Source organism: Dendrobates tinctorius, unplaced genomic scaffold, assembly GCF_039654945.1.
Source record: "Dendrobates tinctorius isolate UK_male_01 unplaced genomic scaffold, ASM3965494v1 ptg000033l, whole genome shotgun sequence".
Classification (NCBI taxonomy): domain Eukaryota; kingdom Metazoa; phylum Chordata; class Amphibia; order Anura; family Dendrobatidae; genus Dendrobates; species Dendrobates tinctorius.
The window spans coordinates 1,461,305-1,533,393 of NW_027361701.1; positions in this window are offsets into that span (position 1 = coordinate 1,461,305).

Genomic DNA, 72,089 nt, shown 5'->3' on the forward strand with positions numbered 1-72,089 from the left:
TGAATGAAGAATCACATTTCTTGGTAGAATCATGCAGGATTGAAATTTTTGATGGTTTTTTACTCCTCTCAACACCCCAAACAAGTTTCTAAAAGGATGAGTTTGCAACTACTTTACTTTTGGAGAAAATTCAAAACATTCATTATTCAATAGGGCCCAAACTATCAAAAACCAGCGGTTTGAATGAACACACATTTCTTGGTAGAATCATGCAGGACTGAAATTTTTGATGTTTTTCTACTCCTCTCATGAGCCCAAACAAGTCTCTAAAAGCATGAGTTTGCAACTACTTTACTTTTGGAGAAAATTCAAAACATTCATTATTCAATAGAGCCCAATAGCAAAAATCAGGTTTTGAATGAAGAATCACATTTCTTGGTAGAATCATGCAGGATTGAAATTTTTGATGGTTTTTTACTCCTCTCAACAGCCCAAACAAGTTTCTAAAAGGATGAGTTTGCAACTACTTTACTTTTGGAGAAAATTCAAAACATTCATTATTCAATAGGGCCCAAACTATCAAAAACCAGCGGTTTCAATGAACACACATTTCTTGGTAGAATCATGCAGGACTGAAATTTTTGATGTTTTTCTACTCCTCTCATGAGCCCAAACAAGTCTCTAAAAGCATGAGTTTGCAACTACTTTACTTTTGGAGAAAATTCAAAACATTCACTATTCAATAGAGCCCAATAGCAAAAATCAGGTTTTGAATGAAGAATCACATTTCTTGGTAAAATCATGCAGGATTGAAATTTTTGATGGTTTTTTACTCCTCTCAACAGCCCAAACAAGTTTCTAAAAGGATGAGTTTGCAACTACTTTACTTTTGGAGAAAATTCAAAACATTCATTATTCAATAGGGCCCAAACTATCAAAAACCAGCGGTTTCAATGAACACACATTTCTTGGTAGAATCATGCAGGACTGAAATTTTTGATGTTTTTCTACTCCTCTCATGAGCCCAAACAAGTCTCTAAAAGCATGAGTTTGCAACTACTTTACTTTTGGAGAAAATTCAAAACATTCATTATTCAATAGAGCCCAATAGCAAAAATCAGGTTTTGAATGAAGAATCACATTTCTTGGTAGAATCATGCAGGATTGAAATTTTTGATGGTTTTTTACTCCTCTCAACAGCCTAAACAAGTTTCTAAAAGGATGAGTTTGCAACTACTTTATTTTTGGAGAAAATTCAAAACATTCATTATTCAATAGGGCCCAAAATATCAAAAACCAGCGGTTTGAATGAACACACATTTCTTGGTAGAATCGTGCAGGACTGAAATTTTTGATGTTTTTCTACTCCTCTCATGAGCCCAAACAAGTCTCTAAAAGGATGAGTTTGCAACTACTTTACTTTTGGAGAAAATTCAAAACATTCATTATTCAATAGAGTCCAATAGCAAAAACCAGCGTTTTGAATGAAGAATCACATTTCTTGGTAGAATCATGCAGGATTGAAATTTTTGATGGTTTTTTACTCCTCTCAACAGCCCAAACAAGTTTCTAAAAGGATGAGTTTGCAACTACTTTACTTTTGGAGAAAATTCAAAACATTCATTATTCAATAGGGCCCAAACTATCAAAAACCAGCGGTTTGAATGAACACACATTTCTTGGTAGAATCATGCAGGACTGAAATTTTTGATGTTTTTCTACTCCTCTCATGAGCCCAAACAAGTCTCTAAAAGCATGAGTTTGCAACTACTTTACTTTTGGAGAAAATTCAAAACATTCATTATTCAATAGAGCCCAATAGCAAAAATCAGGTTTTGAATGAAGAATCACATTTCTTGGTAAAATCATGCAGGATTGAAATTTTTGATGGTTTTTTACTCCTCTCAACAGCCCAAACAAGTTTCTAAAAGGATGAGTTTGCAACTACTTTACTTTTGGAGAAAATTCAAAACATTCATTATTCAATAGGGCCCAAACTATCAAAAACCAGCGGTTTGAATGAACACACATTTCTTGGTAGAATCATGCAGGACTGAAATTTTTGATGTTTTTCTACTCCTCTCATGAGCCCAAACAAGTCTCTAAAAGCATGAGTTTGCAACTACTTTACTTTTGGAGAAAATTCAAAACATTCATTACTCAAAAGAGCCCAATAGCAAAAACCAGCGTTTTGAATGAAGAATCACATTTCTTGGTAGAATCATGCAGGATTGAAATTTTTGATGGTTTTTTACTCCTCTCAACAGCCCAAACAAGTTTCTAAAAGGATGAGTTTGCAACTACTTTACTTTTGGAGAAAATTCAAAACATTCATTATTCAATAGGGCCCAAACTATCAAAAACCAGCGGTTTCAATGAACACACATTTCTTGGTAGAATCATGCAGGACTGAAATTTTTGATGTTTTTCTACTCCTCTCATGAGCCCAAACAAGTCTCTAAAAGCATGAGTTTGCAACTACTTTACTTTTGGAGAAAATTCAAAACATTCATTACTCAAAAGAGCCCAATAGCAAAAACCAGCGTTTTGAATGCAGAATCACATTTCTTGGTAGAATCATGCAGGATTGAAATTTTTGATGTTTTTTTACTCCTCTCAACAGCCCAAACAAGTTTCTAAAAGGATGAGTTTGCAACTACTTTACTTTTGGAGAAAATTCAAAACATTCATTATTCAATAGGGCCCAAACTATCAAAAACCAGCGGTTTGAATGAACACACATTTCTTGGAAGAATCATGCAGGACTGAAATTTTTGATGTTTTTCTACTCCTCTCATGAGCCCAAACAAGTCTCTAAAAGCATGAGTTTGCAACTACTTTACTTTTGGAGAAAATTCAAAACATTCATTATTCAATAGAGCCCAATAGCAAAAATCAGGTTTTAAAATGAAGAATCACATTTCTTGGTAAAATCATGCAGGATTGAAATTTTTGATGGTTTTTTACTCCTCTCAACAGCCCAAACAAGTTTCTAAAAGGATGAGTTTGCAACTACTTTACTTTTGGAGAAAATTCAAAACATTCATTATTCAATAGGGCCCAAACTATCAAAAACCAGCGGTTTGAATGAAAACTCATTTCTTGGTAGAATCATGCAGGACTGAAATTTTTGATGTTTTTTTACTCCTCTCATGAGCCCAAACAAGTCTCTAAAAGCATGAGTTTGCAACTACTTTACTTTTGGAGAAAATTCAAAACATTCATTACTCAAAAGAGCCCAATAGCAAAAACCAGCGTTTTGAATGAAGAATCACATTTCTTGGTAGAATCATGCAGGATTGAAATTTTTGATGGTTTTTTACTCCTCTCAACAGCCCAAACAAGTTTCTAAAATGATGAGTTTGCAACTACTTTACTTTTGGAGAAAATTCAAAACATTCATTATTCAATAGGGCCCAAACTATCAAAAACCAGCGTTTTCAATGAACACACATTTCTTGGTAGAATCATGCAGGACTGAAAATTTTGATGTTTTTCTACTCCTCTCATGAGCCCAAACAAGTCTCTAAAAGCATGAGTTTGCAACTACTTTACTTTTGGAGAAAATTCAAAACATTCATTATTCAATAGAGCCCAATAGCAAAAACCAGCGTTTTGAATGAAGAATCACATTTCTTGGTAGAATCATGCAGGATTGAAATTTTTGATGGTTTTTTACTCCTCTCAACAGCCCAAACAAGTTTCTAAAAGGATGAGTTTGCAACTACTTTACTTTTGGAGAAAATTCAAAACATTCATTATTCAATAGGGCCCAAACTATCAAAAACCAGCGGTTTGAATGAACACACATTTCTTGGAAGAATCATGCAGGACTGAAATTTTTGATGTTTTTCTACTCTCATGAGCCCAAACAAGTCTCTAAAAGCATGAGTTTGCAACTACTTTACTTTTGGAGAAAATTCAAAACATTCATTATTCAATAGAGCCCAATAGCAAAAATCAGGTTTTAAAATGAAGAATCACATTTCTTGGTAAAATCATGCAGGATTGAAATTTTTGATGGTTTTTTACTCCTCTCAACAGCCCAAACAAGTTTCTAAAAGGATAAGTTTGCAACTACTTTACTTTTGGAGAAAATTCAAAACATTCATTATTCAATAGGGCCCAAACTATCAAAAACCAGCGGTTTCAATGAACACACATTTCTTGGTAGAATCATGCAGGACTGAAATTTTTGATGTTTTTCTACTCCTCTCATGAGCCCAAACAAGTCTCTAAAAGCATGAGTTTGCAACTACTTTACTTTTGGAGAAAATTCAAAACATTCATTACTCAAAAGAGCCCAATAGCAAAAACCAGCGTTTTGAATGAAGAATCACATTTCTTGGTAGAATCATGCAGGATTGAAATTTTTGATGGTTTTTTACTCCTCTCAACAGCCCAAACAAGTTTCTAAAAGGATGAGTTTGCAACTACTTTACTTTTGGAGAAAATTCAAAACATTCATTATTCAATAGGGCCCAAACTATCAAAAACCAGAGGTTTCAATGAACACACATTTCTTGGTAGAATCATGCAGGACTGAAATTTTTGATGTTTTTCTACTCCTCTCATGAGCCCAAACAAGTCTCTAAAAGCATGAGTTTGCAACTACTTTACTTTTGGAGAAAATTCAAAACATTCATTATGAAATAGAGCCCAATAGCAAAAATCAGGTTTTGAATGAAGAATCACATTTCTTGGTAGAATCATGCAGGATTGAAATTTTTGATGGTTTTTTACTCCTCTCAACAGCCCAAACAAGTTTCTAAAAGGATGAGTTTGCAACTACTTTACTTTTGGAGAAAATTCAAAACATTCATTATTCAATAGGGCCCAAACTAACAAAAACCAGCGGATTGAATGAACACACATTTCTTGGTAGAATCATGCAGGACTGAAATTTTTGATGTTTTTCTACTCCTCTCATGAGCCCAAACAAGTCTCTAAAAGCATGAGTTTGCAACTACTTTACTTTTGGAGAAAATTCAAAACATTCACTATTCAATAGAGCCCAATAGCAAAAATCAGGTTTTGAATGAAGAATCACATTTCTTGGTAAAATCATGCAGGATTGAAATTTTTGATGGTTTTTTACTCCTCTCAACAGCCCAAACAAGTTTCTAAAAGGATGAGTTTGCAACTACTTTACTTTTGGAGAAAATTCAAAGCATTCATTATTCAATAGGGCCCAAACTATCAAAAACCAGCGGTTTCAATGAACACACATTTCTTGGTAGAATCATGCAGGACTGAAATTTTTGATGTTTTTCTACTCCTCTCATGAGCCCAAACAAGTCTCTAAAAGCATGAGTTTGCAACTACTTTACTTTTGGAGAAAATTCAAAACATTCATTATTCAATAGAGCCCAATAGCAAAAATCAGGTTTTGAATGAAGAATCACATTTCTTGGTAGAATCATGCAGGATTGAAATTTTTGATGGTTTTTTACTCCTCTCAACAGCCCAAACAAGTTTCTAAAAGGATGAGTTTGCAACTACTTTACTTTTGGAGAAAATTCAAAACATTCATTATTCAATAGGGCCCAAACTATCAAAAACCAGCGGTTTCAATGAACACACATTTCTTGGTAGAATCATGCAGGACTGAAATTTTTGATGTTTTTCTACTCCTCTCATGAGCCCAAACAAGTCTCTAAAAGCATGAGTTTGCAACTACTTTACTTTTGGAGAAAATTCAAAACATTCATTATTCAATAGAGCCCAATAGCAAAAATCAGGTTTTGAATGAAGAATCACATTTCTTGGTAGAATCATGCAGGATTGAAATTTTTGATGTTTTTTTACTCCTCTCAACAGCCCAAACAAGTTTCTAAAAGGATGAGTTTGCAACTACTTTACTTTTGGAGAAAATTCAAAACATTCATTATTCAATAGGGCCCAAACTATCAAAAACCAGCGGTTTGAATGAACACACATTTCTTGGTAGAATCATGCAGGACTGAAATTTTTGATGTTTTTCTACTCCTCTCATGAGCCCAAACAAGTCTCTAAAAGCATGAGTTTGCAACTACTTTACTTTTGGAGAAAATTCAAAACATTCATTATTCAATAGAGCCCAATTGCAAAAATCAGGTTTTAAAATGAAGAATCACATTTCTTGGTAAAATCATGCAGGATTGAAATTTTTGATGGTTTTTTACTCCTCTCAACAGCCCAAACAAGTTTCTAAAAGGATGAGTTTGCAACTACTTTACTTTTGGAGAAAATTCAAAACATTCATTATTCAATAGGGCCCAAACTATCAAAAACCAGCGGTTTGAATGAACACACATTTCTTGGTAGAATCATGCAGGACTGAAATTTTTGATGTTTTTTTACTCCTCTCATGAGCCCAAACAAGTCTCTAAAAGCATGAGTTTGCAACTACTTTACTTTTGGAGAAAATTCAAAACTTTCATTACTCAAAAGAGCCCAATAGCAAAAACCAGCGTTTTGAATGAAGAATCACATTTCTTGGTAGAATCATGCAGGATTGAAATTTTTGATGGTTTTTTACTCCTCTCAACAGCCCAAACAAGTTTCTAAAAGGATGAGTTTGCAACTACTTTACTTTTGGAGAAAATTCAAAACATTCATTATTCAATAGGGCCCAAACTATCAAAAACCAGCGGTTTCAATGAACACACATTTCTTGGTAGAATCATGCAGGACTGAAATTTTTGATGTTTTTCTACTCCTCTCATGAGCCCAAACAAGTCTCTAAAAGCATGAGTTTGCAACTACTTTACTTTTGGAGAAAATTCAAAACATTCATTATTCAATAGAGCCCAATAGCAAAAATCAGGTTTTGAATGAAGAATCACATTTCTTGGTAGAATCATGCAGGATTGAAATTTTTGATGGTTTTTTACTCCTCTCAACAGCCTAAACAAGTTTCTAAAAGGATGAGTTTGCAACTACTTTATTTTTGGAGAAAATTCAAAACATTCATTATTCAATAGGGCCCAAAATATCAAAAACCAGCGGTTTGAATGAACACACATTTCTTGGTAGAATCGTGCAGGACTGAAATTTTTGATGTTTTTCTACTCCTCTCATGAGCCCAAACAAGTCTCTAAAAGGATGAGTTTGCAACTACTTTACTTTTGGAGAAAATTCAAAACATTCATTATTCAATAGAGTCCAATAGCAAAAACCAGCGTTTTGAATGAAGAATCACATTTCTTGGTAGAATCATGCAGGATTGAAATTTTTGATGGTTTTTTACTCCTCTCAACAGCCCAAACAAGTTTCTAAAAGGATGAGTTTGCAACTACTTTACTTTTGGAGAAAATTCAAAACATTCATTATTCAATAGGGCCCAAACTATCAAAAACCAGCGGTTTGAATGAACACACATTTCTTGGTAGAATCATGCAGGACTGAAATTTTTGATGTTTTTCTACTCCTCTCATGAGCCCAAACAAGTCTCTAAAAGCATGAGTTTGCAACTACTTTACTTTTGGAGAAAATTCAAAACATTCATTATTCAATAGAGCCCAATAGCAAAAATCAGGTTTTGAATGAAGAATCACATTTCTTGGTAAAATCATGCAGGATTGAAATTTTTGATGGTTTTTTACTCCTCTCAACAGCCCAAACAAGTTTCTAAAAGGATGAGTTTGCAACTACTTTACTTTTGGAGAAAATTCAAAACATTCATTATTCAATAGGGCCCAAACTATCAAAAACCAGCGGTTTGAATGAACACACATTTCTTGGTAGAATCATGCAGGACTGAAATTTTTGATGTTTTTCTACTCCTCTCATGAGCCCAAACAAGTCTCTAAAAGCATGAGTTTGCAACTACTTTACTTTTGGAGAAAATTCAAAACATTCATTACTCAAAAGAGCCCAATAGCAAAAACCAGCGTTTTGAATGAAGAATCACATTTCTTGGTAGAATCATGCAGGATTGAAATTTTTGATGGTTTTTTACTCCTCTCAACAGCCCAAACAAGTTTCTAAAAGGATGAGTTTGCAACTACTTTACTTTTGGAGAAAATTCAAAACATTCATTATTCAATAGGGCCCAAACTATCAAAAACCAGCGGTTTCAATGAACACACATTTCTTGGTAGAATCATGCAGGACTGAAATTTTTGATGTTTTTCTACTCCTCTCATGAGCCCAAACAAGTCTCTAAAAGCATGAGTTTGCAACTACTTTACTTTTGGAGAAAATTCAAAACATTCATTACTCAAAAGAGCCCAATAGCAAAAACCAGCGTTTTGAATGCAGAATCACATTTCTTGGTAGAATCATGCAGGATTGAAATTTTTGATGTTTTTTTACTCCTCTCAACAGCCCAAACAAGTTTCTAAAAGGATGAGTTTGCAACTACTTTACTTTTGGAGAAAATTCAAAACATTCATTATTCAATAGGGCCCAAACTATCAAAAACCAGCGGTTTGAATGAACACACATTTCTTGGAAGAATCATGCAGGACTGAAATTTTTGATGTTTTTCTACTCCTCTCATGAGCCCAAACAAGTCTCTAAAAGCATGAGTTTGCAACTACTTTACTTTTGGAGAAAATTCAAAACATTCATTATTCAATAGAGCCCAATAGCAAAAATCAGGTTTTAAAATGAAGAATCACATTTCTTGGTAAAATCATGCAGGATTGAAATTTTTGATGGTTTTTTACTCCTCTCAACAGCCCAAACAAGTTTCTAAAAGGATGAGTTTGCAACTACTTTACTTTTGGAGAAAATTCAAAACATTCATTATTCAATAGGGCCCAAACTATCAAAAACCAGCGGTTTGAATGAAAACTCATTTCTTGGTAGAATCATGCAGGACTGAAATTTTTGATGTTTTTTTACTCCTCTCATGAGCCCAAACAAGTCTCTAAAAGCATGAGTTTGCAACTACTTTACTTTTGGAGAAAATTCAAAACATTCATTACTCAAAAGAGCCCAATAGCAAAAACCAGCGTTTTGAATGAAGAATCACATTTCTTGGTAGAATCATGCAGGATTGAAATTTTTGATGGTTTTTTACTCCTCTCAACAGCCCAAACAAGTTTCTAAAATGATGAGTTTGCAACTACTTTACTTTTGGAGAAAATTCAAAACATTCATTATTCAATAGGGCCCAAACTATCAAAAACCAGCGTTTTCAATGAACACACATTTCTTGGTAGAATCATGCAGGACTGAAAATTTTGATGTTTTTCTACTCCTCTCATGAGCCCAAACAAGTCTCTAAAAGCATGAGTTTGCAACTACTTTACTTTTGGAGAAAATTCAAAACATTCATTATTCAATAGAGCCCAATAGCAAAAACCAGCGTTTTGAATGAAGAATCACATTTCTTGGTAGAATCATGCAGGATTGAAATTTTTGATGGTTTTTTACTCCTCTCAACAGCCCAAACAAGTTTCTAAAAGGATGAGTTTGCAACTACTTTACTTTTGGAGAAAATTCAAAACATTCATTATTCAATAGGGCCCAAACTATCAAAAACCAGCGGTTTGAATGAACACACATTTCTTGGAAGAATCATGCAGGACTGAAATTTTTGATGTTTTTCTACTCTCATGAGCCCAAACAAGTCTCTAAAAGCATGAGTTTGCAACTACTTTACTTTTGGAGAAAATTCAAAACATTCATTATTCAATAGAGCCCAATAGCAAAAATCAGGTTTTAAAATGAAGAATCACATTTCTTGGTAAAATCATGCAGGATTGAAATTTTTGATGGTTTTTTACTCCTCTCAACAGCCCAAACAAGTTTCTAAAAGGATAAGTTTGCAACTACTTTACTTTTGGAGAAAATTCAAAACATTCATTATTCAATAGGGCCCAAACTAACAAAAACCAGCGGTTTGAATGAACACACATTTCTTGGTAGAATCATGCAGGACTGAAATTTTTGATGTTTTTCTACTCCTCTCATGAGCCCAAACAAGTCTCTAAAAGCATGAGTTTGCAACTACTTTACTTTTGGAGAAAATTCAAAACATTCATTACTCAAAAGAGCCCAATAGCAAAAACCAGCGTTTTGAATGAAGAATCACATTTCTTGGTAGAATCATGCAGGATTGAAATTTTTGATGGTTTTTTACTCCTCTCAACAGCCCAAACAAGTTTCTAAAAGGATGAGTTTGCAACTACTTTACTTTTGGAGAAAATTCAAAACATTCATTATTCAATAGGGCCCAAACTATCAAAAACCAGAGGTTTCAATGAACACACATTTCTTGGTAGAATCATGCAGGACTGAAATTTTTGATGTTTTTCTACTCCTCTCATGAGCCCAAACAAGTCTCTAAAAGCATGAGTTTGCAACTACTTTACTTTTGGAGAAAATTCAAAACATTCATTATGAAATAGAGCCCAATAGCAAAAATCAGGTTTTGAATGAAGAATCACATTTCTTGGTAGAATCATGCAGGATTGAAATTTTTGATGGTTTTTTACTCCTCTCAACAGCCCAAACAAGTTTCTAAAAGGATGAGTTTGCAACTACTTTACTTTTGGAGAAAATTCAAAACATTCATTATTCAATAGGGCCCAAACTAACAAAAACCAGCGGATTGAATGAACACACATTTCTTGGTAGAATCATGCAGGACTGAAATTTTTGATGTTTTTCTACTCCTCTCATGAGCCCAAACAAGTCTCTAAAAGCATGAGTTTGCAACTACTTTACTTTTGGAGAAAATTCAAAACATTCACTATTCAATAGAGCCCAATAGCAAAAATCAGGTTTTGAATGAAGAATCACATTTCTTGGTAAAATCATGCAGGATTGAAATTTTTGATGGTTTTTTACTCCTCTCAACAGCCCAAACAAGTTTCTAAAAGGATGAGTTTGCAACTACTTTACTTTTGGAGAAAATTCAAAGCATTCATTATTCAATAGGGCCCAAACTATCAAAAACCAGCGGTTTCAATGAACACACATTTCTTGGTAGAATCATGCAGGACTGAAATTTTTGATGTTTTTCTACTCCTCTCATGAGCCCAAACAAGTCTCTAAAAGCATGAGTTTGCAACTACTTTACTTTTGGAGAAAATTCAAAACATTCATTATTCAATAGAGCCCAATAGCAAAAATCAGGTTTTGAATGAAGAATCACATTTCTTGGTAGAATCATGCAGGATTGAAATTTTTGATGGTTTTTTACTCCTCTCAACAGCCCAAACAAGTTTCTAAAAGGATGAGTTTGCAACTACTTTACTTTTGGAGAAAATTCAAAACATTCATTATTCAATAGGGCCCAAACTATCAAAAACCAGCGGTTTCAATGAACACACATTTCTTGGTAGAATCATGCAGGACTGAAATTTTTGATGTTTTTCTACTCCTCTCATGAGCCCAAACAAGTCTCTAAAAGCATGAGTTTGCAACTACTTTACTTTTGGAGAAAATTCAAAACATTCATTATTCAATAGAGCCCAATAGCAAAAATCAGGTTTTGAATGAAGAATCACATTTCTTGGTAGAATCATGCAGGATTGAAATTTTTGATGTTTTTTTACTCCTCTCAACAGCCCAAACAAGTTTCTAAAAGGATGAGTTTGCAACTACTTTACTTTTGGAGAAAATTCAAAACATTCATTATTCAATAGGGCCCAAACTATCAAAAACCAGCGGTTTGAATGAACACACATTTCTTGGTAGAATCATGCAGGACTGAAATTTTTGATGTTTTTCTACTCCTCTCATGAGCCCAAACAAGTCTCTAAAAGCATGAGTTTGCAACTACTTTACTTTTGGAGAAAATTCAAAACATTCATTATTCAATAGAGCCCAATTGCAAAAATCAGGTTTTAAAATGAAGAATCACATTTCTTGGTAAAATCATGCAGGATTGAAATTTTTGATGGTTTTTTACTCCTCTCAAAAGCCCAAACAAGTTTCTAAAAGGATGAGTTTGCAACTACTTTACTTTTGGAGAAAATTCAAAACATTCATTATTCAATAGGGCCCAAACTATCAAAAACCAGCGGTTTGAATGAACACACATTTCTTGGTAGAATCATGCAGGACTGAAATTTTTGATGTTTTTTTACTCCTCTCATGAGCCCAAACAAGTCTCTAAAAGCATGAGTTTGCAACTACTTTACTTTTGGAGAAAATTCAAAACTTTCATTACTCAAAAGAGCCCAATAGCAAAAACCAGCGTTTTGAATGAAGAATCACATTTCTTGGTAGAATCATGCAGGATTGAAATTTTTGATGGTTTTTTACTCCTCTCAACAGCCCAAACAAGTTTCTAAAAGGATGAGTTTGCAACTACTTTACTTTTGGAGAAAATTCAAAACATTCATTATTCAATAGGGCCCAAACTATCAAAAACCAGCGGTTTCAATGAACACACATTTCTTGGTAGAATCATGCAGGACTGAAATTTTTGATGTTTTTCTACTCCTCTCATGAGCCCAAACAAGTCTCTAAAAGCATGAGTTTGCAACTACTTTACTTTTGGAGAAAATTCAAAACATTCATTATTCAATAGAGCCCAATAGCAAAAACCAGCGTTTTGAATGAAGAATCACATTTCTTGGTAGAATCATGCAGGATTGAAATTTTTGATGGTTTTTTACTCCTCTCAACAGCCCAAACAAGTTTCTAAAAGGATGAGTTTGCAACTACTTTACTTTTGGAGAAAATTCAAAACATTCATTATTCAATAGGGCCCAAACTATCAAAAACCAGCGGTTTGAATGAACACACATTTCTTGGAAGAATCATGCAGGACTGAAATTTTTGATGTTTTTCTACTCCTCTCATGAGCCCAAACAAGTCTCTAAAAGCATGAGTTTGCAACTACTTTACTTTTGGAGAAAATTCAAAACATTCATTATTCAATAGAGCCCAATAGCAAAAATCAGGTTTTAAAATGAAGAATCACATTTCTTGGTAAAATCATGCAGGATTGAAATTTTTGATGGTTTTTTACTCCTCTCAACAGCCCAAACAAGTTTCTAAAAGGATGAGTTTGCAACTACTTTACTTTTGGAGAAAATTCAAAACATTCATTATTCAATAGGGCCCAAACTATCAAAAACCAGCAGTTTGAATGAACACACATTTCTTGGTAGAATCATGCAGGACTGAAATTTTTGATGTTTTTTTTACTCCTCTCATGAGCCCAAACAAGTCTCTAAAAGCATGAGTTTGCAACTACTTTACTTTTGGAGAAAATTCAAAACATTCATTACTCAAAAGAGCCCAATAGCAAAAACCAGCGTTTTGAATGAAGAATCACATTTCTTGGTAGAATCATGCAGGATTGAAATTTTTGATGGTTTTTTACTCCTCTCAACAGCCCAAACAAGTTTCTAAAATGATGAGTTTGCAACTACTTTACTTTTGGAGAAAATTCAAAACATTCATTATTCAATAGGGCCCAAACTGTCAAAAACCAGCGGTTTCAATGAACACACATTTCTTGGTAGAATCATGCAGGACTGAAATTTTTGATGTTTTTCTACTCCTCTCATGAGCCCAAACAAGTCTCTAAAAGCATGAGTTTGCAACTACTTTACTTTTGGAGAAAATTCAAAACATTCATTATTCAATAGAGCCCAATAGCAAAAACCAGCGTTTTGAATGAAGAATCACATTTCTTGGTAGAATCATGCAGGATTGAAATTTTTGATGGTTTTTTTACTCCTCTCAACACCCCAAACAAGTTTCTAAAAGGATGAGTTTGCAACTGCTTTACTTTTGGAGAAAATTCAAAACATTCATTATTCAATAGGGCCCAAACTATCAAAAACCAGCGGTTTGAATGAACACACATTTCTTGGTAGAATCATGCAGGACTGAAATTGTTGATGTTTTTCTACTCCTCTCATGAGCCCAAACAAGTCTCTAAAAGCATGAGTTTGCAACTACTTTACTTTTGGAGAAAATTCAAAACATTCATTATTCAATAGAGCCCAATAGCAAAAATCAGGTTTTGAATGAAGAATCACATTTCTTGGTAGAATCATGCAGGATTGAAATTTTTGATGGTTTTTTACTCCTCTCAACAGCCCAAACAAGTTTCTAAAAGGATGAGTTTGCAACTACTTTACTTTTGGAGAAAATTCAAAACATTCATTATTCAATAGGGCCCAAACTATCAAAAACCAGCGGTTTCAATGAACACACATTTCTTGGTAGAATCATGCAGGACTGAAATTTTTGATGTTTTTCTACTCCTCTCATGAGCCCAAACAAGTCTCTAAAAGCATGAGTTTGCAACTACTTTACTTTTGGAGAAAATTCAAAACATTCACTATTCAATAGAGCCCAATAGCAAAAATCAGGTTTTGAATGAAGAATCACATTTCTTGGTAAAATCATGCAGGATTGAAATTTTTGATGGTTTTTTACTCCTCTCAACAGCCCAAACAAGTTTCTAAAAGGATGAGTTTGCAACTACTTTACTTTTGGAGAAAATTCAAAACATTCATTATTCAATAGGGCCCAAACTATCAAAAACCAGCGGTTTGAATGAACACACATTTCTTGGTAGAATCATGCAGGACTGAAATTGTTGATGTTTTTCTACTCCTCTCATGAGCCCAAACAAGTCTCTAAAAGCATGAGTTTGCAACTACTTTACTTTTGGAGAAAATTCAAAACATTCATTATTCAATAGAGCCCAATAGCAAAAATCAGGTTTTGAATGAAGAATCACATTTCTTGGTAGAATCATGCAGGATTGAAATTTTTGATGGTTTTTTACTCCTCTCAACACCCCAAACAAGTTTCTAAAAGGATGAGTTTGCAACTACTTTACTTTTGGAGAAAATTCAAAACATTCATTATTCAATAGGGCCCAAACTATCAAAAACCAGCGGTTTGAATGAACACACATTTCTTGGTAGAATCATGCAGGACTGAAATTGTTGATGTTTTTCTACTCCTCTCATGAGCCCAAACAAGTCTCTAAAAGCATGAGTTTGCAACTACTTTACTTTTGGAGAAAATTCAAAACATTCATTATTCAATAGAGCCCAATAGCAAAAATCAGGTTTTGAATGAAGAATCACATTTCTTGGTAGAATCATGCAGGATTGAAATTTTTGATGGTTTTTTACTCCTCTCAACAGCCCAAACAAGTTTCTAAAAGGATGAGTTTGCAACTACTTTACTTTTGGAGAAAATTCAAAACATTCATTATTCAATAGGGCCCAAACTATCAAAAACCAGCGGTTTCAATGAACACACATTTCTTGGTAGAATCATGCAGGACTGAAATTTTTGATGTTTTTCTACTCCTCTCATGAGCCCAAACAAGTCTCTAAAAGCATGAGTTTGCAACTACTTTACTTTTGGAGAAAATTCAAAACATTCACTATTCAATAGAGCCCAATAGCAAAAATCAGGTTTTGAATGAAGAATCACATTTCTTGGTAAAATCATGCAGGATTGAAATTTTTGATGGTTTTTTACTCCTCTCAACAGCCCAAACAAGTTTCTAAAAGGATGAGTTTGCAACTACTTTACTTTTGGAGAAAATTCAAAACATTCATTATTCAATAGGGCCCAAACTATCAAAAACCAGCGGTTTCAATGAACACACATTTCTTGGTAGAATCATGCAGGACTGAAATTTTTGATGTTTTTCTACTCCTCTCATGAGCCCAAACAAGTCTCTAAAAGCATGAGTTTGCAACTACTTTACTTTTGGAGAAAATTCAAAACATTCATTATTCAATAGAGCCCAATAGCAAAAATCAGGTTTTGAATGAAGAATCACATTTCTTGGTAGAATCATGCAGGATTGAAATTTTTGATGGTTTTTTACTCCTCTCAACAGCCCAAACAAGTTTCTAAAAGGATGAGTTTGCAACTACTTTATTTTTGGAGAAAATTCAAAACATTCATTATTCAATAGGGCCCAAAATATCAAAAACCAGCGGTTTGAATGAACACACATTTCTTGGTAGAATCGTGCAGGACTGAAATTTTTGATGTTTTTCTACTCCTCTCATGAGCCCAAACAAGTCTCTAAAAGGATGAGTTTGCAACTACTTTACTTTTGGAGAAAATTCAAAACATTCATTATTCAATAGAGCCCAATAGCAAAAACCAGCGTTTTGAATGAAGAATCACATTTCTTGGTAGAATCATGCAGGATTGAAATTTTTGATGGTTTTTTTACTCCTCTCAACACCCCAAACAAGTTTCTAAAAGGATGAGTTTGCAACTACTTTACTTTTGGAGAAAATTCAAAACATTCATTATTCAATAGGGCCCAAACTATCAAAAACCAGCGGTTTGAATGAACACACATTTCTTGGTAGAATCATGCAGGACTGAAATTGTTGATGTTTTTCTACTCCTCTCATGAGCCCAAACAAGTCTCTAAAAGCATGAGTTTGCAACTACTTTACTTTTGGAGAAAATTCAAAACATTCATTATTCAATAGAGCCCAATAGCAAAAATCAGGTTTTGAATGAAGAATCACATTTCTTGGTAGAATCATGCAGGATTGAAATTTTTGATGGTTTTTTACTCCTCTCAACAGCCCAAACAAGTTTCTAAAAGGATGAGTTTGCAACTACTTTACTTTTGGAGAAAATTCAAAACATTCATTATTCAATAGGGCCCAAACTATCAAAAACCAGCGGTTTCAATGAACACACATTTCTTGGTAGAATCATGCAGGACTGAAATTTTTGATGTTTTTCTACTCCTCTCATGAGCCCAAACAAGTCTCTAAAAGCATGAGTTTGCAACTACTTTACTTTTGGAGAAAATTCAAAACATTCACTATTCAATAGAGCCCAATAGCAAAAATCAGGTTTTGAATGAAGAATCACATTTCTTGGTAAAATCATGCAGGATTGAAATTTTTGATGGTTTTTTACTCCTCTCAACAGCCCAAACAAGTTTCTAAAAGGATGAGTTTGCAACTACTTTACTTTTGGAGAAAATTCAAAACATTCATTATTCAATAGGGCCCAAACTATCAAAAACCAGCGGTTTGAATGAACACACATTTCTTGGTAGAATCATGCAGGACTGAAATTGTTGATGTTTTTCTACTCCTCTCATGAGCCCAAACAAGTCTCTAAAAGCATGAGTTTGCAACTACTTTACTTTTGGAGAAAATTCAAAACATTCATTATTCAATAGAGCCCAATAGCAAAAATCAGGTTTTGAATGAAGAATCACATTTCTTGGTAGAATCATGCAGGATTGAAATTTTTGATGGTTTTTTTACTCCTCTCAACACCCCAAACAAGTTTCTAAAAGGATGAGTTTGCAACTACTTTACTTTTGGAGAAAATTCAAAACATTCATTATTCAATAGGGCCCAAACTATCAAAAACCAGCGGTTTGAATGAACACACATTTCTTGGTAGAATCATGCAGGACTGAAATTGTTGATGTTTTTCTACCCCTCTCATGAGCCCAAACAAGTCTCTAAAAGCATGAGTTTGCAACTACTTTACTTTTGGAGAAAATTCAAAACATTCATTATTCAATAGAGCCCAATAGCAAAAATCAGGTTTTGAATGAAGAATCACATTTCTTGGTAGAATCATGCAGGATTGAAATTTTTGATGGTTTTTTACTCCTCTCAACAGCCCAAACAAGTTTCTAAAAGGATGAGTTTGCAACTACTTTACTTTTGGAGAAAATTCAAAACATTCATTATTCAATAGGGCCCAAACTATCAAAAACCAGCGGTTTCAATGAACACACATTTCTTGGTAGAATCATGCAGGACTGAAATTTTTGATGTTTTTCTACTCCTCTCATGAGCCCAAACAAGTCTCTAAAAGCATGAGTTTGGGGGGCGTGGTTTGCAGAGGCCAGGAGCAGACGTGTTTTGCAAGAGCTCCTGAGATTCCTCTAAAAAAGCTACCTAAAGCTTACAAATAAGTGGACTTTATGCAACTATTTGCTGTGGAGGACCTGTGAGAACATGCCTGGAGCTACAGAGATGAAGAAAGAAAAAAATCCAGTGGATAAAAAGCTTCTTAAAGCATCGAGAAGCAAGAGGCCTGAAATTGCTGTGTCATCCCCGCTGTCTGGCTGGAGGAAGATGGCGGCTGCAGTGAAGCCAGTAGCACAGAGGAAGATTGAAGCGACTCCGATGTGGAGATCTGCTGGGTCACAGCCAGTCAACCGGATCATCGGTGGTGGACAAGGAAGGAAAAAAGAGATACCACCGGTTGTCAGCAGCGGGAGGAGAAGCGGCGGCAAAGGTACAGCGGCAGAGCAGAAGAGGAGCGGGACAGAAGAAGCGATGATGTCATCCTATGCCGGCGGGAAGCAGAGAGGCTGCGGGGTCGTCGTGGCAACGGAGAAGCTGGAGAACACAGCGAGGAAGCCCGTCGGGGATGCCGTGAATGGACGCAATGTTGCCGGAAGAGGAGAGGAAAGAGGCGGCAGAGCGGTCACAGCAGCGGTCACACCAAAGGAGGAGGAAGACCCGGTCCTGCTTTCTTCATCCGTGGCTCTGGCGGTAGCTGAGGGGAGGACCCGGGAGACCGGCGGCGATTCTACAGTGGCAGAGCAGAAGAGGAGCAGGGCGGAAGAAGCGGTGATGTCATCATATGCCGGTGAGAGGAAGAGAAGCTGCGGGGTCGCCGTGGCAATGGAGAAGCCGGAGATTGCAGCGGGGAAGCCTGTTGGGGCCTCGCTGAATGGACGTGATGGTGCAGGGAGAGGGGATAGAGGCAGCAGAGCGGTAGTAGCAGCGGTGACATCATTGGAGAGGGAAGAAGCCGCGGTCCCGCTTTCATCATCTGCGGTCCTGGCGGTGGCTGAGGGGAGGACCCGGGAGACCGGCGGTGAGTCTACAAGGACCTTGGTGGAGGCTGGTGTCTGGCGCAGGGAGGTGTCAGGCACCCTGGAACACAATCAAGCGCTCCATACAGCGGAAGAGGGAATTTTCATTGCAACTTGTGGAGCAGCTGAGGAGAGTTGTCGGGTGAGCGTCCAAGGGGCAGGAATCGGTTCAGGGTGGAAGGAGAAGAAAGAGGAGGGTCTGAGGTTGGAACCAGGGGGTGGCAGCCTGCGATATGAAGCTGCTGTATTTGTACCATCGGTACTCAGAGATGGGGGTGCCTGGACTCAGAAATTGGGGATAGGGGGGCAGGGGAACACCTCATTACAACAATGTTTAAATGGGGGGTACCCCTATACTCCTTCACAAAAGGAACAACTACAAAAAACTCAGAGGTTGCGGGATGTGGATGAAGAAGTTCATAATGGAGGGAGTGGATCTGTGGTTCAGTCGTGTGGGGCGATAAGCAAGGCATCCCTAAGAAATAATGGGGTTGAAAGCCCTGTTAATACAGGGAGACAGATGAGCGTAACCTTATGTAAGCCAAATGAGGCCATAAATAATAGCGGACAGAAATATAAAAAATCCAAATTGGGGGATGGGGAGAAAAAAGGGTTCCATATTGACTCTGTCAATTGCATATCATTTAAAGAGGATGTGTATCAAACGATGCTGGAAAGCTCCCAGTTTAATGAGATTACTTTTGGCGCCAATGATGATTTAGAAAGCATTTATACAATAGAATCCTCTGGCGGGGCTGATTCATACGAAGCGTATGGGAGCGATCCTTTTAATGATAAGATTTTGAATGGAACCTCATCTCCATATTCTACTTCTGAGGGGGATAATACTCCTGAAATTAATACTTCACTGATAGATGACATACCCGCCTCAGATGACCATCCATCAGAAGGTTTTGTAGCTAAAATGTGTACAGCCCTTTTAAAATCACTAGATGCCTCAGTAGAAAATCATATTACTCAGAGAAACTCATTTAAGCAAAAAGAATCCAAGGCCTCTGAAGTCTTCATTAAAAATCTTTTTAGGGATACTTTGCTGCGCCTGACTGATGACTCATATCCTAACTCTGCTAGAAACTTTGATAATACCACAAAAAGCCGAGAAGTACACGATTCTCAAGAAAACCATGAGCCCCGACCCTCTATCACTCTAAAATTGAATGACCTCCCTTATAAAAACCATGAGACACCAACAACACTAGCGGATGGTACCCATTTAACCTCTTTGATCTCCTCAGAGGTCTCTGGATGCTGTTTTCACAATACTAAGACGACAGATTCAATCAAAATTAAAAGTGATATATTACACTCAAGTGACTGTCAAATGTTATCTGTGCTCTCAGACTCATTGAATACTATTAAAAAGGACATTGCTTCTTTTAACTCCACCCTGGCCAATTATGAGGACTTTAAAAGAAAAAACAATGTTAAAATACGAGGGATACCTGAGTCAGTCCAGGCCTTCCAATTAAAGAGTTACATATCCTCAATGGTCACCTCCTTATTCCCCGCTGCTAACGAGAATTATCTAATTGAAAAAACTTTTCGGATACGCAGACCACCTGAGTTACCGCAAGATTTAGCAAGAGATGTTATCGTGTCGTTTCATCCAAACTGGTTAAGAAGTGCGTTCCTTGGACTGTCTAAAGATCCAGAATTCAAATCTTCCCGCTATAGTCATCTATCCTTTTTTAAAGACTTATCAAAAAGCACCTTGAAAAAAAGGAAGTCATTCTCCTCTACTACACGTGAACTGCTACGTGCCAAGATTCCATATTTTTGGACACAATCTTCGACTCTATTGGTGAAATATGCAGAGAGGCTGGTCCCCATCACTTCTCCAGACGAAGGGACTGATTTCTTAGAATTTTTAAGATCCTCCGCAAAATCTTTTCCTCCTTGAACTCAGACTATCACCGCGACTGAAAAATTGCCTTTAATATTTGTACTTGTTCCAAGTTCTCACATTGGTCTTAATTACTAATGTATTCCACTTTTTAATATTCTGGAATTGAACCGGACATTACCCCCAATAGGTCTTAGGGACATCAATGGTTGTCCCGGACGGGGCAGGCTACTATACCTCCTACATTCTACCTTATATATGTTTGTTAATTGACACATTGGAGGCGAATAAGGATAATTGGTTTTTTTTTGCAGGTACTGATAAGAAGACTTTAAATCATTCTAGTAAGATACGCAACTGATTGGTTACGTCGAGGTTGCAACTTTTAGTAGCTAACACAGATATGTGAAGTATAACATAATCCTGTGTATTGATTTTATTTCTACTGATATTTAACTTGACGATCATTCAAATGATTACTTGCATTTTTTTTAAGCTAATATGTAAAATTTTGTGATCTCTGATGTGTTGTGTATATAGTCTGCCTATTCCCCCATGCTTGGGGGTTTCCCTGTCTTTACAGGGAATTATGTTTCCCTACCCTTCCTTTGTTTTGTATTCCCTTCCTTTCCTCAAAAATTTGAAACTCTAATAAAGATTATTGGAAAATAAAAGCATGAGTTTGCAACTACTTTACTTTTGGAGAAAATTCAAAACATTCATTATTCAATAGAGCCCAATAGCAAAAATCAGGTTTTGAATGAAGAATCACATTTCTTGGTAGAATCATGCAGGATTGAAATTTTTGATGGTTTTTTACTCCTCTCAACAGCCCAAACAAGTTTCTAAAAGGATGAGTTTGCAACTACTTTATTTTTGGAGAAAATTCAAAACATTCATTATTCAATAGGGCCCAAAATATCAAAAACCAGCGGTTTGAATGAACACACATTTCTTGGTAGAATCGTGCAGGACTGAAATTTTTGATGTTTTTCTACTCCTCTCATGAGCCCAAACAAGTCTCTAAAAGGATGAGTTTGCAACTACTTTACTTTTGGAGAAAATTCAAAACATTCATTATTCAATAGAGCCCAATAGCAAAAACCAGCGTTTTGAATGAAGAATCACATTTCTTGGTAGAATCATGCAGGATTGAAATTTTTGATGGTTTTTTACTCCTCTCAACAGCCCAAACAAGTTTCTAAAAGGATGAGTTTGCAACTACTTTACTTTTGGAGAAAATTCAAAACATTCATTATTCAATAGGGCCCAAACTATCAAAAACCAGCGGTTTGAATGAACACACATTTCTTGGTAGAATCATGCAGGACTGAAATTTTTGATGTTTTTCTACTCCTCTCATGAGCCCAAACAAGTCTCTAAAAGCATGAGTTTGCAACTACTTTACTTTTGGAGAAAATTCAAAACATTCATTACTCAAAAGAGCCCAATAGCAAAAACCAGCGTTTTGAATGAAGAATCACATTTCTTGGTAGAATCATGCAGGATTGAAATTTTTGATGGTTTTTTACTCCTCTCAACAGCCCAAACAAGTTTCTAAAAGGATGAGTTTGCAACTACTTTACTTTTGGAGAAAATTCAAAACATTCATTATTCAATAGGGCCCAAACTATCAAAAACCAGCGGTTTCAATGAACACACATTTCTTGGTAGAATCATGCAGGACTGAAATTTTTGATGTTTTTCTACTCCTCTCATGAGCCCAAACAAGTCTCTAAAAGCATGAGTTTGCAACTACTTTACTTTTGGAGAAAATTCAAAACATTCATTATTCAATAGAGCCCAATAGCAAAAATCAGGTTTTGAATGAAGAATCACATTTCTTGGTAAAATCATGCAGGATTGAAATTTTTGATGGTTTTTTACTCCTCTCAACAGCCCAAACAAGTTTCTAAAAGGATGAGTTTGCAACTACTTTACTTATGGAGAAAATTCAAAACATTCATTATTCAATAGGGCCCAAAATATCAAAAACCAGCGGTTTGAATGAACACACATTTCTTGGTAGAATCATGCAGGACTGAAATTTTTGATGTTTTTCTACTCCTCTCATGAGCCCAAACAAGTCTCTAAAAGCATGAGTTTGCAACTACTTTACTTTTGGAGAAAATTCAAAACATTCATTACTCAAAAGAGCCCAATAGCAAAAACCAGCGTTTTGAATGAAGAATCACATTTCTTGGTAGAATCATGCAGGATTGAAATTTTTGATGGTTTTTTACTCCTCTCAACAGCCCAAACAAGTTTCTAAAAGGATGAGTTTGCAACTACTTTACTTTTGGAGAAAATTCAAAACATTCATTATTCAATAGGGCCCAAACTATCAAAAACCAGCGGTTTCAATGAACACACATTTCTTGGTAGAATCATGCAGGACTGAAATTTTTGATGTTTTTCTACTCCTCTCATGAGCCCAAACAAGTCTCTAAAAGCATGAGTTTGCAACTACTTTACTTTTGGAGAAAATTCAAAACATTCATTACTCAAAAGAGCCCAATAGCAAAAACCAGCGTTTTGAATGCAGAATCACATTTCTTGGTAGAATCATGCAGGATTGAAATTTTTGATGGTTTTTTACTCCTCTCAACAGCCCAAACAAGTTTCTAAAAGGATGAGTTTGCAACTACTTTACTTTTGGAGAAAATTCAAAACATTCATTATTCAATAGGGCCCAAACTATCAAAAACCAGCGGTTTCAATGAACACACATTTCTTGGTAGAATCATGCAGGACTGAAATTTTTGATGTTTTTCTACTCCTCTCATGAGCCCAAACAAGTCTCTAAAAGCATGAGTTTGCAACTACTTTACTTTTGGAGAAAATTCAAAACATTCATTATTCAATAGAGCCCAATAGCAAAAATCAGGTTTTGAATGAAGAATCACATTTCTTGGTAGAATCATGCAGGATTGAAATTTTTGATGGTTTTTTACTCCTCTCAACAGCCCAAACAAGTTTCTAAAAGGATGAGTTTGCAACTACTTTACTTTTGGAGAAAATTCAAAACATTCATTATTCAATAGGGCCCAAAATATCAAAAACCAGCGGTTTGAATGAACACACATTTCTTGGAAGAATCATGCAGGACTGAAATTTTTGATGTTTTTCTACTCCTCTCATGAGCCCAAACAAGTCTCTAAAAGCATGAGTTTGCAACTACTTTACTTTTGGAGAAAATTCAAAACATTCATTATTCAATAGAGCCCAATTGCAAAAATCAGGTTTTAAAATGAAGAATCACATTTCTTGGTAAAATCATGCAGGATTGAAATTTTTGATGGTTTTTTACTCCTCTCAACAGCCCAAACAAGTTTCTAAAAGGATGAGTTTGCGACTACTTTACTTTTGGAGAAAATTCAAAACATTCATTATTCAATAGGGCCCAAACTATCAAAAACCAGCGGTTTGAATGAACACACATTTCTTGGTAGAATCATGCAGGACTGAAATTTTTGATGTTTTTTTACTCCTCTCATGAGCCCAAACAAGTCTCTAAAAGCATGAGTTTGCAACTACTTTACTTTTGGAGAAAATTCAAAACTTTCATTACTCAAAAGAGCCCAATAGCAAAAACCAGCGTTTTGAATGAAGAATCACATTTCTTGGTAGAATCATGCAGGATTGAAATTTTTGATGGTTTTTTACTCCTCTCAACAGCCCAAACAAGTTTCTAAAAGGATGAGTTTGCAACTACTTTACTTTTGGAGAAAATTCAAAACATTCATTATTCAATAGGGCCCAAACTATCAAAAACCAGCGGTTTGAATGAACACACATTTCTTGGTAGAATCATGCAGGACTGAAATTTTTGATGTTTTTCTACTCCTCTCATGAGCCCAAACAAGTCTCTAAAAGCATGAGTTTGCAACTACTTTACTTTTGGAGAAAATTCAAAACATTCATTATTCAATAGAGCCCAATAGCAAAAAGCAGCGTTTTGAATGAAGAATCACATTTCTTGGTAGAATCATGCAGGATTGAAATTTTTGATGGTTTTTTACTCCTCTCAACAGCCCAAACAAGTTTCTAAAAGGATGAGTTTGCAACTACTTTACTTTTGGAGAAAATTCAAAACATTCATTATTCAATAGGGCCCAAACTATCAAAAACCAGCGGTTTGAATGAACACACATTTCTTGGAAGAATCATGCAGGACTGAAATTTTTGATGTTTTTCTACTCCTCTCATGAGCCCAAACAAGTCTCTAAAAGCATGAGTTTGCAACTACTTTACTTTTGGAGAAAATTCAAAACATTCACTATTCAATAGAGCCCAATAGCAAAAATCAGGTTTTGAATGAAGAATCACATTTCTTGGTAAAATCATGCAGGATTGAAATTTTTGATGGTTTTTTACTCCTCTCAACAGCCCAAACAAGTTTCTAAAAGGATGAGTTTGCAACTACTTTACTTTTGGAGAAAATTCAAAACATTCATTATTCAATAGGGCCCAAACTATCAAAAACCAGCGGTTTGAATGAACACACATTTCTTGGTAGAATCATGCAGGACTGAAATTGTTGATGTTTTTCTACTCCTCTCATGAGCCCAAACAAGTCTCTAAAAGCATGAGTTTGCAACTACTTTACTTTTGGAGAAAATTCAAAACATTCATTATTCAATAGAGCCCAATAGCAAAAATCAGGTTTTGAATGAAGAATCACATTTCTTGGTAGAATCATGCAGGATTGAAATTTTTGATGGTTTTTTACTCCTCTCAACACCCCAAACAAGTTTCTAAAAGGATGAGTTTGCAACTACTTTACTTTTGGAGAAAATTCAAAACATTCATTATTCAATAGGGCCCAAACTATCAAAAACCAGCGGTTTGAATGAACACACATTTCTTGGTAGAATCATGCAGGACTGAAATTGTTGATGTTTTTCTACCCCTCTCATGAGCCCAAACAAGTCTCTAAAAGCATGAGTTTGCAACTACTTTACTTTTGGAGAAAATTCAAAACATTCATTATTCAATAGAGCCCAATAGCAAAAATCAGGTTTTGAATGAAGAATCACATTTCTTGGTAGAATCATGCAGGATTGAAATTTTTGATGGTTTTTTACTCCTCTCAACAGCCCAAACAAGTTTCTAAAAGGATGAGTTTGCAACTACTTTACTTTTGGAGAAAATTCAAAACATTCATTATTCAATAGGGCCCAAACTATCAAAAACCAGCGGTTTCAATGAACACACATTTCTTGGTAGAATCATGCAGGACTGAAATTTTTGATGTTTTTCTACTCCTCTCATGAGCCCAAACAAGTCTCTAAAAGCATGAGTTTGCAACTACTTTACTTTTGGAGAAAATTCAAAACATTCATTATTCAATAGAGCCCAATAGCAAAAATCAGGTTTTGAATGAAGAATCACATTTCTTGGTAGAATCATGCAGGATTGAAATTTTTGATGGTTTTTTACTCCTCTCAACAGCCCAAACAAGTTTCTAAAAGGATGAGTTTGCAACTACTTTATTTTTGGAGAAAATTCAAAACATTCATTATTCAATAGGGCCCAAAATATCAAAAACCAGCGGTTTGAATGAACACACATTTCTTGGTAGAATCGTGCAGGACTGAAATTTTTGATGTTTTTCTACTCCTCTCATGAGCCCAAACAAGTCTCTAAAAGGATGAGTTTGCAACTACTTTACTTTTGGAGAAAATTCAAAACATTCATTATTCAATAGAGCCCAATAGCAAAAACCAGCGTTTTGAATGAAGAATCACATTTCTTGGTAGAATCATGCAGGATTGAAATTTTTGATGGTTTTTTACTCCTCTCAACAGCCCAAACAAGTTTCTAAAAGGATGAGTTTGCAACTACTTTACTTTTGGAGAAAATTCAAAACATTCATTATTCAATAGGGCCCAAACTATCAAAAACCAGCGGTTTGAATGAACACACATTTCTTGGTAGAATCATGCAGGACTGAAATTTTTGATGTTTTTCTACTCCTCTCATGAGCCCAAACAAGTCTCTAAAAGCATGAGTTTGCAACTACTTTACTTTTGGAGAAAATTCAAAACATTCATTACTCAAAAGAGCCCAATAGCAAAAACCAGCGTTTTGAATGAAGAATCACATTTCTTGGTAGAATCATGCAGGATTGAAATTTTTGATGGTTTTTTACTCCTCTCAACAGCCCAAACAAGTTTCTAAAAGGATGAGTTTGCAACTACTTTACTTTTGGAGAAAATTCAAAACATTCATTATTCAATAGGGCCCAAACTATCAAAAACCAGCGGTTTCAATGAACACACATTTCTTGGTAGAATCATGCAGGACTGAAATTTTTGATGTTTTTCTACTCCTCTCATGAGCCCAAACAAGTCTCTAAAAGCATGAGTTTGCAACTACTTTACTTTTGGAGAAAATTCAAAACATTCATTATTCAATAGAGCCCAATAGCAAAAATCAGGTTTTGAATGAAGAATCACATTTCTTGGTAAAATCATGCAGGATTGAAATTTTTGATGGTTTTTTACTCCTCTCAACAGCCCAAACAAGTTTCTAAAAGGATGAGTTTGCAACTACTTTACTTATGGAGAAAATTCAAAACATTCATTATTCAATAGGGCCCAAAATATCAAAAACCAGCGGTTTGAATGAACACACATTTCTTGGTAGAATCATGCAGGACTGAAATTTTTGATGTTTTTCTACTCCTCTCATGAGCCCAAACAAGTCTCTAAAAGCATGAGTTTGCAACTACTTTACTTTTGGAGAAAATTCAAAACATTCATTACTCAAAAGAGCCCAATAGCAAAAACCAGCGTTTTGAATGAAGAATCACATTTCTTGGTAGAATCATGCAGGATTGAAATTTTTGATGGTTTTTTACTCCTCTCAACAGCCCAAACAAGTTTCTAAAAGGATGAGTTTGCAACTACTTTACTTTTGGAGAAAATTCAAAACATTCATTATTCAATAGGGCCCAAACTATCAAAAACCAGCGGTTTCAATGAACACACATTTCTTGGTAGAATCATGCAGGACTGAAATTTTTGATGTTTTTCTACTCCTCTCATGAGCCCAAACAAGTCTCTAAAAGCATGAGTTTGCAACTACTTTACTTTTGGAGAAAATTCAAAACATTCATTACTCAAAAGAGCCCAATAGCAAAAACCAGCGTTTTGAATGCAGAATCACATTTCTTGGTAGAATCATGCAGGATTGAAATTTTTGATGGTTTTTTACTCCTCTCAACAGCCCAAACAAGTTTCTAAAAGGATGAGTTTGCAACTACTTTACTTTTGGAGAAAATTCAAAACATTCATTATTCAATAGGGCCCAAACTATCAAAAACCAGCGGTTTCAATGAACACACATTTCTTGGTAGAATCATGCAGGACTGAAATTTTTGATGTTTTTCTACTCCTCTCATGAGCCCAAACAAGTCTCTAAAAGCATGAGTTTGCAACTACTTTACTTTTGGAGAAAATTCAAAACATTCATTATTCAATAGAGCCCAATAGCAAAAATCAGGTTTTGAATGAAGAATCACATTTCTTGGTAGAATCATGCAGGATTGAAATTTTTGATGGTTTTTTACTCCTCTCAACAGCCCAAACAAGTTTCTAAAAGGATGAGTTTGCAACTACTTTACTTTTGGAGAAAATTCAAAACATTCATTATTCAATAGGGCCCAAAATATCAAAAACCAGCGGTTTGAATGAACACACATTTCTTGGAAGAATCATGCAGGACTGAAATTTTTGATGTTTTTCTACTCCTCTCATGAGCCCAAACAAGTCTCTAAAAGCATGAGTTTGCAACTACTTTACTTTTGGAGAAAATTCAAAACTTTCATTACTCAAAAGAGCCCAATAGCAAAAACCAGCGTTTTGAATGAAGAATCACATTTCTTGGTAGAATCATGCAGGATTGAAATTTTTGATGGTTTTTTACTCCTCTCAACAGCCCAAACAAGTTTCTAAAAGGATGAGTTTGCAACTACTTTACTTTTGGAGAAAATTCAAAACATTCATTATTCAATAGGGCCCAAACTATCAAAAACCAGCGGTTTGAATGAACACACATTTCTTGGTAGAATCATGCAGGACTGAAATTTTTGATGTTTTTCTACTCCTCTCATGAGCCCAAACAAGTCTCTAAAAGCATGAGTTTGCAACTACTTTACTTTTGGAGAAAATTCAAAACATTCATTATTCAATAGAGCCCAATAGCAAAAAGCAGCGTTTTGAATGAAGAATCACATTTCTTGGTAGAATCATGCAGGATTGAAATTTTTGATGGTTTTTTACTCCTTTCAACAGCCCAAACAAGTTTCTAAAAGGATGAGTTTGCAACTACTTTACTTTTGGAGAAAATTCAAAACATTCATTATTCAATAGGGCCCAAACTATCAAAAACCAGCGGTTTGAATGAACACACATTTCTTGGAAGAATCATGCAGGACTGAAATTTTTGATGTTTTTCTACTCCTCTCATGAGCCCAAACAAGTCTCTAAAAGCATGAGTTTGCAACTACTTTACTTTTGGAGAAAATTCAAAACATTCATTATTCAATAGAGCCCAATAGCAAAAATCAGGTTTTAAAATGAAGAATCACATTTCTTGGTAAAATCATGCAGGATTGAAATTTTTGATGGTTTTTTACTCCTCTCAACAGCCCAAACAAGTTTCTAAAAGGATGAGTTTGCAACTACTTTACTTTTGGAGAAAATTCAAAACATTCATTATTCAATAGGGCCCAATCTATCAAAAACCAGCGGTTTGAATGAACACACATTTCTTGGTAGAATCATGCAGGACTGAAATTTTTGATGTTTTTTTACTCCTCTCATGAGCCCAAACAAGTCTCTAAAAGCATGAGTTTGCAACTACTTTACTTTTGGAGAAAATTCAAAACATTCATTACTCAAAAGAGCCCAATAGCAAAAACCAGCGTTTTGAATGAAGAATCACATTTCTTGGTAGAATCATGCAGGATTGAAATTTTTGATGGTTTTTTACTCCTCTCAACAGCCCAAACAAGTTTCTAAAATGATGAGTTTGCAACTACTTTACTTTTGGAGAAAATTCAAAACATTCATTATTCAATAGGGCCCAAACTATCAAAAACCAGCGTTTTCAATGAACACACATTTCTTGGTAGAATCATGCAGGACTGAAAATTTTGATGTTTTTCTACTCCTCTCAGGAGCCCAAACAAGTCTCTAAAAGCATGAGTTTGCAACTACTTTACTTTTGGAGAAAATTCAAAACATTCATTATTCAATAGAGCCCAATAGCAAAAACCAGCGTTTTGAAAGAAGAATCACATTTCTTGGTAGAATCATGCAGGATTGAAATTTTTGATGGTTTTTTACTCCTCTCAACAGCCCAAACAAGTTTCTAAAAGGATGAGTTTGCAACTACTTTACTTTTGGAGAAAATTCAAAACATTCATTATTCAATAGGGCCCAAACTATCAAAAACCAGCGGTTTGAATGAACACACATTTCTTGGAAGAATCATGCAGGACTGAAATTTTTGATGTTTTTCTACTCTCATGAGCCCAAACAAGTCTCTAAAAGCATGAGTTTGCAACTACTTTACTTTTGGAGAAAATTCAAAACATTCATTATTCAATAGAGCCCAATAGCAAAAATCAGGTTTTAAAATGAAGAATCACATTTCTTGGTAAAATCATGCAGGATTGAAATTTTTGATGGTTTTTTACTCCTCTCAACAGCCCAAACAAGTTTCTAAAAGGATGAGTTTGCAACTACTTTACTTTTGGAGAAAATTCAAAACATTCATTATTCAATAGGGCCCAAACTATCAAAAACCAGCGGTTTCAATGAACACACATTTCTTGGTAGAATCATGCAGGACTGAAATTTTTGATGTTTTTTTACTCCTCTCATGAGCCCAAACAAGTCTCTAAAAGCATGAGTTTGCAACTACTTTACTTTTGGAGAAAATTCAAAACATTCATTACTCAAAAGAGCCCAATAGCAAAAACCAGCGTTTTGAATGAAGAATCACATTTCTTGGTAGAATCATGCAGGATTGAAATTTTTGATGGTTTTTTACTCCTCTCAACAGCCCAAACAAGTTTCTAAAATGATGAGTTTGCAACTACTTTACTTTTGGAGAAAATTCAAAACATTCATTATTCAATAGGGCCCAAACTATCAAAAACCAGCGGTTTCAATGAACACACATTTCTTGGTAGAATCATGCAGGACTGAAATTTTTGATGTTTTTCTACTCCTCTCATGAGCCCAAACAAGTCTCTAAAAGCATGAGTTTGCAACTACTTTACTTTTGGAGAAAATTCAAAACATTCATTATTCAATAGAGCCCAATAGCAAAAACCAGCGTTTTGAATGAAGAATCACATTTCTTGGTAGAATCATGCAGGATTGAAATTTTTGATGGTTTTTTACTCCTCTCAACACCCCAAACAAGTTTCTAAAAGGATGAGTTTGCAACTACTTTACTTTTGGAGAAAATTCAAAACATTCATTATTCAATAGGGCCCAAACTATCAAAAACCAGCGGTTTGAATGAAGAATCACATTTCTTGGTAAAATCATGCAGGATTGAAATTTTTGATGGTTTTTTACTCCTCTCAACAGCCCAAACAAGTTTCTAAAAGGATGAGTTTGCAACTACTTTACTTTTGGAGAAAATTCAAAACATTCATTATTCAATAGGGCCCAAACTATCAAAAACCAGCGGTTTCAATGAACACACATTTCTTGGTAGAATCATGCAGGACTGAAATTTTTGATGTTTTTCTACTCCTCTCATGAGCCCAAACAAGTCTCTAAAAGCATGAGTTTGCAACTACTTTACTTTTGGAGAAAATTCAAAACATTCACTATTCAATAGAGCCCAATAGCAAAAATCAGGTTTTGAATGAAGAATCACATTTCTTGGTAAAATCATGCAGGATTGAAATTTTTGATGGTTTTTTACTCCTCTCAACAGCCCAAACAAGTTTCTAAAAGGATGAGTTTGCAACTACTTTACTTTTGGAGAAAATTCAAAACATTCATTATTCAATAGGGCCCAAACTATCAAAAACCAGCGGTTTCAATGAACACACATTTCTTGGTAGAATCATGCAGGACTGAAATTTTTGATGTTTTTCTACTCCTCTCATGAGCCCAAACAAGTCTCTAAAAGCATGAGTTTGCAACTACTTTACTTTTGGAGAAAATTCAAAACATTCATTACTCAAAAGAGCCCAATAGCAAAAACCAGCGTTTTGAATGAAGAATCACATTTCTTGGTAGAATCATGCAGGATTGAAATTTTTGATGGTTTTTTACTCCTCTCAACAGCCCAAACAAGTTTCTAAAAGGATGAGTTTGCAACTACTTTACTTTTGGAGAAAATTCAAAACATTCATTATTCAATAGGGCCCAAACTATCAAAAACCAGCGGTTTCAATGAACACACATTTCTTGGTAGAATCATGCAGGACTGAAATTTTTGATGTTTTTCTACTCCTCTCATGAGCCTAAACAAGTCTCTAAAAGCATGAGTTTGCAACTACTTTACTTTTGGAGAAAATTCAAAACATTCAATATGCAATAGAGCCCAATAGCAAAAATCAGGTTTTAAAATGAAGAATCACATTTCTTGGTAAATTCATGCAGGATTGAAATTTTTGATGGTTTTTTACTCCTCTCAACAGCCCAAACAAGTTTCTAAAAGGATGAGTTTGCAACTACTTTACTTTTGGAGAAAATTCAAAACATTCATTATTCAATAGGGCCCAAACTATCAAAAACCAGCGGTTTGAATGAACACACATTTCTTGGTAGAATCATGCAGGACTGAAATTTTTGATGTTTTTTACTCCTCTCATGAGCCCAAACAAGTCTCTAAAAGCATGAGTTTGCAACTACTTTACTTTTGGAGAAAATTCAAAACATTCATTATTCAATAGAGCCCAATAGCAAAAACCAGCGTTTTGAATGAAGAATCACATTTCTTGGTAGAATCATGCAGGATTGAAATTTTTGATGGTTTTTTACTCCTCTCAACAGCCCAAACAAGTTTCTAAAAGGATGAGTTTGCAACTACTTTACTTTTGGAGAAAATTCAAAACATTCATTATTCAATAGGGCCCAAACTATCAAAAACCAGCGGTTTGAATGAACACACATTTCTTGGAAGAATCATGCAGGACTGAAATTTTTGATGTTTTTCTACTCCTCTCATGAGCCCAAACAAGTCTCTAAAAGCATGAGTTTGCAACTACTTTACTTTTGGAGAAAATTCAAAACATTCATTATTCAATAGAGCCCAATAGCAAAAACCAGCGTTTTGAAAGAAGAATCACATTTCTTGGTAGAATCATGCAGGATTGAAATTTTTGATGGTTTTTTACTCCTCTCAACAGCCCAAACAAGTTTCTAAAAGGATGAGTTTGCAACTACTTTACTTTTGGAGAAAATTCAAAACATTCATTATTCAATAGGGCCCAAACTATCAAAAACCAGCGGTTTGAATGAACACACATTTCTTGGAAGAATCATGCAGGACTGAAATTTTTGATGTTTTTCTACTCTCATGAGCCCAAACAAGTCTCTAAAAGCATGAGTTTGCAACTTCTTTACTTTTGGAGAAAATTCAAAACATTCATTATTCAATAGAGCCCAATAGCAAAAATCAGGTTTTAAAATGAAGAATCACATTTCTTGGTAAAATCATGCAGGATTGAAATTTTTGATGGTTTTTTACTCCTCTCAACAGCCCAAACAAGTTTCTAAAAGGATGAGTTTGCAACTACTTTACTTTTGGAGAAAATTCAAAACATTCATTATTCAATAGGGCCCAAACTATCAAAAACCAGCGGTTTCAATGAACACACATTTCTTGGTAGAATCATGCAGGACTGAAATTTTTGATGTTTTTTTACTCCTCTCATGAGCCCAAACAAGTCTCTAAAAGCATGAGTTTGCAACTACTTTACTTTTGGAGAAAATTCAAAACATTCATTACTCAAAAGAGCCCAATAGCAAAAACCAGCGTTTTGAATGAAGAATCACATTTCTTGGTAGAATCATGCAGGATTGAAATTTTTGATGGTTTTTTACTCCTCTCAACAGCCCAAACAAGTTTCTAAAATGATGAGTTTGCAACTACTTTACTTTTGGAGAAAATTCAAAACATTCATTATTCAATAGGGCCCAAACTATCAAAAACCAGCGGTTTCAATGAACACACATTTCTTGGTAGAATCATGCAGGACTGAAATTTTTGATGTTTTTCTACTCCTCTCATGAGCCCAAACAAGTCTCTAAAAGCATGAGTTTGCAACTACTTTACTTTTGGAGAAAATTCAAAACATTCATTATTCAATAGAGCCCAATAGCAAAAACCAGCGTTTTGAATGAAGAATCACATTTCTTGGTAGAATCATGCAGGATTGAAATTTTTGATGGTTTTTTACTCCTCTCAACACCCCAAACAAGTTTCTAAAAGGATGAGTTTGCAACTACTTTACTTTTGGAGAAAATTCAAAACATTCATTATTCAATAGGGCCCAAACTATCAAAAACCAGCGGTTTGAATGAAGAATCACATTTCTTGGTAAAATCATGCAGGATTGAAATTTTTGATGGTTTTTTACTCCTCTCAACAGCCCAAACAAGTTTCTAAAAGGATGAGTTTGCAACTACTTTACTTTTGGAGAAAATTCAAAACATTCATTATTCAATAGGGCCCAAACTATCAAAAACCAGCGGTTTCAATGAACACACATTTCTTGGTAGAATCATGCAGGACTGAAATTTTTGATGTTTTTTTACTCCTCTCATGAGCCCAAACAAGTCTCTAAAAGCATGAGTTTGCAACTACTTTACTTTTGGAGAAAATTCAAAACATTCATTACTCAAAAGAGCCCAATAGCAAAAACCAGCGTTTTGAATGAAGAATCACATTTCTTGGTAGAATCATGCAGGATTGAAATTTTTGATGGTTTTTTACTCCTCTCAACAGCCCAAACAAGTTTCTAAAATGATGAGTTTGCAACTACTTTACTTTTGGAGAAAATTCAAAACATTCATTATTCAATAGGGCCCAAACTATCAAAAACCAGCGGTTTCAATGAACACACATTTCTTGGTAGAATCATGCAGGACTGAAATTTTTGATGTTTTTCTACTCCTCTCATGAGCCCAAACAAGTCTCTAAAAGCATGAGTTTGCAACTACTTTACTTTTGGAGAAAATTCAAAACATTCATTATTCAATAGAGCCCAATAGCAAAAATCAGGTTTTGAATGAAGAATCACATTTCTTGGTAGAATCATGCAGGATTGAAATTTTTGATGGTTTTTTACTCCTCTCAACAGCCCAAACAAGTTTCTAAAAGGATGAGTTTGCAACTACTTTACTTTTGGAGAAAATTCAAAACATTCATTCAATAGGGCCCAAACTATCAAAAACCAGCGGTTTCAATGAACACACATTTCTTGGTAGAATCATGCAGGACTGAAATTTTTGATGTTTTTCTACTCCTCTCATGAGCCCAAACAAGTCTCTAAAAGCATGAGTTTGCAACTACTTTACTTTTGGAGAAAATTCAAAACATTCACTATTCAATAGAGCCCAATAGCAAAAATCAGGTTTTGAATGAAGAATCACATTTCTTGGTAAAATCATGCAGGATTGAAATTTTTGATGGTTTTTTACTCCTCTCAACAGCCCAAACAAGTTTCTAAAAGGATGAGTTTGCAACTACTTTACTTTTGGAGAAAATTCAAAACATTCATTATTCAATAGGGCCCAAACTATCAAAAACCAGCGGTTTCAATGAACACACATTTCTTGGTAGAATCATGCAGGACTGAAATTTTTGATGTTTTTCTACTCCTCTCATGAGCCCAAACAAGTCTCTAAAAGCATGAGTTTGCAACTACTTTACTTTTGGAGAAAATTCAAAACATTCATTACTCAAAAGAGCCCAATAGCAAAAACCAGCGTTTTGAATGAAGAATCACATTTCTTGGTAGAATCATGCAGGATTGAAATTTTTGATGGTTTTTTACTCCTCTCAACAGCCCAAACAAGTTTCTAAAAGGATGAGTTTGCAACTACTTTACTTTTGGAGAAAATTCAAAACATTCATTATTCAATAGGGCCCAAACTATCAAAAACCAGCGGTTTCAATGAACACACATTTCTTGGTAGAATCATGCAGGACTGAAATTTTTGATGTTTTTCTACTCCTCTCATGAGCCCAAACAAGTCTCTAAAAGCATGAGTTTGCAACTACTTTACTTTTGGAGAAAATTCAAAACATTCAATATGCAATAGAGCCCAATAGCAAAAATCAGGTTTTAAAATGAAGAATCACATTTCTTGGTAAATTCATGCAGGATTGAAATTTTTGATGGTTTTTTACTCCTCTCAACAGCCCAAACAAGTTTCTAAAAGGATGAGTTTGCAACTACTTTACTTTTGGAGAAAATTCAAAACATTCATTATTCAATAGGGCCCAAACTATCAAAAACCAGCGGTTTGAATGAACACACATTTCTTGGTAGAATCATGCAGGACTGAAATTTTTGATGTTTTTTACTCCTCTCATGAGCCCAAACAAGTCTCTAAAAGCATGAGTTTGCAACTACTTTACTTTTGGAGAAAATTCAAAACATTCATTACTCAAAAGAGCCCAATAGCAAAAACCAGCGTTTTGAATGAAGAATCACATTTCTTGGTAAAATCATGCAGGATTGAAATTTTTGATGGTTTTTTACTCCTCTCAACAGCCCAAACAAGTTTCTAAAAGGATGAGTTTGCAACTACTTTACTTTTGGAGAAAATTCAAAACATTCATTATTCAATAGGGCCCAAACTATCAAAAACCAGCGGTTTCAATGAACACACATTTCTTGGTAGAATCATGCAGGACTGAAATTTTTGATGTTTTTCTACTCCTCTCATGAGCCCAAACAAGTCTCTAAAAGCATGAGTTTGCAACTACTTTACTTTTGGAGAAAATTCAAAACATTCATTATTCAATAGAACCCAATAGCAAAAACCAGCGTTTTGAATGAAGAATCACATTTCTTGGTAGAATCATGCAGGATTGAAATTTTTGATGGTTTTTTACTCCTCTCAATAGCCCAAACAAGTTTCTAAAAGGATGAGTTTGCAACTACTTTACTTTTGGAGAAAATTCAAAACATTCATTATTCAATAGGGCCCAAACTATCAAAAACCAGCGGTTTGAATGAACACACATTTCTTGGAAGAATCATGCAGGACTGAAATTTTTGATGTTTTTCTACTCCTCTCATGAGCCCAAACAAGTTTCTAAAAGCATGAGTTTGCAACTACTTTACTTTTGGAGAAAATTCAAAACATTCATTATTCAATAGAGCCCAATAGCAAAAATCAGGTTTTAAAATGAAGAATCACATTTCTTGGTAAAATCATGCAGGATTGAAATTTTTGATGGTTTTTTACTCCTCTCAACAGCCCAAACAAGTTTCTAAAAGGATGAGTTTGCAACTACTTTACTTTTGGAGAAAATTCAAAACATTCATTATTCAATAGGGCCCAAACTAACAAAAACCAGCGGTTTGAATGAACACACATTTCTTGGTAGAATCATGCAGGACTGAAATTTTTGATGTTTTTCTACTCCTCTCATGAGCCCAAACAAGTCTCTAAAAGCATGAGTTTGCAACTACTTTACTTTTGGAGAAAATTCAAAACATTCATTACTCAAAAGAGCCCAATAGCAAAAACCAGCGTTTTGAATGAAGAATCACATTTCTTGGTAGAATCATGCAGGATTGAAATTTTTGATGGTTTTTTACTCCTCTCAACAGCCCAAACAAGTTTCTAAAAGGATGAGTTTGCAACTACTTTACTTTTGGAGAAAATTCAAAACATTCATTATTCAATAGGGCCCAAACTATCAAAAACCAGAGGTTTCAATGAACACACATTTCTTGGTAGAATCATGCAGGACTGAAATTTTTGATGTTTTTCTACTCCTCTCATGAGCCCAAACAAGTCTCTAAAAGCATGAGTTTGCAACTACTTTACTTTTGGAGAAAATTCAAAACATTCATTATGCAATAGAGCCCAATAGCAAAAATCAGGTTTTGAATGAAGAATCACATTTCTTGGTAGAATCATGCAGGATTGAAATTTTTGATGGTTTTTTACTCCTCTCAACAGCCCAAACAAGTTTCTAAAAGGATGAGTTTGCAACTACTTTACTTTTGGAGAAAATTCAAAACATTCATTATTCAATAGGGCCCAAACTAACAAAAACCAGCGGATTGAATGAACACACATTTCTTGGTAGAATCATGCAGGACTGAAATTTTTGATGTTTTTCTACTCCTCTCATGAGCCCAAACAAGTCTCTAAAAGCATGAGTTTGCAACTACTTTACTTTTGGAGAAAATTCAAAACATTCACTATTCAATAGAGCCCAATAGCAAAAATCAGGTTTTGAATGAAGAATCACATTTCTTGGTAAAATCATGCAGGATTGAAATTTTTGATGGTTTTTTACTCCTCTCAACAGCCCAAACAAGTTTCTAAAAGGATGAGTTTGCAACTACTTTACTTTTGGAGAAAATTCAAAGCATTCATTATTCAATAGGGCCCAAACTATCAAAAACCAGCGGTTTCAATGAACACACATTTCTTGGTAGAATCATGCAGGACTGAAATTTTTGATGTTTTTCTACTCCTCTCATGAGCCCAAACAAGTCTCTAAAAGCATGAGTTTGCAACTACTTTACTTTTGGAGAAAATTCAAAACATTCATTATTCAATAGAGCCCAATAGCAAAAATCAGGTTTTGAATGAAGAATCACATTTCTTGGTAAAATCATGCAGGATTGAAATTTTTGATGGTTTTTTACTCCTCTCAACAGCCCAAACAAGTTTCTAAAAGGATGAGTTTGCAACTACTTTACTTTTGGAGAAAATTCAAAACATTCATTATTCAATAGGGCCCAAACTATCAAAAACCAGCGGTTTGAATGAACACACATTTCTTGGTAGAATCATGCAGGACTGAAATTTTTGATGGTTTTCTACTCCTTTCATGAGCCCAAACAAGTCTCTAAAAGCATGAGTTTGCAACTACTTTACTTTTGGAGAAAATTCAAAACATTCATTACTCAAAAGAGCCCAATAGCAAAAACCAGCGTTTTGAATGCAGAATCACATTTCTTGGTAGAATCATGCAGGATTGAAATTTTTGATGGTTTTTTGCTCCTCTCAACAGCCCAAACAAGTTTCTAAAAGGATGAGTTTGCAACTACTTTACTTTTGGAGAAAATTCAAAACATTCATTATTCAATAGAGCCCAATAGCAAAAATCAGGTTTTGAATGAAGAATCACATTTCTTGGTAGAATCATGCAGGATTGAAATTTTTGATGGTTTTTTACTCCTCTCAACAGCCCAAACAAGTTTCTAAAAGGATGAGTTTGTAACTACTTTACTTTTGGAGAAAATTCAAAACATTCATTATTCAATAGGGCCCAAACTATCAAAAACCAGCGGTTTCAATGAACACACATTTCTTGGTAGAATCATGCAGGACTGAAATTTTTGATGTTTTTCTACTCCTCTCATGAGCCCAAACAAGTCTCTAAAAGCATGAGTTTGCAACTACTTTACTTTTGGAGAAAATTCAAAACATTCATTATTCAATAGAGCCCAATAGCAAAAATCAGGTTTTGAATGAAGAATCACATTTCTTGGTAAAATCATGCAGGATTGAAATTTTTGATGATTTTTTACTCCTCTCAACAGCCCAAACAAGGTTCTAAAAGGATGAGTTTGCAACTACTTTACTTTTGGAGAAAATTCAAAACATTCATTATTCAATAGGGCCCAAACTATCAAAAACCAGCGGTTTGAATGAACACACATTTCTTGGTAGAATCATGCAGGACTGAAATTTTTGATGTTTTTCTACTCCTCTCATGAGCCCAAACAAGTCTCTAAAAGCATGAGTTTGCAACTACTTTACTTTTGGAGAAAATTCAAAACATTCATTACTCAAAAGAGCCCAATAGCAAAAACCAGCGTTTTGAATGAAGAATCACATTTCTTGGTAGAATCATGCAGGATTGAAATTTTTGATGGTTTTTTACTCCTCTCAACAGCCCAAACAAGTTTCTAAAAGGATGAGTTTGCAACTACTTTACTTTTGGAGAAAATTCAAAACATTCATTATTCAATAGGGCCCAAACTATCAAAAACCAGCGGTTTGAATGAACACACATTTCTTGGTAGAATCATGCAGGACTGAAATTTTTGATGTTTTTCTACTCCTCTCATGAGCCCAAACAAGTCTCTAAAAGCATGAGTTTGCAACTACTTTACTTTTGGAGAAAATTCAAAACATTCATTATTCAATAGAGCCCAATAGCAAAAATCAGGTTTTGAATGAAGAATCACATTTCTTGGTAGAATCATGCAGGATTGAAATTTTTGATGGTTTTTTACTCCTCTCAACAGCCCAAACAAGTTTCTAAAAGGATGAGTTTGCAACTACTTTACTTTTGGAGAAAATTCAAAACATTCATTATTCAATAGGGCCCAAACTATCAAAAACCAGCGGTTTGAATGAACACACATTTCTTGGAAGAATCATGCAGGACTGAAATTTTTGATGTTTTTCTACTCCTCTCATGAGCCCAAACAAGTCTCTAAAAGCATGAGTTTGCAACTACTTTACTTTTGGAGAAAATTCAAAACATTCATTATTCAATAGAGCCCAATAGCAAAAATCAGGTTTTAAAATGAAGAAACACATTTCTTGGTAAAATCATGCAGGATTGAAATTTTTGATGGTTTTTTACTCCTCTCAACAGCCCAAACAAGTTTCTAAAAGGATGAGTTTGCAACTACTTTACTTTTGGAGAAAATTCAAAACATTCATTATTCAATAGGGCCCAAACTATCAAAAACCAGCGGTTTGAATGAACACACATTTCTTGGTAGAATCATGCAGGACTGAAATTTTTGATGTTTTTCTACTCCTCTCATGAGCCCAAACAAGTCTCTAAAAGCATGAGTTTGCAACTACTTTACTTTTGGAGAAAATTCAAAACATTCATTACTCAAAAGAGCCCAATAGCAAAAACCAGCGTTTTGAATGAAGAATCACATTTCTTGGTAGAATCATGCAGGATTGAAATTTTTGATGGTTTTTTACTCCTCTCAACAGCCCAAACAAGTTTCTAAAAGGATGAGTTTGCAACTACTTTACTTTTGGAGAAAATTCAAAACATTCATTATTCAATAGGGCCCAAACTATCAAAAACCAGCGGTTTGAATGAACACACATTTCTTGGTAGAATCATGCAGGACTGAAATTTTTGATGTTTTTCTACTCCTCTCATGAGCCCAAACAAGTCTCTAAAAGCATGAGTTTGCAACTACTTTACTTTTGGAGAAAATTCAAAACATTCATTATTCAATAGAGCCCAATAGCAAAAATCAGGTTTTGAATGAAGAATCACATTTCTTGGTAGAATCATGCAGGATTGAAATTTTTGATGGTTTTTTACTCCTCTCAACAGCCCAAACAAGTTTCTAAAAGGATGAGTTTGCAACTACTTTACTTTTGGAGAAAATTCAAAACATTCATTATTCAATAGGGCCCAAACTATCAAAAACCAGCGGTTTGAATGAACACACATTTCTTGGAAGAATCATGCAGGACTGAAATTTTTGATGTTTTTCTACTCCTCTCATGAGCCCAAACAAGTCTCTAAAAGCATGAGTTTGCAACTACTTTACTTTTGGAGAAAATTCAAAACATTCATTATTCAATAGAGCCCAATAGCAAAAATCAGGTTTTAAAATGAAGAAACACATTTCTTGGTAAAATCATGCAGGATTGAAATTTTTGATGGTTTTTTACTCCTCTCAACAGCCCAAACAAGTTTCTAAAAGGATGAGTTTGCAACTACTTTACTTTTGGAGAAAATTCAAAACATTCATTACTCAAAAGAGCCCAATAGCAAAAACCAGCGTTTTGAATGAAGAATCACATTTCTTGGTAGAATCATGCAGGATTGAAATTTTTGATGGTTTTTTACTCCTCTCAACAGCCCAAACAAGTTTCTAAAATGATGAGTTTGCAACTACTTTACTTTTGGAGAAAATTCAAAACATTCATTATTCAATAGGGCCCAAACTATCAAAAACCAGCGGTTTCAATGAACACACATTTCTTGGTAGAATCATGCAGGACTGAAATTTTTGATGTTTTTCTACTCCTCTCATGAGCCCAAACAAGTCTCTAAAAGCATGAGTTTGCAACTACTTTACTTTTGGAGAAAATTCAAAACATTCATTATTCAATAGAGCCCAATAGCAAAAACCAGCGTTTTGAATGAAGAATCACATTTCTTGGTAGAATCATGCAGGATTGAAATTTTTGATGGTTTTTTACTCCGCTCAACAGCCCAAACAAGTTTCTAAAAGGATGAGTTTGTAACTACTTTACTTTTGGAGAAAATTCAAAACATTCATTATTCAATAGGGCCCAAACTATCAAAAACCAGCGGTTTCAATGAACACACATTTCTTGGTAGAATCATGCAGGACTGAAATTTTTGATGTTTTTCTACTCCTCTCATGAGCCCAAACAAGTCTCTAAAAGCATGAGTTTGCAACTACTTTACTTTTGGAGAAAATTCAAAACATTCATTATTCAATAGAGCCCAATAGCAAAAATCAGGTTTTGAATGAAGAATCACATTTCTTGGTAAAATCATGCAGGATTGAAATTTTTGATGGTTTTTTACTCCTCTCCACAGCCCAAACAAGGTTCTAAAAGGATGAGTTTGCAACTACTTTACTTTTGGAGAAAATTCAAAACATTCATTATTCAATAGGGCCCAAACTATCAAAAACCAGCGGTTTGAATGAACACACATTTCTTGGTAGAATCATGCAGGACTGAAATTTTTGATGTTTTTCTACTCCTCTCATGAGCCCAAACAAGTCTCTAAAAGCATGAGTTTGCAACTACTTTACTTTTGGAGAAAATTCAAAACATTCATTACTCAAAAGAGCCCAATAGCAAAAACCAGCGTTTTGAATGAAGAATCACATTTCTTGGTAGAATCATGCAGGATTGAAATTTTTGATGGTTTTTTACTCCTCTCAACAGCCCAAACAAGTTTCTAAAAGGATGAGTTTGCAACTACTTTACTTTTGGAGAAAATTCAAAACATTCATTATTCAATAGGGCCCAAACTATCAAAAACCAGCGGTTTGAATGAACACACATTTCTTGGTAGAATCATGCAGGACTGAAATTTTTGATGTTTTTCTACTCCTCTCATGAGCCCAAACAAGTCTCTAAAAGCATGAGTTTGCAACTACTTTACTTTTGGAGAAAATTCAAAACATTCATTATTCAATAGAGCCCAATAGCAAAAATCAGGTTTTGAATGAAGAATCACATTTCTTGGTAGAATCATGCAGGATTGAAATTTTTGATGGTTTTTTACTCCTCTCAACAGCCCAAACAAGTTTCTAAAAGGATGAGTTTGCAACTACTTTACTTTTGGAGAAAATTCAAAACATTCATTATTCAATAGGGCCCAAAATATCAAAAACCAGCGGTTTGAATGAACACACATTTCTTGGTAGAATCGTGCAGGACTGAAATTTTTGATGTTTTTCTACTCCTCTCATGAGCCCAAACAAGTCTATAAAAGCATGAGTTTGCAACTACTTTACTTTTGGAGAAAATTCAAAACATTCATTATTCAATAGAGCCCAATAGCAAAAATCAGGTTTTGAATGAAGAATCACATTTCTTGGTAGAATCATGCAGGATTGAAATTTTTGATGGTTTTTTACTCCTCTCAACAGCCCAAACAAGTTTCTAAAAGGATGAGTTTGTAACTACTTTACTTTTGGAGAAAATTCAAAACATTCATTATTCAATAGGGCCCAAACTATCAAAAACCAGCGGTTTCAATGAACACACATTTCTTGGTAGAATCATGCAGGACTGAAATTTTTGATGTTTTTCTACTCCTCTCATGAGCCCAAACAAGTCTCTAAAAGCATGAGTTTGCAACTACTTTACTTTTGGAGAAAATTCAAAACATTCATTATTCAATAGAGCCCAATAGCAAAAACCAGCGTTTTGAATGAAGAATCACATTTCTTGGTAGAATCATGCAGGATTGAAATTTTTGATGGTTTTTTACTCCTCTCAACACCCCAAACAAGTTTCTAAAAGGATGAGTTTGCAACTACTTTACTTTTGGAGAAAATTCAAAACATTCATTATTCAATAGGGCCCAAACTATCAAAAACCAGCGGTTTGAATGAACACACATTTCTTGGTAGAATCATGCAGGACTCGGGGGCGTGGCCAGCGTCTGAGCTGAATGGAAGCCTGAGCTCTGAGCTCCTCCACAGGGCAGCCTACCAAGCGCTATTAACAAGCGACTTACAAGCCAGGACTGGCTGAAAACTTGTGGGAACCTCCATAGGCACCAGCGGTGCCCCCACATAATGGATCCGCTTAATAGAAAAGCAGGAAAATCAAAAAATCTGGAGCGCTCTCCCCTCATGCTGAGGAGCCAAGATGGCGCCCGCCACACAGCAGCCACAGCCTGCAGCCCCAGCCTGAGCGGCGCACAGCGGGAGAGAACGCCACAGAGACTGAAACACGCAGTATTCAAGTCAGGGGGTAAGTCTGCCCCCATCCCTGCAAAAACCGCCGCTCCATATATTAAAGAAAGCGCTAAATTCAGTGTTAAAAGTAGCGCTGAGAAGAAGGAGGCAAAATATCGCGAGATTAACCGGGAAACAGACGGGATTGCGCAGCAAGTACGCAAATTGCGTACCTTAAGCAAAAATCTTGCGCAGCCTGTGAAATCTTGCACAGCAGCAACGCTCACAGCCGCTATGGAGGCCACAAATACAATAAGGGCCTCCTCATCTTGTCCAGATATCTCCACAATTTCAGACACCCCTCTAACGCCACCACAGAGGGAACTGTCCCCTGCCTCACAATATAGCTGCAGATTAAGCAGTAGCTCGGCTGAGCTGCAAAGTGAGACGCAGATGGAGGACTTCTGCACTCCAGATAACCCCATGCCTGAAAACTTTTTACATGTTTTGACTGAGGTAGAGGCTACCAACAAAGCAGCTTCAGAAATGTTCATAAAAAATATGGTGTGCCTTCTTGCAAAGACATTCCAAAAACAACTAGAGGGATATAATACAAACCTCCAAAACAATATAGACAGTCTGGGTCAGAGGGTGAATCACTTGGAGTCGAAAATGGAGGAGATAGTCCAGTCTCACAACAATTTGATAGACGAACATTATGCCTTAGAGAAAGAAGTTACCTTCCTAAAGTCAAGACTGATAGAACAAGAGGACAGGAGTAGGAGAAACAACCTTAAATTCAGAGGAATACCTGAGAATGTCAAGGACAGAGATCTTGATTCATATGTGCAAAAAATGCTCCATGCTATGCTCCCAGGTGCTTCCAAAGGAGACCTCTTAATAGAACGCATACACAGACTACCTAAGTCCAAATATGCCCCTGAAAGAGCTCCGCGGGATGTTATTGCATTCTTTCACTATTTTCTGACAAAGGAGGACATTTTGAGGAAGAGCAAGCAGTCACCCATCTTACCAAGACCATATGAGGGTATTAAGATCTTTGCAGACTTTTCAAAAGCCACGTTGCAAAAAAGGAGAGACTTTTTCCCTATCACTGCACACCTACGGGAGCACAGGGTGCTATACAGATGGGGCTTTCCTACAAAAATATTGGTCATGAAGGAAAACACTACTTTTGCCTTATCTAACATTGATAACTGTGATAGATTCTTTCAGGACCTTGGTATTCCTCCAATGAAGAACTCATCTTTATCCTACAATCAAGAGAGGAGCAACTCTTCACGACAGCCAAGACGTTTGTCACAGTCCTGGACCACACAAAAGAAAAGATAATGGACTTGATTCTTTCAGGACCTTGGTATTCCTCCAATGAAGAACTCATCTTTATCCTACAATCAAGAGAGGAGCAACTCTTCACGACAGCCAAGACGTTTGTCACAGTCCTGGACCACACAAAAGAAAAGATAATGGACTTGGTAGGTGTTGACCCTGGCTCTTGGCCTGAACTTTCATCCCCAAACACTAACCGAGAGATTTCTCTTGGTATCATTTCTTTTGAGAAATTCACCTTCCTTGTTAACAAGTTTGTTTTGTTCTAGGTTATTCCAGGTTATAACATGTTTCTATTCACAGGCACACCAGGCACTGACAACAAATTTCTAGAGAAATACCACTCTTCTTGGATATATGTCCAGATGGACTATTCTATCTTATTGAGTTATTTAACACATTTCTTTCTTTTTGATATATTATGGAGTTGAAAATCCTATCATTTAATGTAAATGGGCTTAATAGTCCCTTTAAAAGGTATGCTCTGTGGAAGGAGATCAAAAGATTGAAAGCAAATGTTGCTATGATACAGGAAACCCACCTCCTGGAAACTGATAATAACAGATTTAAAAACAAAGATTATCCTCAGATTTTCTTCTCCAACAACGAGGGAGGGAAAAAAGCTGGGGTGGCCATTGCCTTCCACAGAGACCTACCAGTGGTTATTTCAGATGTTTATAAAGACAATAAAGGCAGATATTTAATCATCAATTTTACCTTGGAGGGAATGGAATACACTGTGGTTAATGTATACGCCCCTAATGTGAGACAAATTAGCTTTCTCAATAAAGTCAAAAGAAAATTATCCAAATTTAGCAAGGGACAAATCATATGGGGGGGAGACTTTAATTGTATTGTTGACCCAAGCACTGATTGCTCATCCTCTGCTCCATACTACAGAAGTGTGAATTTGGGGAAGTGGCTGAGCAATGCTAACCTGCACGACAGTTGTAAAATATTGAACCCTAATTCTAGAGAATACACCAGATTCTGCCCACACAACAGATCTTATACCAAAATAGATCATATATTTACCAGTTTTTCCTTACTAGATTCGTATATAGATTTCCAAACTGGCCCCATCACATGGTCGGACCATGCTCCAATTCTATTAACATTACAGGTTTCCTCTTCGACTCAAAGACACTACAATTGGAGATATAGCAAATTTGTAGTAGACTCCCCAGATAATATAGCAACAATAAAAAACACTATAATGAATTATTTTAAAGAAAATGACTCCCAGGAAATCTCCCCTGAAACCTTATGGTTAGCACATAAATGTGTCATTAGAGGCCACTTAATTCAGATGGCCTCAAGACAAAAGAGGGAAAGAGAGAGCAAACAGAGGCTGTTACTAGAACAAATCAAAAAACTTGAAGACCAGGCCAAAGTGGAAAAATCTTTTACTAAATACAAGGAGTTATACTCCCTTAGATTGGAATTTAGAAATCTTCTCATAAATATTTACGAAAAAAAGACTCTGTTTAACAGGGCAGGGTTCTACATAAATAACAACAAAAACTCAAAAACTATGGCAAATAGATTCAAACCCATAAATAAAAAGCATTTAATTAAAAAACTTTCCCAGAACTCAGTGAATATAGAAAAGCCAAGGGACATAGCTTTGGCTTTTGAAAAATACTACTCAAACCTTTACAATATAGGGAAAAATGGGACTTATCCCCCTCCTACAGAGGAGATGATAGATAATTTCCTGGGAGGAGTAGAGTTGAGATCTCTGTCTTCTGAGCAAAGGGAAATGCTTGATGCACCCTTCTCTGAGGGAGAGGTCTCTCTGGCAATAAAAAATCTCAAATGTAATAAGGCTCCTGGTCCAGACGGATTCCCTGTGGAATATTATAAAACATTTCAGGAAAATCTGGTCCCCTATTTAACAAACACCCTAAATTTTATAAAATCAAAAGGAACATGTAGTGCAGATATGCTGAGAGCCACCATAGTGGTAATCCCCAAACCGGACAAAGATCCCACCAAGATAGAAAACTATAGACCCATATCCCTCCTGAATGCAGACATCAAGGTCTATGCAAAAATACTGGCAGAAAGGGTGCAGGATGTTATCCAATATCTCATACATCCCGATCAAGTGGGTTTTGTAAAATTTAGACAGACTTCTGACAGTTCAAGAAGTGTCTTGCACCATATACACTTTTGTAACAAGAAAAAAATTCCCAGTCTGTTTGTGGCCCTTGATGCGGAGAAAGCTTTTGACCGCATCAATTGGACATATGCATTCGCAGTATTAAAGAAGATGGGTTTTGGTGAGGAGATGTTGAAAAGTGTTCAGGCTCTGTACTCCCAACCGTCTGCCTCTGTGCTGGTCAATAGCACGATGTCAGGGAAATTTGACATAACAAACGGAACAAGACAGGGATGCCCTCTGTCCCCAATTATTTTTATCCTGAGTCTGGAACCACTGGCTCAAAGGATAAGGGACTCGAGTGAGGTGAGGGGAGTACGGTTGGGAGATGTAGAGCATAAAATAAATTTATATGCAGACGATATCATACTCACACTGACAGATCCTGTTGAGTCGTTGAAGGCGACTTGGGACATCATAGAGTTGTTTGGTTCAATATCATATTATAAACTCAATGTAAAAAAGACTAACGTTTTGTCACTATTTATTTCAGCCCCTATAAAACAGCAATTACAAGATAAGTACCCTTTTACTTGGGACTGCACTAAAATCCCATATCTAGGAATTTGGCTCACAAGCGACCTCACACACACAAGTGAGGTAAACATAGATAGCCTTTTGAAATCCCTTGACACTAAGTTGGGAGAATTGTCAAAAACCCCAGCCACTTGGTTGGGAAGAATAGTACTATATAAGATGTTCTGCCTCCCAAAGGTGTTGTTTTTGTACAGGAATGTCCCTCTGCCTTTATCAATGCAACACATACAAAAATTAACTCATCAAATGAACAGATTTATTTGGAATAATAAAAAGCCTAGGGTAAAGAAACACACACTACTTAAATCTAGAGAAAATGGGGGGATAGCCCTTCCAGACTTGGAGGCGTATTACTTTGCCACCACAACTGAATTGACAAAAATGTGGCTCACAGAACAGACAGAATTGGGATGGCCAAAAATTGAAAGAGATTTAATGCCTAATAAAGAACCGACACTTTATGTTTCCTATTTTCTTCTGCACAGAGGAGAGATTGGAGACATAGAAAACCCAATACTCAGAGCCTCTGTGCAGAGCTGGTCACATATGTGCAGGAGAAGGTTTAATGTCTCCCCTGTTTCAACCAAAAGACTGAGACTTCACTTTTTGGCACCTGTCAAGGTTTCTTTGAGACCCATGTTTGATAACTGGAAAACATTCCCCATTGCTTATGTGGATGATTTATTGGACAATAATAAAGTCATGCCTTTTGAGTTGGTCAAGGCTAAATTTAAAATCCCTAATACGGAATATATGAAATACCTCATACTCAAAGAGGAATATAACAAATTTAAGAGATATTTCTGCAGGATAGTTTTGGTCAACCATACCATTTATAATTTCCTAACCAGCACAACCCCCAGGCACAAGAGCTCTCTTAAACCCCTGTATAACTTCCTGACCGGCAAATACACCTTTTCTAAGGGTGGATGCTTTGAAAAATGGGAGACTACTCTGCAGAAGCAGATTTGTGCCCCACAGTGGACATTGTCTTTTAAGACTGCAGTGAGGTCTACAAATTGCATGAACATTTTGGAAACACATTACAAACTAGTCCACAGATATTACTTGACCCCAAACAGGATTAAACATTTTGGGGAAGGGGGATCTGATCTGTGTTGGCGGGGATGCGGGTCTCAGGCTGACTTACTCCATATTTTCTGGGGATGCCCGGTACTGAAACCATACTGGCTTAAGGTCTCCAATTTGATTTCGATCATATGCAACTGGCGTGTTCAGTTGCACCCTGCCTTGGCCTTACTACTCATAGATATTTGCAGATTCAAAACAACAAAGTATTTGGTTGCCCACATACTCATGTCTGCAATATACCTTATAGCGAAAGGTTGGAACAACAAGCAACCTCCGAACATTGCCACATTGATCATGTTGGTGGACAAACATTGTGTTTATGAAAAAATTCATTATATTAACAATATGTCAATAAAGTTATTTGACGACAGATGGCATAGATGGTTGAAACTCAAATCTAAGATAGAAGAAGAATTTATATCTTGATATCTTGATTTTTGCTCTTTTTGTGTGCCAAAATTTCACATGTATTTGGTGTTTGCCTGTACTGTTGTAATTGTTTTTCAAATCTATTTCAATTAATGTTAATTGTACATACTTTAAATGATGATATGATGTTCAGATACCATATGATGATGTCCTGATGTACATTATCTTGACTCTATTCGAACATGATATATATGAGGTATGTTTATACATTCCTATTATTTTGAAAACTCAATAAAAAAATATTGTTTAAGAATCATGCAGGACTGAAATTTTTGATGTTTTTCTACTCCTCTCATGAGCCCAAACAAGTCTCTAAAAGCATGAGTTTGCAACTACTTTACTTTTGGAGAAAATTCAAAACATTCATTATTCAATAGAGCCCAATAGCAAAAATCAGGTTTTGAATGAAGAATCACATTTCTTGGTAGAATCATGCAGGATTGAAATTTTTGATGGTTTTTTACTCCTCTCAACAGCCCAAACAAGTTTCTAAAAGGATGAGTTTGCAACTACTTTACTTTTGGAGAAAATTCAAAACATTCATTATTCAATAGGGCCCAAACTATCAAAAACCAGCGGTTTCAATGAACACACATTTCTTGGTAGAATCATGCAGGACTGAAATTTTTGATGTTTTTCTACTCCTCTCATGAGCCCAAACAAGTCTCTAAAAGCATGAGTTTGCAACTACTTTACTTTTGGAGAAAATTCAAAACATTCATTACTCAAAAGAGCCCAATAGCAAAAACCAGCGTTTTGAATGAAGAATCACATTTCTTGGTAGAATCATGCAGGATTGAAATTTTTGATGGTTTTTTACTCCTCTCAACAGCCCAAACAAGTTTCTAAAATGATGAGTTTGCAACTACTTTACTTTTGGAGAAAATTCAAAACATTCATTATTCAATAGGGCCCAAACTATCAAAAACCAGCGGTTTCAATGAACACACATTTCTTGGTAGAATCATGCAGGACTGAAATTTTTGATGTTTTTCTACTCCTCTCATGAGCCCAAACAAGTCTCTAAAAGCATGAGTTTGCAACTACTTTACTTTTGGAGAAAATTCAAAACATTCATTATTCAATAGAGCCCAATAGCAAAAACCAGCGTTTTGAATGAAGAATCACATTTCTTGGTAGAATCATGCAGGATTGAAATTTTTGATGGTTTTTTACTCCGCTCAACAGCCCAAACAAGTTTCTAAAAGGATGAGTTTGTAACTACTTTACTTTTGGAGAAAATTCAAAACATTCATTATTCAATAGGGCCCAAACTATCAAAAACCAGCGGTTTCAATGAACACACATTTCTTGGTAGAATCATGCAGGACTGAAATTTTTGATGTTTTTCTACTCCTCTCATGAGCCCAAACAAGTCTCTAAAAGCATGAGTTTGCAACTACTTTACTTTTGGAGAAAATTCAAAACATTCATTATTCAATAGAGCCCAATAGCAAAAATCAGGTTTTGAATGAAGAATCACATTTCTTGGTAAAATCATGCAGGATTGAAATTTTTGATGGTTTTTTACTCCTCTCAACAGCCCAAACAAGGTTCTAAAAGGATGAGTTTGCAACTACTTTACTTTTGGAGAAAATTCAAAACATTCATTATTCAATAGGGCCCAAACTATCAAAAACCAGCGGTTTGAATGAACACACATTTCTTGGTAGAATCATGCAGGACTGAAATTTTTGATGTTTTTCTACTCCTCTCATGAGCCCAAACAAGTCTCTAAAAGCATGAGTTTGCAACTACTTTACTTTTGGAGAAAATTCAAAACATTCATTACTCAAAAGAGCCCAATAGCAAAAACCAGCGTTTTGAATGAAGAATCACATTTCTTGGTAGAATCATGCAGGATTGAAATCTTTGATGGTTTTTTACTCCTCTCAACAGCCCAAACAAGTTTCTAAAAGGATGAGTTTGCAACTACTTTACTTTTGGAGAAAATTCAAAACATTCATTATTCAATAGGGCCCAAACTATCAAAAACCAGCAGTTTGAATGAACACACATTTCTTGGTAGAATCATGCAGGACTGAAATTTTTGATGTTTTTCTACTCCTCTCATGAGCCCAAACAAGTCTCTAAAAGCATGAGTTTGCAACTACTTTACTTTTGGAGAAAATTCAAAACATTCATTATTCAATAGAGCCCAATAGCAAAAATCAGGTTTTGAATGAAGAATCACATTTCTTGGTAGAATCATGCAGGATTGAAATTTTTGATGGTTTTTTACTCCTCTCAACAGCCCAAACAAGTTTCTAAAAGGATGAGTTTGCAACTACTTTACTTTTGGAGAAAATTCAAAACATTCATTATTCAATAGGGCCCAAACTATCAAAAACCAGCGGTTTGAATGAACACACATTTCTTGGTAGAATCATGCAGGACTGAAATTTTTGATGTTTTTCTACTCCTCTCATGAGCCCAAACAAGTCTCTAAAAGCATGAGTTTGCAACTACTTTACTTTTGGAGAAAATTCAAAACATTCATTACTCAAAAGAGCCCAATAGCAAAAACCAGCGTTTTGAATGAAGAATCACATTTCTTGGTAGAATCATGCAGGATTGAAATTTTTGATGGTTTTTTACTCCTCTCAACAGCCCAAACAAGTTTCTAAAAGGATGAGTTTGCAACTACTTTACTTTTGGAGAAAATTCAAAACATTCATTATTCAATAGGGCCCAAACTATCAAAAACCAGCGGTTTCAATGAACACACATTTCTTGGTAGAATCATGCAGGACTGAAATTTTTGATGTTTTTCTACTCCTCTCATGAGCCCAAACAAGTCTCTAAAAGCATGAGTTTGCAACTACTTTACTTTTGGAGAAAATTCAAAACATTCATTATTCAATAGAGCCCAATAGCAAAAATCAGGTTTTGAATGAAGAATCACATTTCTTGGTAAAATCATGCAGGATTGAAATTTTTGATGGTTTTTTACTCCTCTCAACAGCCCAAACAAGTTTCTAAAAGGATGAGTTTGCAACTACTTTACTTATGGAGAAAATTCAAAACATTCATTATTCAATAGGGCCCAAAATATCAAAAACCAGCGGTTTGAATGAACACACATTTCTTGGTAGAATCATGCAGGACTGAAATTTTTGATGTTTTTCTACTCCTCTCATGAGCCCAAACAAGTCTCTAAAAGCATGAGTTTGCAACTACTTTACTTTTGGAGAAAATTCAAAACATTCATTACTCAAAAGAGCCCAATAGCAAAAACCAGCGTTTTGAATGAAGAATCACATTTCTTGGTAGAATCATGCAGGATTGAAATTTTTGATGGTTTTTTACTCCTCTCAACAGCCCAAACAAGTTTCTAAAAGGATGAGTTTGCAACTACTTTACTTTTGGAGAAAATTCAAAACATTCATTATTCAATAGGGCCCAAACTATCAAAAACCAGCGGTTTCAATGAACACACATTTCTTGGTAGAATCATGCAGGACTGAAATTTTTGATGTTTTTCTACTCCTCTCATGAGCCCAAACAAGTCTCTAAAAGCATGAGTTTGCAACTACTTTACTTTTGGAGAAAATTCAAAACATTCATTACTCAAAAGAGCCCAATAGCAAAAACCAGCGTTTTGAATGCAGAATCACATTTCTTGGTAGAATCATGCAGGATTGAAATTTTTGATGGTTTTTTACTCCTCTCAACAGCCCAAACAAGTTTCTAAAAGGATGAGTTTGCAACTACTTTACTTTTGGAGAAAATTCAAAACATTCATTATTCAATAGGGCCCAAACTATCAAAAACCAGCGGTTTCAATGAACACACATTTCTTGGTAGAATCATGCAGGACTGAAATTTTTGATGTTTTTCTACTCCTCTCATGAGCCCAAACAAGTCTCTAAAAGCATGAGTTTGCAACTACTTTACTTTTGGAGAAAATTCAAAACATTCATTATTCAATAGAGCCCAATAGCAAAAATCAGGTTTTGAATGAAGAATCACATTTCTTGGTAGAATCATGCAGGATTGAAATTTTTGATGGTTTTTTACTCCTCTCAACAGCCCAAACAAGTTTCTAAAAGGATGAGTTTGCAACTACTTTACTTTTGGAGAAAATTCAAAACATTCATTATTCAATAGGGCCCAAAATATCAAAAACCAGCGGTTTGAATGAACACACATTTCTTGGAAGAATCATGCAGGACTGAAATTTTTGATGTTTTTCTACTCCTCTCATGAGCCCAAACAAGTCTCTAAAAGCATGAGTTTGCAACTACTTTACTTTTGGAGAAAATTCAAAACATTCATTATTCAATAGAGCCCAATTGCAAAAATCAGGTTTTAAAATGAAGAATCACATTTCTTGGTAAAATCATGCAGGATTGAAATTTTTGATGGTTTTTTACTCCTCTCAACAGCCCAAACAAGTTTCTAAAAGGATGAGTTTGCGACTACTTTACTTTTGGAGAAAATTCAAAACATTCATTATTCAATAGGGCCCAAACTATCAAAAACCAGCGGTTTGAATGAACACACATTTCTTGGTAGAATCATGCAGGACTGAAATTTTTGATGTTTTTTTACTCCTCTCATGAGCCCAAACAAGTCTCTAAAAGCATGAGTTTGCAACTACTTTACTTTTGGAGAAAATTCAAAACTTTCATTACTCAAAAGAGCCCAATAGCAAAAACCAGCGTTTTGAATGAAGAATCACATTTCTTGGTAGAATCATGCAGGATTGAAATTTTTGATGGTTTTTTACTCCTCTCAACAGCCCAAACAAGTTTCTAAAAGGATGAGTTTGCAACTACTTTACTTTTGGAGAAAATTCAAAACATTCATTATTCAATAGGGCCCAAACTATCAAAAACCAGCGGTTTGAATGAACACACATTTCTTGGTAGAATCATGCAGGACTGAAATTTTTGATGTTTTTCTACTCCTCTCATGAGCCCAAACAAGTCTCTAAAAGCATGAGTTTGCAACTACTTTACTTTTGGAGAAAATTCAAAACATTCATTATTCAATAGAGCCCAATAGCAAAAAGCAGCGTTTTGAATGAAGAATCACATTTCTTGGTAGAATCATGCAGGATTGAAATTTTTGATGGTTTTTTACTCCTTTCAACAGCCCAAACAAGTTTCTAAAAGGATGAGTTTGCAACTACTTTACTTTTGGAGAAAATTCAAAACATTCATTATTCAATAGGGCCCAAACTATCAAAAACCAGCGGTTTGAATGAACACACATTTCTTGGAAGAATCATGCAGGACTGAAATTTTTGATGTTTTTCTACTCCTCTCATGAGCCCAAACAAGTCTCTAAAAGCATGAGTTTGCAACTACTTTACTTTTGGAGAAAATTCAAAACATTCATTATTCAATAGAGCCCAATAGCAAAAATCAGGTTTTAAAATGAAGAATCACATTTCTTGGTAAAATCATGCAGGATTGAAATTTTTGATGGTTTTTTACTCCTCTCAACAGCCCAAACAAGTTTCTAAAAGGATGAGTTTGCAACTACTTTACTTTTGGAGAAAATTCAAAACATTCATTATTCAATAGGGCCCAAACTATCAAAAACCAGCGGTTTCAATGAACACACATTTCTTGGTAGAATCATGCAGGACTGAAATTTTTGATGTTTTTTTACTCCTCTCATGAGCCCAAACAAGTCTCTAAAAGCATGAGTTTGCAACTACTTTACTTTTGGAGAAAATTCAAAACATTCATTACTCAAAAGAGCCCAATAGCAAAAACCAGCGTTTTGAATGAAGAATCACATTTCTTGGTAGAATCATGCAGGATTGAAATTTTTGATGGTTTTTTACTCCTCTCAACAGCCCAAACAAGTTTCTAAAAGGATGAGTTTGCAACTACTTTACTTTTGGAGAAAATTCAAAACATTCATTATTCAATAGGGCCCAAACTATCAAAAACCAGCGGTTTCAATGAACACACATTTCTTGGTAGAATCATGCAGGACTGAAATTTTTGATGTTTTTTTACTCCTCTCATGAGCCCAAACAAGTCTCTAAAAGCATGAGTTTGCAACTACTTTACTTTTGGAGAAAATTCAAAACATTCATTACTCAAAAGAGCCCAATAGCAAAAACCAGCGTTTTGAATGAAGAATCACATTTCTTGGTAGAATCATGCAGGATTGAAATTTTTGATGGTTTTTTACTCCTCTCAACAGCCCAAACAAGTTTCTAAAATGATGAGTTTGCAACTACTTTACTTTTGGAGAAAATTCAAAACATTCATTATTCAATAGGGCCCAAACTATCAAAAACCAGCGGTTTCAATGAACACACATTTCTTGGTAGAATCATGCAGGACTGAAATTTTTGATGTTTTTCTACTCCTCTCATGAGCCCAAACAAGTCTCTAAAAGCATGAGTTTGCAACTACTTTACTTTTGGAGAAAATTCAAAACATTCATTATTCAATAGAGCCCAATAGCAAAAACCAGCGTTTTGAATGAAGAATCACATTTCTTGGTAGAATCATGCAGGATTGAAATTTTTGATGGTTTTTTACTCCTCTCAACACCCCAAACAAGTTTCTAAAAGGATGAGTTTGCAACTACTTTACTTTTGGAGAAAATTCAAAACATTCATTATTCAATAGGGCCCAAACTATCAAAAACCAGCGGTTTGAATGAAGAATCACATTTCTTGGTAAAATCATGCAGGATTGAAATTTTTGATGGTTTTTTACTCCTCTCAACAGCCCAAACAAGTTTCTAAAAGGATGAGTTTGCAACTACTTTACTTTTGGAGAAAATTCAAAACATTCATTATTCAATAGGGCCCAAACTATCAAAAACCAGCGGTTTCAATGAACACACATTTCTTGGTAGAATCATGCAGGACTGAAATTTTTGATGTTTTTTTACTCCTCTCATGAGCCCAAACAAGTCTCTAAAAGCATGAGTTTGCAACTACTTTACTTTTGGAGAAAATTCAAAACATTCATTACTCAAAAGAGCCCAATAGCAAAAACCAGCGTTTTGAATGAAGAATCACATTTCTTGGTAGAATCATGCAGGATTGAAATTTTTGATGGTTTTTTACTCCTCTCAACAGCCCAAACAAGTTTCTAAAAGGATGAGTTTGTAACTACTTTACTTTTGGAGAAAATTCAAAACATTCATTATTCAATAGGGCCCAAACTATCAAAAACCAGCGGTTTCAATGAACACACATTTCTTGGTAGAATCATGCAGGACTGAAATTTTTGATGTTTTTCTACTCCTCTCATGAGCCCAAACAAGTCTCTAAAAGCATGAGTTTGCAACTACTTTACTTTTGGAGAAAATTCAAAACATTCATTATTCAATAGAGCCCAATAGCAAAAACCAGCGTTTTGAATGAAGAATCACATTTCTTGGTAGAATCATGCAGGATTGAAATTTTTGATGGTTTTTTACTCCTCTCAACACCCCAAACAAGTTTCTAAAAGGATGAGTTTGCAACTACTTTACTTTTGGAGAAAATTCAAAACATTCATTATTCAATAGGGCCCAAACTATCAAAAACCAGCGGTTTGAATGAACACACATTTCTTGGTAGAATCATGCAGGACTGAAATTTTTGATGTTTTTCTACTCCTCTCATGAGCCCAAACAAGTCTCTAAAAGCATGAGTTTGCAACTACTTTACTTTTGGAGAAAATTCAAAACATTCATTATTCAATAGAGCCCAATAGCAAAAATCAGGTTTTGAATGAAGAATCACATTTCTTGGTAGAATCATGCAGGATTGAAATTTTTGATGGTTTTTTACTCCTCTCAACAGCCCAAACAAGTTTCTAAAAGGATGAGTTTGCAACTACTTTACTTTTGGAGAAAATTCAAAACATTCATTATTCAATAGGGCCCAAACTATCAAAAACCAGCGGTTTCAATGAACACACATTTCTTGGTAGAATCATGCAGGACTGAAATTTTTGATGTTTTTCTACTCCTCTCATGAGCCCAAACAAGTCTCTAAAAGCATGAGTTTGCAACTACTTTACTTTTGGAGAAAATTCAAAACATTCACTATTCAATAGAGCCCAATAGCAAAAATCAGGTTTTGAATGAAGAATCACATTTCTTGGTAAAATCATGCAGGATTGAAATTTTTGATGGTTTTTTACTCCTCTCAACAGCCCAAACAAGTTTCTAAAAGGATGAGTTTGCAACTACTTTACTTTTGGAGAAAATTCAAAACATTCATTATTCAATAGGGCCCAAACTATCAAAAACCAGCGGTTTCAATGAACACACATTTCTTGGTAGAATCATGCAGGACTGAAATTTTTGATGTTTTTCTACTCCTCTCATGAGCCCAAACAAGTCTCTAAAAGCATGAGTTTGCAACTACTTTACTTTTGGAGAAAATTCAAAACATTCATTACTCAAAAGAGCCCAATAGCAAAAACCAGCGTTTTGAATGAAGAATCACATTTCTTGGTAGAATCATGCAGGATTGAAATTTTTGATGGTTTTTTACTCCTCTCAACAGCCCAAACAAGTTTCTAAAAGGATGAGTTTGCAACTACTTTACTTTTGGAGAAAATTCAAAACATTCATTATTCAATAGGGCCCAAACTATCAAAAACCAGCAGTTTGAATGAACACACATTTCTTGGTAGAATCATGCAGGACTGAAATTTTTGATGTTTTTCTACTCCTCTCATGAGCCCAAACAAGTCTCTAAAAGCATGAGTTTGCAACTACTTTACTTTTGGAGAAAATTCAAAACATTCATTATTCAATAGAGCCCAATAGCAAAAATCAGGTTTTGAATGAAGAATCACATTTCTTGGTAGAATCATGCAGGATTGAAATTTTTGATGGTTTTTTACTCCTCTCAACAGCCCAAACAAGTTTCTAAAAGGATGAGTTTGCAACTACTTTACTTTTGGAGAAAATTCAAAACATTCATTATTCAATAGGGCCCAAACTATCAAAAACCAGCGGTTTGAATGAACACACATTTCTTGGTAGAATCATGCAGGACTGAAATTTTTGATGTTTTTCTACTCCTCTCATGAGCCCAAACAAGTCTCTAAAAGCATGAGTTTGCAACTACTTTACTTTTGGAGAAAATTCAAAACATTCATTACTCAAAAGAGCCCAATAGCAAAAACCAGCGTTTTGAATGAAGAATCACATTTCTTGGTAGAATCATGCAGGATTGAAATTTTTGATGGTTTTTTACTCCTCTCAACAGCCCAAACAAGTTTCTAAAAGGATGAGTTTGCAACTACTTTACTTTTGGAGAAAATTCAAAACATTCATTATTCAATAGGGCCCAAACTATCAAAAACCAGCGGTTTCAATGAACACACATTTCTTGGTAGAATCATGCAGGACTGAAATTTTTGATGTTTTTCTACTCCTCTCATGAGCCCAAACAAGTCTCTAAAAGCATGAGTTTGCAACTACTTTACTTTTGGAGAAAATTCAAAACATTCATTATTCAATAGAGCCCAATAGCAAAAATCAGGTTTTGAATGAAGAATCACATTTCTTGGTAAAATCATGCAGGATTGAAATTTTTGATGGTTTTTTACTCCTCTCAACAGCCCAAACAAGTTTCTAAAAGGATGAGTTTGCAACTACTTTACTTATGGAGAAAATTCAAAACATTCATTATTCAATAGGGCCCAAAATATCAAAAACCAGCGGTTTGAATGAACACACATTTCTTGGTAGAATCATGCAGGACTGAAATTTTTGATGTTTTTCTACTCCTCTCATGAGCCCAAACAAGTCTCTAAAAGCATGAGTTTGCAACTACTTTACTTTTGGAGAAAATTCAAAACATTCATTACTCAAAAGAGCCCAATAGCAAAAACCAGCGTTTTGAATGAAGAATCACATTTCTTGGTAGAATCATGCAGGATTGAAATTTTTGATGGTTTTTTACTCCTCTCAACAGCCCAAACAAGTTTCTAAAAGGATGAGTTTGCAACTACTTTACTTTTGGAGAAAATTCAAAACATTCATTATTCAATAGGGCCCAAACTATCAAAAACCAGCGGTTTCAATGAACACACATTTCTTGGTAGAATCATGCAGGACTGAAATTTTTGATGTTTTTCTACTCCTCTCATGAGCCCAAACAAGTCTCTAAAAGCATGAGTTTGCAACTACTTTACTTTTGGAGAAAATTCAAAACATTCATTACTCAAAAGAGCCCAATAGCAAAAACCAGCGTTTTGAATGCAGAATCACATTTCTTGGTAGAATCATGCAGGATTGAAATTTTTGATGGTTTTTTACTCCTCTCAACAGCCCAAACAAGTTTCTAAAAGGATGAGTTTGCAACTACTTTACTTTTGGAGAAAATTCAAAACATTCATTATTCAATAGGGCCCAAACTATCAAAAACCAGCGGTTTCAATGAACACACATTTCTTGGTAGAATCATGCAGGACTGAAATTTTTGATGTTTTTCTACTCCTCTCATGAGCCCAAACAAGTCTCTAAAAGCATGAGTTTGCAACTACTTTACTTTTGGAGAAAATTCAAAACATTCATTATTCAATAGAGCCCAATAGCAAAAATCAGGTTTTGAATGAAGAATCACATTTCTTGGTAGAATCATGCAGGATTGAAATTTTTGATGGTTTTTTACTCCTCTCAACAGCCCAAACAAGTTTCTAAAAGGATGAGTTTGCAACTACTTTACTTTTGGAGAAAATTCAAAACATTCATTATTCAATAGGGCCCAAAATATCAAAAACCAGCGGTTTGAATGAACACACATTTCTTGGAAGAATCATGCAGGACTGAAATTTTTGATGTTTTTCTACTCCTCTCATGAGCCCAAACAAGTCTCTAAAAGCATGAGTTTGCAACTACTTTACTTTTGGAGAAAATTCAAAACATTCATTATTCAATAGAGCCCAATTGCAAAAATCAGGTTTTAAAATGAAGAATCACATTTCTTGGTAAAATCATGCAGGATTGAAATTTTTGATGGTTTTTTACTCCTCTCAACAGCCCAAACAAGTTTCTAAAAGGATGAGTTTGCGACTACTTTACTTTTGGAGAAAATTCAAAACATTCATTATTCAATAGGGCCCAAACTATCAAAAACCAGCGGTTTGAATGAACACACATTTCTTGGTAGAATCATGCAGGACTGAAATTTTTGATGTTTTTTTACTCCTCTCATGAGCCCAAACAAGTCTCTAAAAGCATGAGTTTGCAACTACTTTACTTTTGGAGAAAATTCAAAACTTTCATTACTCAAAAGAGCCCAATAGCAAAAACCAGCGTTTTGAATGAAGAATCACATTTCTTGGTAGAATCATGCAGGATTGAAATTTTTGATGGTTTTTTACTCCTCTCAACAGCCCAAACAAGTTTCTAAAAGGATGAGTTTGCAACTACTTTACTTTTGGAGAAAATTCAAAACATTCATTATTCAATAGGGCCCAAACTATCAAAAACCAGCGGTTTGAATGAACACACATTTCTTGGTAGAATCATGCAGGACTGAAATTTTTGATGTTTTTCTACTCCTCTCATGAGCCCAAACAAGTCTCTAAAAGCATGAGTTTGCAACTACTTTACTTTTGGAGAAAATTCAAAACATTCATTATTCAATAGAGCCCAATAGCAAAAAGCAGCGTTTTGAATGAAGAATCACATTTCTTGGTAGAATCATGCAGGATTGAAATTTTTGATGGTTTTTTACTCCTTTCAACAGCCCAAACAAGTTTCTAAAAGGATGAGTTTGCAACTACTTTACTTTTGGAGAAAATTCAAAACATTCATTATTCAATAGGGCCCAAACTATCAAAAACCAGCGGTTTGAATGAACACACATTTCTTGGAAGAATCATGCAGGACTGAAATTTTTGATGTTTTTCTACTCCTCTCATGAGCCCAAACAAGTCTCTAAAAGCATGAGTTTGCAACTACTTTACTTTTGGAGAAAATTCAAAACATTCATTATTCAATAGAGCCCAATAGCAAAAATCAGGTTTTAAAATGAAGAATCACATTTCTTGGTAAAATCATGCAGGATTGAAATTTTTGATGGTTTTTTACTCCTCTCAACAGCCCAAACAAGTTTCTAAAAGGATGAGTTTGCAACTACTTTACTTTTGGAGAAAATTCAAAACATTCATTATTCAATAGGGCCCAATCTATCAAAAACCAGCGGTTTGAATGAACACACATTTCTTGGTAGAATCATGCAGGACTGAAATTTTTGATGTTTTTTTACTCCTCTCATGAGCCCAAACAAGTCTCTAAAAGCATGAGTTTGCAACTACTTTACTTTTGGAGAAAATTCAAAACATTCATTACTCAAAAGAGCCCAATAGCAAAAACCAGCGTTTTGAATGAAGAATCACATTTCTTGGTAGAATCATGCAGGATTGAAATTTTTGATGGTTTTTTACTCCTCTCAACAGCCCAAACAAGTTTCTAAAATGATGAGTTTGCAACTACTTTACTTTTGGAGAAAATTCAAAACATTCATTATTCAATAGGGCCCAAACTATCAAAAACCAGCGTTTTCAATGAACACACATTTCTTGGTAGAATCATGCAGGACTGAAAATTTTGATGTTTTTCTACTCCTCTCAGGAGCCCAAACAAGTCTCTAAAAGCATGAGTTTGCAACTACTTTACTTTTGGAGAAAATTCAAAACATTCATTATTCAATAGAGCCCAATAGCAAAAACCAGCGTTTTGAAAGAAGAATCACATTTCTTGGTAGAATCATGCAGGATTGAAATTTTTGATGGTTTTTTACTCCTCTCAACAGCCCAAACAAGTTTCTAAAAGGATGAGTTTGCAACTACTTTACTTTTGGAGAAAATTCAAAACATTCATTATTCAATAGGGCCCAAACTATCAAAAACCAGCGGTTTGAATGAACACACATTTCTTGGAAGAATCATGCAGGACTGAAATTTTTGATGTTTTTCTACTCTCATGAGCCCAAACAAGTCTCTAAAAGCATGAGTTTGCAACTACTTTACTTTTGGAGAAAATTCAAAACATTCATTATTCAATAGAGCCCAATAGCAAAAATCAGGTTTTAAAATGAAGAATCACATTTCTTGGTAAAATCATGCAGGATTGAAATTTTTGATGGTTTTTTACTCCTCTCAACAGCCCAAACAAGTTTCTAAAAGGATGAGTTTGCAACTACTTTACTTTTGGAGAAAATTCAAAACATTCATTATTCAATAGGGCCCAAACTATCAAAAACCAGCGGTTTCAATGAACACACATTTCTTGGTAGAATCATGCAGGACTGAAATTTTTGATGTTTTTTTACTCCTCTCATGAGCCCAAACAAGTCTCTAAAAGCATGAGTTTGCAACTACTTTACTTTTGGAGAAAATTCAAAACATTCATTACTCAAAAGAGCCCAATAGCAAAAACCAGCGTTTTGAATGAAGAATCACATTTCTTGGTAGAATCATGCAGGATTGAAATTTTTGATGGTTTTTTACTCCTCTCAACAGCCCAAACAAGTTTCTAAAAGGATGAGTTTGCAACTACTTTACTTTTGGAGAAAATTCAAAACATTCATTATTCAATAGGGCCCAAACTATCAAAAACCAGCGGTTTGAATGAACACACATTTCTTGGAAGAATCATGCAGGACTGAAATTTTTGATGTTTTTCTACTCTCATGAGCCCAAACAAGTCTCTAAAAGCATGAGTTTGCAACTACTTTACTTTTGGAGAAAATTCAAAACATTCATTATTCAATAGAGCCCAATAGCAAAAATCAGGTTTTAAAATGAAGAATCACATTTCTTGGTAAAATCATGCAGGATTGAAATTTTTGATGGTTTTTTACTCCTCTCAACAGCCCAAACAAGTTTCTAAAAGGATGAGTTTGCAACTACTTTACTTTTGGAGAAAATTCAAAACATTCATTATTCAATAGGGCCCAAACTATCAAAAACCAGCGGTTTCAATGAACACACATTTCTTGGTAGAATCATGCAGGACTGAAATTTTTGATGTTTTTTTACTCCTCTCATGAGCCCAAACAAGTCTCTAAAAGCATGAGTTTGCAACTACTTTACTTTTGGAGAAAATTCAAAACATTCATTACTCAAAAGAGCCCAATAGCAAAAACCAGCGTTTTGAATGAAGAATCACATTTCTTGGTAGAATCATGCAGGATTGAAATTTTTGATGGTTTTTTACTCCTCTCAACAGCCCAAACAAGTTTCTAAAATGATGAGTTTGCAACTACTTTACTTTTGGAGAAAATTCAAAACATTCATTATTCAATAGGGCCCAAACTATCAAAAACCAGCGGTTTCAATGAACACACATTTCTTGGTAGAATCATGCAGGACTGAAATTTTTGATGTTTTTCTACTCCTCTCATGAGCCCAAACAAGTCTCTAAAAGCATGAGTTTGCAACTACTTTACTTTTGGAGAAAATTCAAAACATTCATTATTCAATAGAGCCCAATAGCAAAAACCAGCGTTTTGAATGAAGAATCACATTTCTTGGTAGAATCATGCAGGATTGAAATTTTTGATGGTTTTTTACTCCTCTCAACACCCCAAACAAGTTTCTAAAAGGATGAGTTTGCAACTACTTTACTTTTGGAGAAAATTCAAAACATTCATTATTCAATAGGGCCCAAACTATCAAAAACCAGCGGTTTGAATGAAGAATCACATTTCTTGGTAAAATCATGCAGGATTGAAATTTTTGATGGTTTTTTACTCCTCTCAACAGCCCAAACAAGTTTCTAAAAGGATGAGTTTGCAACTACTTTACTTTTGGAGAAAATTCAAAACATTCATTATTCAATAGGGCCCAAACTATCAAAAACCAGCGGTTTCAATGAACACACATTTCTTGGTAGAATCATGCAGGACTGAAATTTTTGATGTTTTTTTACTCCTCTCATGAGCCCAAACAAGTCTCTAAAAGCATGAGTTTGCAACTACTTTACTTTTGGAGAAAATTCAAAACATTCATTACTCAAAAGAGCCCAATAGCAAAAACCAGCGTTTTGAATGAAGAATCACATTTCTTGGTAGAATCATGCAGGATTGAAATTTTTGATGGTTTTTTACTCCTCTCAACAGCCCAAACAAGTTTCTAAAATGATGAGTTTGCAACTACTTTACTTTTGGAGAAAATTCAAAACATTCATTATTCAATAGGGCCCAAACTATCAAAAACCAGCGGTTTCAATGAACACACATTTCTTGGTAGAATCATGCAGGACTGAAATTTTTGATGTTTTTCTACTCCTCTCATGAGCCCAAACAAGTCTCTAAAAGCATGAGTTTGCAACTACTTTACTTTTGGAGAAAATTCAAAACATTCATTATTCAATAGAGCCCAATAGCAAAAACCAGCGTTTTGAATGAAGAATCACATTTCTTGGTAGAATCATGCAGGATTGAAATTTTTGATGGTTTTTTACTCCTCTCAACACCCCAAACAAGTTTCTAAAAGGATGAGTTTGCAACTACTTTACTTTTGGAGAAAATTCAAAACATTCATTATTCAATAGGGCCCAAACTATCAAAAACCAGCGGTTTGAATGAACACACATTTCTTGGTAGAATCATGCAGGACTGAAATTTTTGATGTTTTTCTACTCCTCTCATGAGCCCAAACAAGTCTCTAAAAGCATGAGTTTGCAACTACTTTACTTTTGGAGAAAATTCAAAACATTCATTATTCAATAGAGCCCAATAGCAAAAATCAGGTTTTGAATGAAGAATCACATTTCTTGGTAGAATCATGCAGGATTGAAATTTTTGATGGTTTTTTACTCCTCTCAACAGCCCAAACAAGTTTCTAAAAGGATGAGTTTGCAACTACTTTACTTTTGGAGAAAATTCAAAACATTCATTATTCAATAGGGCCCAAACTATCAAAAACCAGCGGTTTCAATGAACACACATTTCTTGGTAGAATCATGCAGGACTGAAATTTTTGATGTTTTTCTACTCCTCTCATGAGCCCAAACAAGTCTCTAAAAGCATGAGTTTGCAACTACTTTACTTTTGGAGAAAATTCAAAACATTCACTATTCAATAGAGCCCAATAGCAAAAATCAGGTTTTGAATGAAGAATCACATTTCTTGGTAAAATCATGCAGGATTGAAATTTTTGATGGTTTTTTACTCCTCTCAACAGCCCAAACAAGTTTCTAAAAGGATGAGTTTGCAACTACTTTACTTTTGGAGAAAATTCAAAACATTCATTATTCAATAGGGCCCAAACTATCAAAAACCAGCGGTTTCAATGAACACACATTTCTTGGTAGAATCATGCAGGACTGAAATTTTTGATGTTTTTCTACTCCTCTCATGAGCCCAAACAAGTCTCTAAAAGCATGAGTTTGCAACTACTTTACTTTTGGAGAAAATTCAAAACATTCATTACTCAAAAGAGCCCAATAGCAAAAACCAGCGTTTTGAATGAAGAATCACATTTCTTGGTAGAATCATGCAGGATTGAAATTTTTGATGGTTTTTTACTCCTCTCAACAGCCCAAACAAGTTTCTAAAAGGATGAGTTTGCAACTACTTTACTTTTGGAGAAAATTCAAAACATTCATTATTCAATAGGGCCCAAACTATCAAAAACCAGCGGTTTCAATGAACACACATTTCTTGGTAGAATCATGCAGGACTGAAATTTTTGATGTTTTTCTACTCCTCTCATGAGCCTAAACAAGTCTCTAAAAGCATGAGTTTGCAACTACTTTACTTTTGGAGAAAATTCAAAACATTCAATATGCAATAGAGCCCAATAGCAAAAATCAGGTTTTAAAATGAAGAATCACATTTCTTGGTAAATTCATGCAGGATTGAAATTTTTGATGGTTTTTTACTCCTCTCAACAGCCCAAACAAGTTTCTAAAAGGATGAGTTTGCAACTACTTTACTTTTGGAGAAAATTCAAAACATTCATTATTCAATAGGGCCCAAACTATCAAAAACCAGCGGTTTGAATGAACACACATTTCTTGGTAGAATCATGCAGGACTGAAATTTTTGATGTTTTTTACTCCTCTCATGAGCCCAAACAAGTCTCTAAAAGCATGAGTTTGCAACTACTTTACTTTTGGAGAAAATTCAAAACATTCATTATTCAATAGAGCCCAATAGCAAAAACCAGCGTTTTGAATGAAGAATCACATTTCTTGGTAGAATCATGCAGGATTGAAATTTTTGATGGTTTTTTACTCCTCTCAACAGCCCAAACAAGTTTCTAAAAGGATGAGTTTGCAACTACTTTACTTTTGGAGAAAATTCAAAACATTCATTATTCAATAGGGCCCAAACTATCAAAAACCAGCGGTTTGAATGAACACACATTTCTTGGAAGAATCATGCAGGACTGAAATTTTTGATGTTTTTCTACTCCTCTCATGAGCCCAAACAAGTCTCTAAAAGCATGAGTTTGCAACTACTTTACTTTTGGAGAAAATTCAAAACATTCATTATTCAATAGAGCCCAATAGCAAAAACCAGCGTTTTGAAAGAAGAATCACATTTCTTGGTAGAATCATGCAGGATTGAAATTTTTGATGGTTTTTTACTCCTCTCAACAGCCCAAACAAGTTTCTAAAAGGATGAGTTTGCAACTACTTTACTTTTGGAGAAAATTCAAAACATTCATTATTCAATAGGGCCCAAACTATCAAAAACCAGCGGTTTGAATGAACACACATTTCTTGGAAGAATCATGCAGGACTGAAATTTTTGATGTTTTTCTACTCTCATGAGCCCAAACAAGTCTCTAAAAGCATGAGTTTGCAACTTCTTTACTTTTGGAGAAAATTCAAAACATTCATTATTCAATAGAGCCCAATAGCAAAAATCAGGTTTTAAAATGAAGAATCACATTTCTTGGTAAAATCATGCAGGATTGAAATTTTTGATGGTTTTTTACTCCTCTCAACAGCCCAAACAAGTTTCTAAAAGGATGAGTTTGCAACTACTTTACTTTTGGAGAAAATTCAAAACATTCATTATTCAATAGGGCCCAAACTATCAAAAACCAGCGGTTTCAATGAACACACATTTCTTGGTAGAATCATGCAGGACTGAAATTTTTGATGTTTTTTTACTCCTCTCATGAGCCCAAACAAGTCTCTAAAAGCATGAGTTTGCAACTACTTTACTTTTGGAGAAAATTCAAAACATTCATTACTCAAAAGAGCCCAATAGCAAAAACCAGCGTTTTGAATGAAGAATCACATTTCTTGGTAGAATCATGCAGGATTGAAATTTTTGATGGTTTTTTACTCCTCTCAACAGCCCAAACAAGTTTCTAAAATGATGAGTTTGCAACTACTTTACTTTTGGAGAAAATTCAAAACATTCATTATTCAATAGGGCCCAAACTATCAAAAACCAGCGGTTTCAATGAACACACATTTCTTGGTAGAATCATGCAGGACTGAAATTTTTGATGTTTTTCTACTCCTCTCATGAGCCCAAACAAGTCTCTAAAAGCATGAGTTTGCAACTACTTTACTTTTGGAGAAAATTCAAAACATTCATTATTCAATAGAGCCCAATAGCAAAAACCAGCGTTTTGAATGAAGAATCACATTTCTTGGTAGAATCATGCAGGATTGAAATTTTTGATGGTTTTTTACTCCTCTCAACACCCCAAACAAGTTTCTAAAAGGATGAGTTTGCAACTACTTTACTTTTGGAGAAAATTCAAAACATTCATTATTCAATAGGGCCCAAACTATCAAAAACCAGCGGTTTGAATGAAGAATCACATTTCTTGGTAAAATCATGCAGGATTGAAATTTTTGATGGTTTTTTACTCCTCTCAACAGCCCAAACAAGTTTCTAAAAGGATGAGTTTGCAACTACTTTACTTTTGGAGAAAATTCAAAACATTCATTATTCAATAGGGCCCAAACTATCAAAAACCAGCGGTTTCAATGAACACACATTTCTTGGTAGAATCATGCAGGACTGAAATTTTTGATGTTTTTTTACTCCTCTCATGAGCCCAAACAAGTCTCTAAAAGCATGAGTTTGCAACTACTTTACTTTTGGAGAAAATTCAAAACATTCATTACTCAAAAGAGCCCAATAGCAAAAACCAGCGTTTTGAATGAAGAATCACATTTCTTGGTAGAATCATGCAGGATTGAAATTTTTGATGGTTTTTTACTCCTCTCAACAGCCCAAACAAGTTTCTAAAATGATGAGTTTGCAACTACTTTACTTTTGGAGAAAATTCAAAACATTCATTATTCAATAGGGCCCAAACTATCAAAAACCAGCGGTTTCAATGAACACACATTTCTTGGTAGAATCATGCAGGACTGAAATTTTTGATGTTTTTCTACTCCTCTCATGAGCCCAAACAAGTCTCTAAAAGCATGAGTTTGCAACTACTTTACTTTTGGAGAAAATTCAAAACATTCATTATTCAATAGAGCCCAATAGCAAAAATCAGGTTTTGAATGAAGAATCACATTTCTTGGTAGAATCATGCAGGATTGAAATTTTTGATGGTTTTTTACTCCTCTCAACAGCCCAAACAAGTTTCTAAAAGGATGAGTTTGCAACTACTTTACTTTTGGAGAAAATTCAAAACATTCATTCAATAGGGCCCAAACTATCAAAAACCAGCGGTTTCAATGAACACACATTTCTTGGTAGAATCATGCAGGACTGAAATTTTTGATGTTTTTCTACTCCTCTCATGAGCCCAAACAAGTCTCTAAAAGCATGAGTTTGCAACTACTTTACTTTTGGAGAAAATTCAAAACATTCACTATTCAATAGAGCCCAATAGCAAAAATCAGGTTTTGAATGAAGAATCACATTTCTTGGTAAAATCATGCAGGATTGAAATTTTTGATGGTTTTTTACTCCTCTCAACAGCCCAAACAAGTTTCTAAAAGGATGAGTTTGCAACTACTTTACTTTTGGAGAAAATTCAAAACATTCATTATTCAATAGGGCCCAAACTATCAAAAACCAGCGGTTTCAATGAACACACATTTCTTGGTAGAATCATGCAGGACTGAAATTTTTGATGTTTTTCTACTCCTCTCATGAGCCCAAACAAGTCTCTAAAAGCATGAGTTTGCAACTACTTTACTTTTGGAGAAAATTCAAAACATTCATTACTCAAAAGAGCCCAATAGCAAAAACCAGCGTTTTGAATGAAGAATCACATTTCTTGGTAGAATCATGCAGGATTGAAATTTTTGATGGTTTTTTACTCCTCTCAACAGCCCAAACAAGTTTCTAAAAGGATGAGTTTGCAACTACTTTACTTTTGGAGAAAATTCAAAACATTCATTATTCAATAGGGCCCAAACTATCAAAAACCAGCGGTTTCAATGAACACACATTTCTTGGTAGAATCATGCAGGACTGAAATTTTTGATGTTTTTCTACTCCTCTCATGAGCCCAAACAAGTCTCTAAAAGCATGAGTTTGCAACTACTTTACTTTTGGAGAAAATTCAAAACATTCAATATGCAATAGAGCCCAATAGCAAAAATCAGGTTTTAAAATGAAGAATCACATTTCTTGGTAAATTCATGCAGGATTGAAATTTTTGATGGTTTTTTACTCCTCTCAACAGCCCAAACAAGTTTCTAAAAGGATGAGTTTGCAACTACTTTACTTTTGGAGAAAATTCAAAACATTCATTATTCAATAGGGCCCAAACTATCAAAAACCAGCGGTTTGAATGAACACACATTTCTTGGTAGAATCATGCAGGACTGAAATTTTTGATGTTTTTTACTCCTCTCATGAGCCCAAACAAGTCTCTAAAAGCATGAGTTTGCAACTACTTTACTTTTGGAGAAAATTCAAAACATTCATTACTCAAAAGAGCCCAATAGCAAAAACCAGCGTTTTGAATGAAGAATCACATTTCTTGGTAGAATCATGCAGGATTGAAATTTTTGATGGTTTTTTACTCCTCTCAACAGCCCAAACAAGTTTCTAAAAGGATGAGTTTGCAACTACTTTACTTTTGGAGAAAATTCAAAACATTCATTATTCAATAGGGCCCAAACTATCAAAAACCAGCGGTTTCAATGAACACACATTTCTTGGTAGAATCATGCAGGACTGAAATTTTTGATGTTTTTCTACTCCTCTCATGAGCCCAAACAAGTCTCTAAAAGCATGAGTTTGCAACTACTTTACTTTTGGAGAAAATTCAAAACATTCATTATTCAATAGAACCCAATAGCAAAAACCAGCGTTTTGAATGAAGAATCACATTTCTTGGTAGAATCATGCAGGATTGAAATTTTTGATGGTTTTTTACTCCTCTCAATAGCCCAAACAAGTTTCTAAAAGGATGAGTTTGCAACTACTTTACTTTTGGAGAAAATTCAAAACATTCATTATTCAATAGGGCCCAAACTATCAAAAACCAGCGGTTTGAATGAACACACATTTCTTGGAAGAATCATGCAGGACTGAAATTTTTGATGTTTTTCTACTCCTCTCATGAGCCCAAACAAGTTTCTAAAAGCATGAGTTTGCAACTACTTTACTTTTGGAGAAAATTCAAAACATTCATTATTCAATAGAGCCCAATAGCAAAAATCAGGTTTTAAAATGAAGAATCACATTTCTTGGTAAAATCATGCAGGATTGAAATTTTTGATGGTTTTTTACTCCTCTCAACAGCCCAAACAAGTTTCTAAAAGGATGAGTTTGCAACTACTTTACTTTTGGAGAAAATTCAAAACATTCATTATTCAATAGGGCCCAAACTAACAAAAACCAGCGGTTTGAATGAACACACATTTCTTGGTAGAATCATGCAGGACTGAAATTTTTGATGTTTTTCTACTCCTCTCATGAGCCCAAACAAGTCTCTAAAAGCATGAGTTTGCAACTACTTTACTTTTGGAGAAAATTCAAAACATTCATTACTCAAAAGAGCCCAATAGCAAAAACCAGCGTTTTGAATGAAGAATCACATTTCTTGGTAGAATCATGCAGGATTGAAATTTTTGATGGTTTTTTACTCCTCTCAACAGCCCAAACAAGTTTCTAAAAGGATGAGTTTGCAACTACTTTACTTTTGGAGAAAATTCAAAACATTCATTATTCAATAGGGCCCAAACTATCAAAAACCAGAGGTTTCAATGAACACACATTTCTTGGTAGAATCATGCAGGACTGAAATTTTTGATGTTTTTCTACTCCTCTCATGAGCCCAAACAAGTCTCTAAAAGCATGAGTTTGCAACTACTTTACTTTTGGAGAAAATTCAAAACATTCATTATGCAATAGAGCCCAATAGCAAAAATCAGGTTTTGAATGAAGAATCACATTTCTTGGTAGAATCATGCAGGATTGAAA